The sequence below is a fragment of the Moschus berezovskii genome, chromosome 22 (genome assembly GCF_049115385.1).
Source record: "Moschus berezovskii isolate FMDL1 chromosome 22, NW_MosBer_1.0, whole genome shotgun sequence".
NCBI classification, from domain to species: domain Eukaryota; kingdom Metazoa; phylum Chordata; class Mammalia; order Artiodactyla; family Moschidae; genus Moschus; species Moschus berezovskii.
Window position 1 is genome coordinate 10,193,761 of NC_142481.1, and position 60,948 is coordinate 10,254,708.

The 60,948-nt window shown below is 54.1% G+C and overlaps 2 protein-coding genes and 1 long non-coding RNA gene across 8 annotated transcripts; 1 reads left to right on the forward strand and 2 right to left on the reverse strand.

Moving 5' to 3' along the window:
- Positions 1 to 4,472: 4,472 nt before the first annotated feature.
- PPP5C (protein phosphatase 5 catalytic subunit) lies at positions 4,473 to 25,119 on the reverse strand. The gene is made up of 13 exons (XM_055411811.2): positions 24,870 to 25,119; positions 18,727 to 18,968; positions 12,840 to 12,987; positions 12,055 to 12,176; positions 10,001 to 10,066; positions 9,600 to 9,698; positions 8,696 to 8,801; positions 7,048 to 7,190; positions 6,862 to 6,949; positions 6,333 to 6,373; positions 6,059 to 6,237; positions 5,141 to 5,222; positions 4,473 to 4,992 (listed from the first exon to the last, which is right to left on the reverse strand). The coding sequence occupies exons 1-13, from the start codon at positions 24,988 to 24,990 to the stop codon at positions 4,930 to 4,932; spliced, it is 1,500 nt and encodes a 499-aa protein (XP_055267786.1). The 5' UTR covers positions 24,991 to 25,119; the 3' UTR covers positions 4,473 to 4,929.
- Positions 25,120 to 25,203: 84 nt separating this feature from the next.
- On the forward strand, positions 25,204 to 36,746 carry LOC129546642 (uncharacterized). The gene is made up of 2 exons (XR_008683915.1): positions 25,204 to 25,343; positions 36,453 to 36,746. It is a non-coding gene; the product is annotated as an uncharacterized LOC129546642 (long non-coding RNA).
- Positions 25,366 to 59,342, reverse strand: HIF3A (hypoxia inducible factor 3 subunit alpha). Of its 6 annotated transcripts, XM_055411808.2 has the most exons (15): positions 59,274 to 59,342; positions 52,933 to 53,123; positions 51,127 to 51,272; positions 48,825 to 48,909; positions 48,269 to 48,381; positions 47,602 to 47,810; positions 45,863 to 45,969; positions 45,547 to 45,694; positions 39,439 to 39,557; positions 38,229 to 38,419; positions 37,050 to 37,154; positions 34,593 to 34,864; positions 33,119 to 33,236; positions 31,485 to 31,566; positions 25,506 to 30,069 (listed from the first exon to the last, which is right to left on the reverse strand). In XM_055411808.2, exons 1-15 carry the CDS (start codon positions 59,297 to 59,299, stop codon positions 29,972 to 29,974), a joined length of 2,010 nt encoding a protein of 669 aa, XP_055267783.2. In that variant the 5' UTR covers positions 59,300 to 59,342; the 3' UTR covers positions 25,506 to 29,971. The 6 variants fall into 6 exon arrangements, with proteins under 6 accessions (XP_088686909.1, XP_055267779.2, XP_088686908.1 ...); XM_088830782.1 differs by having other exon boundaries at positions 25,375 to 30,069; positions 45,547 to 45,969; XM_055411807.2 differs by lacking the exon at positions 59,274 to 59,342 and having other exon boundaries at positions 25,376 to 30,069; positions 52,933 to 54,838.
- Positions 59,343 to 60,948: the final 1,606 nt, after the last annotated feature.

Genomic DNA, 60,948 nt, shown 5'->3' on the forward strand with positions numbered 1-60,948 from the left:
ACTGAGCCCTCACCATCATCCTCACAAATACAGGGTCATTCATCTCACACGCTAGCAAAGTAATGCTCAAAACTCTCCAAGCGAGGCTTCAACAGTATGTGAATCGAGAACTTGATATTCAAGTTGTTCAAGCTAGATTTAGAAAAGGCAGAGGAACCAGAGATAAAACTGCCAGCATCCATTGGATCATAGAAAAAGCAAGAGAGTTCCAGAAGAACATCTGCTTTATTGACTATGCCAAAGCCTTTGACTGTGTGGATCATAACAAACTGTGGAAAACTCTTAAAGAGATGGTAATTCCAGATCATCATTGCAGCTTCCTGAGAAACCTGTATGCAGTTCAAGAAGCAACAGTTAGAATCGGACATGGAACAACAGACTGGTTCCAAATTGGGAAAGTAGTACGTCAAGGCTGTATATTGTCACCCTGTTTATTTAACTTATATGCAGAGTACATCATGAGGAACGCTGGGCGGGATGAAGCACAAGCTGGAATCAAGATTGCCGGGAGAAATATCAATAACCTCAGATATGCAGATGACACCACCCTTATGGCGGAAAGTGAAGAGTAACAAAAGAGCTCCTTGATGAAAGTAAAAGAGGAGAGTGAAAAAGCTGGCTTAAAATTCAACATTCAAAAATCTAAGATCCTGGCATTCAGTCCCATCAATTCATGGCAAATAGATGAGGAAACAATGGAAACAGTGACAGACTATTTCCTTGGACTCCAAAAGATGCTTGCTCCTGGAAAGAAAAGCTATGACAAACCTAGGCAGCATATTAAAAAGCAGAGACATTACTTTGCCAACAAAAGTCTGTCTAGTCAACGTTATGGTTTTTCCAGTAGTCATGTATGGATGTGAGAGTCCGACCATAAAAAAAAGCTGAGTGCCGAAGAATTGATGCTTTGAACTGTGGTGTTGGAGAAGACTCCTGAGAGTCCCTTGGACAGCAGGGGGATCAAACCAGTCCATCCTAAAGGAAATCAGTCCTGAATATTCATCAGAAGAACTGAAGCTGAAGCTCCAGTACTTTGGTCACCAGATGCAAAGATTGACTCATTGGAAAAGACCTTGATGCTGGGAAAGATTGAAGGGAGGAGGAGAAGGGGACGACAGAGGATGAGATGGTTGGATGGCATCACCAACTCGGTGGACATGAGTTTGAGCAAACTCTGGGAGTTGGTGATGGACAGGGAAGCCTGGCGTGCTGCAGTCCATGGGGTTGCAGAGAGTGGGACATGACTGAGAGACTGAACTGAACTGTGTCCTGTTTTGGCTGGAGATCCACGACCAAAGTCTGATCAGGAAGAAACATCAGACAGATCCCAAATAAACATTCTTTAAACAAAGAGGATGGGGAGAAGGATGGTCTTCTTCACAAATGCCAACATCATGAAAGACAAAGAGGCTGAGGAAATGTTCCTGATTAAAGACCAGAGACCGAACTGAAGGTGACCCGGGGCGTTCAAAAATTGTTATTTATGTGGCTCTGTCGGGTCTTATGTGGCACCTGGAATCCTTGCGGAGGCAGGCAGGCTTCTCTCTAGCTGGGCTCAGTCGCCCCGAGGCACGTGGGATCTTAGTTCCCGGACCAGCGATTGAATCTACATACCTTGTTATTGGAAGGAAGATTCTTAACCCTGGGACCATCAGGGAAGTCCCTAACCCAGGCATTATCGGATACAACTGGAATACAGTCAGTAGGTTTAAATACAAATAGTGTAGCAATGTTAAATTTACTTGCTGGTAACTGTAGGGTTCTTATGTGAGAGCAGCCTGAATCTTAGCAAAAACACACTGAAATATGTACAGTATCGTGATGGATGCTATGCAACTTACTCTGAAGGACTCAGGAAAAATGTGTGTGCATGCGCAGACACAGAACGCACACACCCCGATGCAGCGCGAGCACACAACAGAGTGTTTTGTAATAACACGAGCCCAGCTGACCCACACACAGGGAGTTCTTTGGACCTGGAGTTCTTTGGACCTTTTCGGCAACTTTCTCTGTTTAAAGTTGTTTCCAAATACTAAGTGAAAAGCGAGTAACCATCAGTATCCTAAGAGGATACTGCCAGCAGGATGCAATCCAGAATTGCTTCATCCTTAAAAGAAAAGGCCAAACCCAATGGTTGACAAGTTAAATGCTAGCTCCGGGCCTCTTCCTATAGAAATAATGGCATCTCTGGGCTTCAAGTTAATGCTACCCATCTTGGGACCAATCAATAAATTTACTTTTAATCAGAAATTTAAGGGGAAAGAAAAAGAAAGAAATTGAAGGGGACTTCCCTGGAGGTCCAGTGGTTAAAATTCCACCTTCTGAAGCAAGCGGTGTGGGTCTGATTTCCAGCTGGGGAGCTAAGACCCCACATGGCTCAAGGTCAGAAAAGAAAAACATAACACAGAAACAGCATTGTAACAAATTCAATAACGACTTTAAAAAATGGTCAGCATAAAAAAAAATAATAACTTCCTCTAGGGCTCCCCTAGTGGCACAGTGGTAGAGTGGCCTGCCAGTGTAGGAGACAGTGATCCTGGATAATCTCACATGCCTCAGAGCAACTAAGCCCGGGTGCCACAACTATTGAGCCTGGCGGCCACAACTACGGAAGCCTGGGCGCCTGAGAAGCAAGAAGAGAAGCCACAATGAGAAGCTCACGCACCGCAACTAGAGAGGAGCCCCAATGAGAGAGCAGGCCCGTATCGCCACAACTAGAGAAGGCCAGCATGCAGCAATGAAGACCCAGCACAGCCAAAACATAAAAATGAATCAACTTTTAAATGTTTTAAAAAATAAGCCACAAAAAATAAAAAACTTCCTCTGAAAGTGCCGTCAGCATGGGTCTTGGTGAGGCCCTGTGCGGCAGGCAGTACCCTGGGGAGGTGACTATGGCAGTGTTTGTCATCTGTTGCCTGGGCCCTTACATGTGGGCTGGCCTAAGTGACTTGCTCCACGGACACCATGTGGGGGAAGGGACGCGTGGGGGCTTCCGAGACCAGGTCATGAGGTTCAAGGAGCTCCTTGGTGGGCCCTGGCTGCTGCGTTGTGAGCCGCCCAAGCCACAGGGAAGCTGGGTGTGGGTGCTCTGGTGACAGTTCCCAGCCACCAGGGACGGGAGTGAGCCCCCCTGGACCACCAGCCAGGCCAGTCTCCGGGCGAGTCCAGCCCAAGGCCATGGACTACAGCTGCCAGAAGAGCTCAAGGGAGAACTGTGTGGCCCGGCCTTGTCAACCCATGAAAAACGGAAAGATGGATATATCCCAGTGTGTTTAGAGCCAGTGAGCTTCAGGGATTGCAGTGCAATAAAGGATTGATCTTGCTCAAAGAAAGGTCTGGTCAGGGGAGCCCTCTAAGTCCGAGGAACATCCTGATGAGGGTCTTTTTTTTCCCCCTCTGGGTGGCCTATACTTTCCCAAGATCTATGCTGGGGACCCTGGGCCACACGGCGTCAATTAGTCTCTCTGGAGATTAAGGTCAGCCATGTGACCAACTGCAGTCAAGACCCTGAGAACCAAGGCCTGGGTGGCCTTCCCTGTCGTCACCTTGTTGCTGGGGGAAGTCAGCGCTGTCTAACTCCCCTGGCAGAGACACCAGAAGCCCACGCCCACTCTCTCTCTGCCCACATGTCTCTTCTTTTTTTTTTTTCTTGCTGTGATAAACTGTAACCATGCATAGAACAGCTCTTCTGAGTTCTTCTGGCAAACGGTTAGACACGAAGGTGGGACTGGGGACACCTGGACTGGAGTGGCAAGACGGTCCCCCTGTGGCATCTCACCTGCCGGAATTCCACCTGCAGATCCAGAGGGCGCCTCAGAACTGAGGAGCAAACGCAATCGGCACACAGGGGCTTTATGCTTATTTTCCTCAAGACAGCACGCACTCCCCCAGGGAGGTGGTTCACAGCCGCCCGGCTGGCTTTGGAGAAGCGGACCGACCCGCAGGGCTATTCTGAATGCCCCACAGAATCAGGACTGAAGTCGCCTCATTTAGAGCTGACTTAAAAACTGAAATATAGATGGAATTCACTATTAACCGCCAACGGAGAATAAAAGGGAAAGGGGCAGAAAACACCTCCAGACTCCTTTGGCGGGCGGAGACATCTGCTTTGTTGTGTGAGGTGGGAACCGAGGCTGGCCTTCCCTAAGAGGGGTCAGACGAGGGCAAGGCTGACCTGAGCAGCCTCAGTGAACACTCGCTGACCAGGGGTGAGGGGTTGGGGCTCCCACCTGCACGTGAACTGTGGATGGGGTTCTCTGTCCCAGACAGCAGAACCCACCCCCAGGAGTCCGCTAGGACAGCAGACACAGGGGCTGCTTGGCCGGGTGGCTCCAAGACGGGCCTGTCCAGCTCCAGGGAGATGAGAGGTGAGGGGACAGGACTTCATGGCACCCCCGCATCCCTCCAGGTCCCCTAATGAAGTGGTCACCCCAATGCCAGCAGCTCCCGAGGCCCCACCATTCGAGACGAGCTGACTTACAATAATGACTTTATTTTAACATATTTAATTACAGACATAAAATAGCTGGGGAAGGGGGTGCGCCCCAGCCGAGCCCTACCCTGGGGCTGCCAGGAGAGGGGTGCAGGTGAGGCCTCCCTGACGACCCTCCTTCCAGGGGTCTTCCTATGGCGGGGCCCTATTGCTTTAGCAGGGGAGGGGCCATGCAAGTAAGGGGGGCGGGGAAGCCTCTGGGCCCCGCCCCCCCAACGGCTATGCTGGCCTTCCTCCAGAATGCCCGGTCGGCGCCCCACCCTCAGCCTCTCCACCTCCTTCTTCTTTGTCGGGGGAGCAGACCGTCTGGTCAGCTCCCCACCCCCTCTGCAAACCTAAAGGGGAATAAATACAAACTTTACAAAGTAAAAGGGGGTCCAACGTTGCCCTGGGCCGGGCCTGGGGTCGATGGGGAGCGGGGCCCTGCCACGCAGGCCTCACATCATCCCTAATTGCAGCAGCGTGCTGGCGTAGGCCATGGGCTTGACGTCGGGGTGAGGCTGCGAAACCAGAGGCACACGGTCAGACACAGCGTGGGGCTGGCGCGGGGGTGGGGCGGGAGGCGGGTCCTCGGAGCCCCAGAGGCGGAAACTAGCCCTCCCCCAAGAATGGCTCTCTGCTCTGGCCCAAGTTGGGGGGCGGACTCACCACTGCTGTGAACTGGTGGAACTGGGGCCGCAGGTCGGAGCCCCGGAGGTGGATGTAGGCGGCTTTGTTCCCCATCTGGTCGCTGCGGGACAAGGGCAGAGGGACCGCGTGGTCAGTCAGAGGCTGGGAGGAGCTGGGGGATGAAGGCGCAGGGAGAAGGGTCCCGGGCAGAGAGACAGGGACGTAGATGTCAGGAGAGAGGAATCGAGGCGGAGAGGGGCCCCGGGAGCCCAGAAGGAGGAGCAGGATGAAGGGGAGAGAGCCTCGCGGGGCCCGGGCGCCGGGAGGGGCGGCCCGGGGAGCAGTGCCAGGACGGGCAGAGGGTGGAGGCAGGGCTCAGGCCAAAACACGGTCCCCGATCCGACCACGCCCTGACCCTAACCACCAGGCAACATGGGGCACAGAGGAGCGTGGTGACCGGCCAGCTGGGATGGACTCAGTCTCTGGCTTCTTCTACCAAACACTAGCAAAGCGGAGGGCAAGAAGGACGGGGAACTTGAAGACCAGGAAACTGAAAACGTGGTCCGCGTCTGGGTCCTGCTTGGAAGCAATCAACTGGAAAGAGCCACTGAGGAGGGCTCCGCGGGAAAAGGAAACTCTGGCGGGGTCCAGGCGACCTGGAGGACTGACAGTGGTTATCATGGTCACGTACAGAAGAGTTCCTTCCTTCAGAAAAGCCCTGGGCCATCACCAGGTGGAAAAGAGGACGCCTGGGGTTAGCTTCCTAAGAGCCCACGGTGGGGGCAGGAGTGGGGTGAGAGTCAGGAATTGTTGAACCTGGGTGACGGGTATGTGGGAGTTCATTACAGCATCTGATGTATCTCTGGAATTTTCTATCATGAAAAGTTAAAAAAAAAAAAAGAAAAGAAAACCAGTGGGCTGGGAAGAGCGGCCCGGCGGGAGGGGGTGGGGACGCACCAGTAGTTAGGGGCAGAGAAGACGGTGACGCAGCGGCCGCCGTGCGCCACCTCGTAGCCCTCAGCCTTGACCTCGTGGCTGCGGATGATGTAGTCCAGCTTGTTCTCCTCCAGGAAGGCCTTGGTGACGTCGGGCCCGAACTGGCAGCTCACGCCCCGCTTGCTGACTGAGCGCCCGTTCTGGGGAGACATGCAGCTCAGGGCATCTACTCCCCCCAGTCCTCCCGCCCTACCCACAGCCCGCACCTGCCAACCACAGCCCCGGGCAGACTGACCTGCGGCTGCGGGTCTGACCAGAGCAGGTCACACATGGGACCTGGAGGGGAGAGAGACGAGCGTCAGGGGCTGGGCGAGGATGCCGCCCTCCACGGAGGGCCGGGGCATGTGAGGCGGGGTTCTGGGCCACCACGGGCCTCCCCGCCGATGTCCCCGCCAGACCCCATTCAATCTGTATGACCCCCAAAGCTGGAAGGAGTATTTTTTTTTTAAAGTTTCTTTTTTTTCTAGCTGCACCTCGCAGCACACCGGATTGTAATTCCTTGACCAGGGATGGAACCGGCCCTCTGCAGTGGAAGCATGGAGTCCGAACCACTGGACTGGCTGGGAGGTCCCTGGAGGGAGTTAAATAAATGACCGCTGCAGACACTCCTGCTCCCTGGCCAGCGCCACCACCCGAGGGAGGTGCATGGACCCAACATGCAGGAGAGGAGGGTGAGGCTCGGCCTCGCTGTCCCTTGTCCGTGCGGGTAGGGCCGGGGCTCGCGAGCCCTGGGAGGGAGGGGCTGTCCCCAGCCACCCGGTCACCTGAATCTGGGGGCTGCCGACTCCGCTCGATCTTCCTGATGTCGTCCAGGGTGACGCCATCTTCGCTGAACAAGCCCCCGTGCATGATCTGGGGTTCAGGCGGGGACAGCAGTGTGAGGGGAGGGGCCGGCCACACCCTCTGCCTCGCAGCCTCGTGTGGCGGCCAGGTAGGGGAGCCTGCCTCACCAGCACTTTGCCGTTGATGCACTGGGCCAGCGGGAGCCACTCGAACACCTCGCTGAAGAGCTCATACATCTGGGCTGTGTACTTGGCCTTCACCTCCCCCTCGAAGCCGTAGATCTGGTTCATGTTGTCTGTCTCATGGTTGCCTGGCCAACAGTAGTATCAAGAGAAACCTCAGACCCCAGCCGAGGCCGAGGAGGACCGCCCAGCAGCCCCAGCCAGTGGCATCCACGCAGCAGCTCGCGGGTCCTTCCCAGAAACCCCACGAGGTGGAGACGCTGTTCTCAGTCCTCTGTCTAGAGGGGCGGACGGGCTGAGAAGATCCGCCGGTGTGTGGTCACGAGGTCCAGGCCAGGCCTGATCACCACGGAGTGGCAGAGGCCTGGGTTCAGCCCTGGTCCCGACCTTAAGTGACCAGAGGCATGTCCCTTGTCCCCACGAGACTTGGATTCCTTCTTAAAGGACGAGCCACACTTATGCTAGAAGCATCAAGCAAGGGAAGGGGGGTCTTGTAGAAGAAAGGAGCCCCCTGCAGAGTGTCTGCCATGGGCCAGTCCCATGCCTGGGCTTCTACCTTCCCACCAGAAACCGTCCTCCTCCCTCTGGGGCTGGGGGAGGCCAGGCAGCGGCCAGGCCCTCCACAGCTGCTGAGTCCAGACTGTTCAAGTCCAGCTCTTCGCCTCCTCCTACAAGGAGGCCCGCAGTAGGTGCTCAAGGGATCTATGCCACCTGCCAGGTGCGCTGCGAGAACTCCCTGAACCTGGAATTGAGCCTGGGGGGCGTCAGCACTCCTGTCCCCTGACCAGGGATTGAACCTGGGCCCTCTGCATTGCGACTGCGGAGTCTCCGCCACTGGACCACCTCATGCGTCTCAGAACCCCCAACCCAGCCCACTGCCCTCACTCCGGCCCACTTCTCCTCCGCTCCTGGCTGCATCTCCTCTGCACCGCACCCCCTCTCAGCAGGCAGGGGCTCCCCCTCGGTCCTCACTCCCTGGTGAGCTGACCCAGCCCAACGCCACACGTACACTGAGGAACCCCCACTTTATAGCCCCCGGAGGCCTCCTAGATATCTCCTCTCTGCCTCACAGCCACATCCAGATCCAAGCTCCCCACCTTCCAGCCTATACTCTGCTCTTCCCGTCACCCCCCAAGTTTCTCAGCGGCAGCTGCGGCTCTCCAGATGCTCCAGCCAAAGCCCAGGAGTGCCCCCCTCCAACCCCTTCCTTCTCTCACATCTGCATCCAGCCCACCATCAGACACTCAGGCTCTACTTGAAAAGCAAGCCCCCATCCAAGCACTGTTCCCACCTGGGTCCAGCCACCACCAGCCTCCCCGCTCCCTCTTAGCCCTTGATCTGTTCCCCACGCGGAGGACCACAAGGTTCTAGTAACACCAGAGACGGCCCCTGACCCTCCTCTGCTCAGAGGCCTCCCATGACCAAAGTCCTCACCGGGGCCCACAGAGCTCCACTAATGCCACGTTGATCACAGTGCACAACCTGCCCAACCGCACAGGGCAGCCCTGTGCGTGGGCTCAGTGAAGGCCCAAAGCAAACACACCTGCCCAGGGCCCCACACTGACCGCAGATCCCACACTGATCCCCCAGACCCCATGCTGACCCCAGACCCCACACTGACCCCCCAGCTCACCTCGAAGTAAGTGAAAGTGATCTGGGTACAGGAGCTTAAAGCCGAAAAGAGTGAGGATCACTTCTACGGAGAAGGAGCCACGGTCCACAAAGTCGCCATTAAATATCTGCCCTGCTAAGGAAAACAAGGGGGAGTGCTACCTCCCCAGCCCTTCTAACCCCGCTCCTGTCGGCACCACCCTGGGGTCAAGAACGCCAGCAGGGCTTGGGGCACCTGGGCTCGCCTCACTTTTTGGGTAGTTTGGCCTCTCTGATCCTCAGGAAGTACCAAGGTCCCCAGTCTCGCCTGCTTCTTAGGGAGACTGACGGCAGAGGGAGAGACCCTAGGCGGTTAGCTGGCTTCAGCTCTTCCCCAAATACAGGCTTAAAGCCACAGGGCAATGGGCATTCATCGAACAGTCATCCTAACACGAGCAAACACTTATCCGAGGACCGGGCCCCCGAGCCTGTCACAGGCAGAACACACTGCCCCTGTCGGCAGCCCGATGCGGCGGATCCACAGCACAAATGACGGGCCTGAGGAGCCGAGAGGTGACGAGACCCGCCCGAGCCACACAGTCGGGAACAGGCGCGGCCGAGAGGAAGCCGGGCGTGGGCAGGGCTGCCCACCCTCACGTACGCGCTCTGCAGCAGCACACACAGCCAGCCCGTTTCAAGACGAGGAAAAGCCGGGGCTCAGATGCACCAGCCTCGTGCCCAGGTCACAGCAGGTGGGGACCAGCCCGGGCCTGTCTGGCCCTGGAGCCCGGAGAGCAAGGCCACTGGCTGCTCCACCCCAGCTCGGGGCCAGGGCACTCATCAGGCCTCTCCCTTCTCAGGTTCGGGCAGGGAGTCCTCTCCCTCCTGCACCCCACACCTGGGGGGAGAGGCCGGGGAGGAGGGCTGGCCCTTCTGAGGAAGGATACGTAGGGGTTGGTCTCCGAGGGTAAACCGTTGAGCTCAAATATGTTGAGGAGGTCATAGAACTGGCCGTGGGTGTCCCCGCACACTGTAATCTTCTCTGTCTGGAAGAAAAGAGGCCGCCGGAGAGGGAGGGGCCCAGAGAGAGATGTGGGGAGGGGGCGGGGGGAGCGGGGGGTGAGAGGGCACAGTGGACGGAGAAGAACCATGCAGCAGACACAGGTGGGGAGCACAGAGATGCAGGGGGAGGAGAGGGACAGGAGAGACACAGGGTGGGGAGGGAGGGAGACCAAGCCGGGGGTGGGGAGGGGGTGGAGGGGGGGTTTGTGAGTTTCTGAGCTCCCTGGCCCCTCCCCAGCCAGGGAGCCGCCTGCCCGCCCACCTGCACACCGCCCCCAGCGCGCACCTCTCTGAGCGTGGTCTCCACGAGCGTGCTCAGCTTGGAAAGGACCTCTTTGACCTGTACTAGAATCTGGAAGGCAGGGCAGGCTGTGAGTGGGGCCAGCTGGCGGGCCAGCCGCCCACCGCGGCCCCGGGGAGACCAGACTGGCCAGGAGATGCTGCTGGGCAGAGGGGAGGGGAGAGGGGAGGCCTGGCCGAGTGCGTGCCCGGTGGGAACAGAGACTGTGACCTGAGCGGGCTATGCGGCATTAAAACATCAGGACTATTTCACGGGAAAACCCAGATTCTCCGTTTCTCTTAAAAGGATCAGCATCAGGTAGAACCACGTGGGATGAATCCAGATACGGAACGTTTAATAGAATAGCTGGCTTGCAAACATCGAAGTGTCAAAGTCACAAAAATCTCCCTGAAAGGCATGAGGCTGCTCTAAAGGAACAAAAAAGTAAAGTGGCAGACCATATGCCATCATTTATCCCTCAATGGATTCTGGATTAAAAAAAAAAAGAACAGCTAAAAAGTATGTTTGGGAAAAACTGGGGAAAGCTAAAATATCAGCCTGGAAGTACAGGCAGTATTAGTTCTGAGGGACTGAAGACGAACTTGACAACATCGTGTACACCTTACGGTGTCTGCAATGATGGCCGGCCTGTGGACTGTCTGCTTTAGTCAGTATTATTGGATCGCCACCAAATCTCCAAGATGGGAATGACTAGAGTCGTGCAGAAGAACGTCCTGTTTTTAGGGGACACAGGTTATGGTGCAACTTATTCTCAAATGGTTCAGGAAGAATAAAAAAAAAAAAACATTGTGTGTGTATAACATGAATACACATAGAAAGATAGTGTGAAAATGCCAACATCTGAGTAACTGGTGACTAAGCGAACAGGCCTTAACTATGCTGGTCTTTTGACTTTTCTGTGGGTTTACCAAGTTGCTAAGTAAAAAGTTGGGGAAACAATGCTAAAAAAGAAAAGTAGGAGGCATCCACTTCCAGTCAGAATGTAGAAAATTATAAGATTGTCACTCTTGCCTTAATGATGGAAACAAGCCAAGAAACAAGAAGAAAACAGAAAAAACAGAGAACACCCTGAAACAGCTGAGTGAGGACTCAGAGAAACCTAAATGAGCCAAACTACAAGACCGGGAGGCGACAAGCTCTTCCCGGGACAGCGGGAGAGTGACGGTGCCTGTGCTCCCCCAGGCGGTGCGGCAGCAGGGCAAGGCTAAGCGGGGAGCGGGCGTGACAGCCTGAGAGCCCCGCGCCAGAGGCCTCTGCCCAAGCCTGCGTGTTCCTTCCCACGGCCGCACACAGGGCGCGAGGTGACGTGGCGGACAGGAGCCGCCTGAGGCACGGAAGTGGGGCGAGACAGATCAGAGAGCCCCTCAGACACCCCAGTGCCGGGCAGTGGGCTGAACACCAGAGAGCGTTCCTACAGCTCCACGAGCTGGATGCCTGAGAGTGGACAGGCACCCCTGGGGTTCCGCCAGGGCGTAGATGCCGAGCCCCGCCCCCGGGGAGTCCTGGCTCCCCTCTGGACACATCTGAAGCCAGCTCCAACTCGAGCTGCCCCTGAACTGCAGGCGGGACGGACACAGCCCCTCAGTCTGGCAGCCCAACAGAAGCAGGGCCTGCCGGTGTCTGCAGGAGGGGTATCTGTCTCCATCGCTACTGTGCTTCTACACAAAATGTCCGGCCCACGAGAAAAAAGCGCTAAGATGGGAAGAGCAGACAAACGGAAGCAGACCCAGAGATGACCCAGATGGTTAGAGATCTAGACAGAGACTTTAAAATAACTGTGTGGAAAATGTGTTGAAGGATCTCACAGAAAAGGTAAATGACATGCATGAACATATGGGGCCGAGAGACGAAAGCTATTAAAAAAGTAACCGATGGAAATGCTGGAGATGAAGAATTCATCTGCAGGGTGCCCGGCACACCGTGGGCTCAGCAAGCGTCAGCCGGCGGGACCACCCTGCCCCTGCACCCCCACGACCCCGGGGTCAGGCCGGGCCAGCGCCCTGATGCTGCCCCGGGACCCGAGCTCTGGCAGGCGCTACCTGGTAGGCGCACTTCCGGTGCAGCTTCTTCTGGTCCTTGTACCACTGCATGAGCTCCTTCATGAAGGAGATTGTCACCCTGCCGTCCTCCAGCTTGGGCCCACTGTACTCATCCTCGATGGCTGGCATGTGAAGGGGGGAGGAGAGTCAGGGGCCGCAGCCACTGTCAGGATGGGCAGTGAGGCCTGGCCCCCAGGCACGGGGCAGGCTTGGCGCTGGACACACAGGTTGAGAGGGGACGGGGTGAAGACTCCGCTCCCTGGCCGGGGCCTCTCACGGCCGGCCCCTTCTGCTCAGGCGGGCTCACAGGCCCTCTCCCTGACCTCCCGCCTCCGGGGCGCCCCCTCTCTGGCAGCCTCTCCCCCCGACTTGATCTGCTAGCATCTAACATGTGACCTGACTCTCAGGCCTCTCTCCCCACTAGGACAGCCGCTACAGGGGGCAGGGGCTGTCTGGGTCCCAGCTGTTATCCCCAGTGCCCACAATGGCGGCACCCAGTAGGGACCAAATAATCCTCCATGGACTGAATGACAGACGCCTCTGAGTGCCCAGAGGACCTAGGGACAAATCAGGCCCGTGACGGGGGGTGCAACTGCGGGGTGGGTACAGCAAGGAGGCTCGCCCACGCCCAGGACCTGCAGCCCCCACTCTGGACTGCGGGGTCTCCAGGAGCACAGACAGCGCGTGGGCACAGGGACGAGAGGCGCCCCAGCACGCACGGGCAATGCACGGAAGGACGAGGACGGCTCTGGGCCAGGCACAGCGGGCGCCCGGGCCCGACTCACTCATGCTCTCGATGTCGAGGGAATCCACGACGGAGCGCTTGTGCTCGTCACCCGCGATGGCCCGCTCGAAGGCCTTCTGCTTCACGATCTTGTTGCACTCCTGGTACTTCATCTTGGCATCCTTGTCGTGGGGCTTCACCTTCACCACCTGGTCCGCAAGGTGGGCAAGAGAGGACAGAAGGAAGGAAAGCGGCATCAGCACCCAGGCGAGGCGGGGGCGCCCTCACTGCCCCTGGCCGGCCTGGCCTGGGGCTCCAGGGACGCTGAGAAGAGCACCCAGTCCCGTGCATGAGGGGTGCAAGCCTGACTCACTCCCCGTCTGGGTCTTGGTTTCTGTGTCCCCAAACTCGGAGCGACAGAGCTGCCCACACAGGGCTGCCGCGAGGGAAAACATATTAATCCATTCAGATGCTCCTTAATACACCACAGCTCTGACCATCGTCAAAATAAAACTGGCCCTGCTCCAGATTCCTCGCTGGAACCAGAGGGGCTGAGAAGACCCCATGGGCTGGATCCGAAGTCATGATTTACAGCCCGACTCAACCAAAGAGGCAATGACTGGCTGGATAATCCGGAGTTTCAGTTGTCTCATCTGCGAGGTGGGGAAGGTGACAGGCTGTTGGGGAGGATAGGGAACCAGCACGGGCCTGGCGTGCAGCCCGAGCTCTGCGGGCAGCTGCTGGCACCTGGTGGTCACGCGCCTGGGGTCAACCTCGGGCCCTGAGGAGACCCAGGACCAGTGAGTTCCCTTGGTTCCCTCCTGAGGAAGGTGGAAGCGACAGAGCATCAACCCCGAGGGCTGCCGGGAGGACGGAACGAGCAAATGCTTATGAAGGGCGTGCAGCGGCGCAGACTGCCCACGGCCCCTTTCACGGGCTGCTGCGTCCATGACACGGGATCGTATGCAGGAAGCACTGGGCACTTGGCCATGGGACACACTCAGGTCCCAGGAAGAGGAGCCCATCCCCTCCCTCCCCCTACCTTCTGTCTCGCTTCCTACAGACTCTGATCCCTCAAGTGCAGAGGGAGTGGGGCTGCATTCAGACCCCAGCTCTGCCACTTACGTGCTGGGTGACCTTGGGCAAATGAATTCACCCCTCTGAGCCTCAGTTACCTGTAACTCTTCCTGTAATTATCAGTGGATCCTGCCTGATCTGCCCCCCACTGTTGGCCTCCCCAGGAGTGGGCTCCCACAGCCCTGTGCCAGGGCTCAGAAAACAGGGGTGCCAGGCAGCGAATGCACCCTAGTGGAAAGCCTGGCTGAATGCATCAGAAGCCGGGGCAAAGGTGTTTGCTGATGAGCCCTGAGGGTCAGTGTGGCTCACCCCTGAGAAGGGGCATGCAGACCAGGTAGGGTGGCAGGAAGCCGGGTTGGGGCAGGCTCGGGCCAAGGCACCCTGCCAGGTGGCTCCACCTGCGGTGGGGTGTGGTGCAAGGCTTGGGAGAGAGGCGGCCCCAGACAGTCCCTGGAGTCCTTCCCAACAAGCAGGGGTTAGGAGTCCACGGCCCAGGATGAAGTCCAAACCGCCACTCCGCCTGGCCCATGAGGCCTGCCAGCCCTCTGCGTTCCCTGCTTGCCCAGCGCGAACCAGCCAGACCAAAGCCACAAGTCCCCAAACGTGCCGGCCCCCTCTCACCTGCAGGCTGGTACACCCCTGGCCCAGGACACCTCATGTCCACCCTCAGTGACTCTCCAGCCCTGCCTCCTCCTCCTCCAGGTCTCAGCACCCCTCCCCAGCCCTCTCCCAACTCCCAGGCTGGGTCAGGCACCCGCTCTGGGCTCCCACAGGGCCCTGGGCTACCCCCCACCGCCCCGCCCCAGCCCTGAGCACTGCAGGAGACGGGTCTACCTCCCCAGTGGAAGGTGGTCGTGGCCACGAGGGCAGGGCTGAGGCTGTGTCCCAGGTGTAAGGAGCGCCCCAAGTGGGCAGATGCCCCACTAAGCATTTCCTCTGAGCCAGCGCCCTCTTTTCAGAGAGCTCGTGGGTTGGGGTGCGGACCGGAAGCAAACACTGATGACCCCGGGAACAAAGGAACGGGGCAGTAACAGCACGTAGCTAAGCTTTCTCTGTGCCTGAGGCTGGAAGCGACGACCTCGCTCACTTTCTCCTCAGAGCAGCTCTCTGCGATCTCATCACAGCTCCACCTCACGAACGGACAGGGAAACTGAGGCCCGGAGAGGTGAAGTCACTGATCCAGGAAGCCAGAATTCCGTTCTCTCCCTGCTGAAGATCCTGCTCCCAGCACTCATGCTGGGACGGGCGCCCCTCCCCACCTACTGCCACCGTCCCCACAGGGCCTGACACGCCTTCCAGGGACATGCTGTGGGTCTGGGTCTTAAGAGCAGGCTCTGGGGCCAGGCCTCCAGGTCTGCCTCTGGGCCTTGCAGCTGGGGGAGGCCCCGAGACCTGTTGGCTCAGAACTGAACGCTGGACTTCTCTTTAAGAAGGGGGCCCTCACAGCAAGTGGGGTCTGGGTTGTGTCCGGTCAGCATCCTGTGATGATGTCACTGGGGGACAGTGGGGCGGTGGGGTCTCTGCCTGACTCCTTAGGCCTTCATGTGAAACAGCCGCACTCTCAGAATCAACAGCTGTTTTTACAAAGTGGTTTCAGCTGCGAGTATTTCCAGGCAGTAACTCCAGGGACTCAGATGAATGAAATGGTAACACGGGCTCGTGACCCCCACATGATGCCACGGGGCCAGCGTGTATCTGGGAAACGGGAACTCCTTGGAGTTCAGGAAGGTGACCCAGAGCACACGCTCCGTGTGACAGGACGTCCCCAGCAAGTCTGGGAGGCTCCTGGTAACCACGCTCACTCCTGTTTCTGCAATAAAACCTCCAGTGGCACCACATGGGACTGCAAACCCTCCAAACCCAGAAAGTCCCAGGGGGAGGTAGGGAGTATAGGAGGAGTCCCCCAGACCTGGCCTGGGCCCTCGTGACTGTCTGAGCTCCAGCCGCAGACAGGAGAGAACACAGGTGGAATTTTGTGAGAAAAGGGCCCAGTAAAGGGCGGGGAATCCTGGAGCCAGGGTCCCCCTGAAAGAATGAACTTGGAGATGAGGGGGGGATGTTGGTAGGGGGATTCAACAAGGACCTGGCGATCAGCTCCTGCACTGGAGGCGGAGCAGAGTGGAGACACCCCCAAGCCCCCAGTCCCTAACAAGGCCCTGTGCCTGCACACAGCCCTTCCTGGGGGGTCGTGGGCTCTTCCCAGACACCCCCAGGAGAAAGCACACCCAGAAAGTGCCCCTGAGTGGGGGCCCTACTCTCGCTGAGTCCTCACAAGACCACTGAGGCAGGAGATTCAAAGCGCTCAGAGCTACACAGCTCACAGCTTGGCGTCCTGACTGTGGAGCCAGTGCATCCAGCCCCTCCACGAATGACCTGCAGAGCTGGAGACCATGACTCAAGATAAGAATTCACACCTAATACACACCCGTATTCACATAAATGAAAAATATTCTTACACACACACATATATGTACTTCCTCCAAAATGAACTGCTGTCTTCTCTAGTCTATTTGATGAAGACAGAAGCGTTGGTCTCAAACAGCCCACTGAGCGTTACAAGCATGGCCTCTGGGTTCAAGTCTCTCGTCTCTGCTGGGCGACCTTGGAGGAGGGTCATCGTCTCTCTAGACCTCAGTTTCCGTGCTGTAAAATGGTGAATCCATTTTCCTTCACGAACAAAGCACGTAAAGAACTCACAACAGAGCTGGGCCCGCAGTGAGCGAGCAGGAAGGAAACAGAGGCTGGAGAGGAAAGGCCCTTCACCTGAGGGCCAGGCCGCGTGATGCTATCTAACCAAGGTTGCGTCTTGGTTCCGCCTCCAGCAGTGCCACGACTGAAGAGGGGTCTGGGCCCTTCCTCCGCGAATCCCTAGTGTGTCACCACACAATGGCTCTAGAGGTAGAGACTGCATGGGGAGCCACCCCAGGCTGGCCCCTCTACCCTGCACCCAGAGTCTGATGAAACGTGTCAGAAAGGACAGCCTGCAGGCAGGCGGGTGGTCCAGGCAGGCAACAACCTCAGGCTCATGCAGGGGGTCCCCAGGGCTGCTGGCAGAGCCTCCACAGGGAAAGCAGCCATGACCCAGCCCCTACGAATTCCACAAGGCCTGGGATAAAGCTGTGTACGCCCACGAGATGGCTGGAAGGGACCATCTCAGACTGCAGGAGGACGCGCTGCGAGGCCCCAGGCTGGATCAGAGCAGCGAGCAAACCTCCATTCCGGGCCTTGGGGAGACGGCCCTGCAACCCGGGAGGGCAGACACCGTGCAGATCTGCACTTGGGGCTCTGCTCATCTTCCGCCGACCGCCCGTCTCTTCCCAGCCCCTCCCCTCCTGTGGAGACCTGCCCCCACCCACCCTAGCTGCCCTCCTGAGTTACTCGTTACTGCACCCTCCAGGCCCTGTGACCTGTTCTCACACCACTTCACCAGCGCCCGACAGCCACCCGGGAGGTGGCCATGCCTCTCAGCACCACTGCCAAATGAGGACACCCCAGGCCCAGGCAGGGGACCGGCTGGAAAACGGCCGGGGAGCTCAAGCTTCTCAGGACCCCGCTCTGCAGCTCCTTCCTCCATCCTCCCGGGGGTCACCCCAGCCCCCTCCTCCACTCCGCCTCTCGGACTCTAAATCATCTCCTCCTCCCTGCCTCTGCTCTGCCCTGCCCTGCCACGGGAGCCCTGGCCCGGGGCTCGGCGCGAACCTGAAGGCCACCCTCCCCTCTGGGCCGGCGGCCAGCAGCCTGCCCTGGCCGTCTGACCTGCTCCCTCCAACCGCAGCCCGTGGCTCTCGGCCTCCCGTGTCATCCCGCCTGACACAACAGAAACTGCTCAGAGTGTGTGACAGAGGAAATGAAAGGAGGCAGTGAGGGTGTGTGCGCGTGTAAGGGGGAGCACGACAATCATTCATTCAACAAACGCTAAGTCCCGGCTGGGTGCCAACCACCGTCCCAGGGAACGTCCCAGAACAAAGAGAACCCCCGCTCTCAAGGAGTGACTCTCTGGATGGGGAAAGACGCCAGCTAGAGGCTGGGCTGCCTGCGTTTAGAAGCCAGCTCCACCGCTTGCCTGCTGCATGCAGGTGGGTGGGTGACTTGAGCCTCCTGGGCCTCAATCTCCCCATCTGTACAATGGGGGTAACCATAGTTCCCGGTTCACAGGGCTGCCACACAAGTCACTCAGCAGGCTGATGTGAAGGGGAGGGGACAAGCCTGGCATGCAGGCATGCTCTGTGAGGCCTTCCCACTATCACGACCAGAGCAGTGACAGCAGTGGGAGTGGCAGATGAGCAAGCGACGTGGCCGATCCTTGCTGCCCTCTTGGTCCCCTCCCTCATCAAAACACACCCCCGTGCGCTGTCCCTCTACAGCATCTCGCCCTATTCTCTTTCTCCCAGGCCCACACCCTCACCTGCAATGACTGTTTGCCCTCCCAATGACAGGTTCATTTTTTGCCCTCCTCCAAATTATAAGCTCCACCAGAAAGGCTCTGTGCTTCTTATTCACCAACAGTAATAACAACAATAATCAGAGTATTTAATTACATGTGCTGACTACGTGCTAGGTGCTGTTCTAAATGCCTGAAAAGCAGAGGCTCATTTACTCTTCACGGCAACCCCAAGAGGCAGGTCTTTGCCCCCCCATTTCACGGATATGGGGAAGAACGCACAGAGAGGCCAGGTGACTCGCCCAAGGTCACCAGGCAGCGAGGGCAGAGCTGGGCTGTGAACCCAGCTGGCATGTGTTGGATGAGCGAGTGGTGAGTAAACACGCGCACAGCCTCCTCACGCCTTGCCCGCCAGGCCTGGCCAAGCACAAGGAGGCCCCAGCCCGCCCCGCCTGGCCTGCAACACCGGCCCAGTTCAAGCCCGGCTCACCGTCTCGTAGTCACGCAGGGCGGCCCGGAACTTGCCCAGCGCCATGTTGCTGGCGGCCCGGCGGTAGTAGCCCTTGATGTACTTCTTGTCCATCTCGATGGCCCGCGTGGCGTCAGCCAGCGCGTAGCCGTAGCACTCGGTGCGCAGGTAGGCCAGGCTGCGGTTGCCATAGTAGATGGCATTGCTGGGGTTCAGCTCGATGGCCTGGCTGTAGAACTTGATGGCGTTCTCGTAGTCCTTGGCTGTGAAGATGCAGGAAGGGGGGCGGGGTATGAGGCAAGGGTGCCACCTGCAGCCAGCAGGGGTCCTAGGCTGGGTACTGGCCAGTCCCCCCACTTACAGATGGAGAAACTCAGGCCGAGAATGGAGCTCAGAAATATCTCTCCAGCCCGCTCCCCTCCCTGACTTGTCCCACCCTAGCACAAGCCCAAATTGCTAACTCCCTAAATCACTTCCACATACCTGCCCACCCAACCATCGCCCTCCAAGGCCCCAGCTGGGCAACACTTCCTCCGGGACTTCCGGAGGGTCTTCTGAATGTGCCCCAGAGAGGGTATGTTAGTGAGTGCCAGCCCTGAGATGGTAATCAGCAACTCTGAGTCTGCCCTGAGCCCCAAAACAAGTATACAAGCCCAAAGAGGGGTTCCAGTAAAACCGGAAGTGGGGACAGAAAAGGGACCTACTTAGGTCTCAGGAAGGCGACACATCAAAGAGACTCAAAGGAGCGATAAACCAGACCAGAGGAAGAGCACTCCCCACAGAAGGAACATCAGGTGCAAAGGTACTGGGGAGGAGAGCACTGAGCTCTAGGACCAGCGAGAGGGTGGTGTGTTTGGGGCGGGCTGAGCCCGGCGAGGGTAGGAGGTGAGGGTAGGAGGTGAGGGCAGGGGGGCTGGGAGGACGCATCCCGAAGCCCACAGCCAGAGCAGGGTGCAGCGACAGGACGTGACAGCTGGCCAAGGGGAAAAGTCCAGTTTATTTGAAATGAGCTGCGGCCGCGCCCTGCACAGTACATCTCAACCCGGGGCATCCGCACGTCCCCACGGCACAAGTACTGTCTGGTGCTCCCTCTACAGCAAGCCACAGAGGTCTCGTTCAAGGTCAGACGCTCAGTCTATATCTGCAGAGTTGTCTTGGCCCATGCGGCCGTTCAACAGGCAGGAGACCGAAGCCAGGGGGAGTGCCCGACCTGGGGGGACGTGATGTGCCAGGTGCCTTGGGGAGCTCTTGGCACATAGGTCCCTGCACTGAACCCTCATGGCACCCCGAGGACGGCTGCGTTAGCCCCACTTCCCAGATGAGGCTCTAAGAGGGAAACCACGTCACTGGCAAGTGGCAGACAGGGATTCCAAGTCAGGCCAAGCACCATGGGCTCCCATGTTCATCCTCCGTACCAAGTGGTCTCTGGGGGAGACTGGCATGGGGCAGGCAGCCTGGGTCCCATCCCCACTCTACTCCAAGTGAGCTGTGTGTCCCGGGGCAACTATGTACCCACTCTGGGCTAAAGTTTCAGAGAGTCCTCCCAACCCTCAGCCTAAAACGAGACCTCCTGCCCTAACTCCTACTGTTCTTTCCCCAGAGGTATCTGAGAAAATAGGACCTTCCTTTGCTGTGTTTGCTTACTGCCCAGCCTCCCAACGTGAACTTAAGTCCTGTAAGGGCAGGGGCGCTGTCAGTCTTACTCTGAACCCTGGCCCTGTCTGAGGACACAGCAGCCCCCCGCCCTGCTGTCCAGGGGCTCACGGTCCAGTTGGAGGGTGGGATGGACACACCACACACAGATCACTGCCCCAGACCGTGACACCCGCGGTGTTGTGGCTGGGGCTACCCAGAGGGGATGCCGGGGCTGAGACTCGGAGCAGGAAGAGGAGGAGTGAGTTGGGAGAAAAGAACAGAAGAAGAGGATTCCCGGCTCCAGGAGTGGTTCCTGAATGAATGAAAGAAGGAAGGTGGGGAAGAAAAAGACGGGCACACCAACAGCAGAGAAGGCAGCCAGATGCTGGGAGGGGCCAGAAACAATGTAACAACGTTCCTTCCGCACGCTAACGTCTGGCAATCTTTCAAACGGCTTGGATGTCGCCTCCTTTGAGAAGCCTTCCTTGACACCCAGGTGGGGTCAGGCACCTCTCCAGGCAGCCCCTGCCCCGAGGCTCCGCTCTCCCAGGCCTGCCCTCTCTGCTCAGTCACCGTTAGGTGATGGGTGTGTCTCCCCAGGACTGTGAGCCCTGGAGGGCAGGCCCAGGACTTCCCAGAAACATGCTGGGGCGGAATGAGGCAGCTCGAGTCTGACCGACCCTCCCTGGAATGCCAACACCTTCGAGGACTCCTTCCAGCCTCCTGGCCGAATTCCAGAGGCCAGCGGCCAGTGTGCCTGCCGTGTACCTCTGGGCATGGGGTGGGGAGCCTGACATCGGGCTCTGAGGATCCTGACCACGAGACCCTGGACAGACAGCCTCCCTTCTCTGAACCTCAGCTTGCTCATCTGAAATGTGAGAAACACAACCGGTCCTGCCTCATGGGCTGGCTGTGAGGGTTAAAGGAACTCCCAGATGAAATGTGGCTACAGCCGAGAAAGCGATCAGCAGATGCTCATAAAAGAACTGACTGAACGAAGGGAAGAGACTAGAAAAGAGGAAACGGGAGGGGCCTGGGCTTCACACAGCTATCCGACACCAGATCCCAGCCCTGCTCTACAAATATGAGTGCACTTAACCCTCAAGGGAAGCCCCATTTTAGACAGGAGAAAAGAGAGGCACAGAGAAGTTAAGGTCTTCCCAGGGGTCACACAGCAGGTAAAACAAAGAAACAAGATTTGAACCCAGGCAGCCTGAGCTCTTAACTGTGTGAAGTCTTGGACTCAGGGGCCTCCTTGGGGGTTAAATGGAACCCCTCTCTTTATACAGAAGGTGGTGGGGGGTGGTGAGGCTCAGAGACGGGGGAAGAGGGGTGAATGACATGAGGGACCAGGTTCTTCCCCCCTGGGGCCTCAGGATCAGGCCTGAGTTCCCAGGGGTCAACCAGCTAGGGTCCTGCAAGCCCCTGGGGGCCCTCGTCTCCCCCCTCACCGCCCTGGGGCCAGGACAGCTCCAGGTAGGACTGAGGGTAAGGACTCTGAATGTGGGAGCCAAGCACGTGGTGAGGAAGGGGGATATCCGGGCCCTGCTGTTCGCACACTCTGACCTTGAGCAAGCAGTTTCACTTCTCAGCTTCCTCTATAAAACAAACAGGGCTGCTCCTGCCTGCCTCCCAGGGCCCGGGCGAGGATTAGACAAAGTGGTGTACCTGGCCACCGCGGGGGCTCAATTAAGGCGAGCTGTAATTAATCTTTTTATTGTTATTCCTCTAGCCCAGGGGACTGGGGCTCTGTGCCTACAGCTGCCTACCAGACAGCAAGGGGCTTGGACCAGGAGGGGTATCCCCCTCTATTCCAGCTCAGTGCCAGCGCTGCTGGCCACCTGCCCAGTCTCAGGCCTCCCAGAGCTCAGAACCCAGGTCCTGGGGGGGCAAGGAGCCCCTCTGGAGGGCCCACTGTTTCCCAGAATTCTCCCCTCATCTCAGCATCTGCCCCCATGCTTGCCGCTCTTCTCAAGCCCCGTTTCAGGGGCAGTCTCACCTTCCACACCGCCCCAGGCTGGAGACTGGGCCCTGGCAGGGACACCTGATCTGTCAACCCTCAAAGCCAGGCAGTCACCTCGTTCTGTCAGGTCAACCTCCAGAAAGTCTCTCAAATCTCTTCTTTCACATCCATCCCGGCTACCCTGGTCTGGCCTTCATCCTCTCCTGTCCAGGGTCCTGCCTCAGCATCCCCCAAGCTCTCCCAGCCCCCGGTCCTGCCCCTCCAGAGGTGTCTTCCTAAAGCGCAAACCCAATCCTGTCCTTTCCCCACTCAGAACCATCCCCGGCTCCTCAGAGCCCCCAGGCAGGACGCTCAGGCTCCCCGTGCAGCCTCTCCATCTCCGGCCTCTCCTGCTCCAGCCCCGCTCACTTCCTCAGTGCTCGGCTCACCCCTGGGCCTCTGGCACCCCGCTCTTCCTTCCTGGGGTTCCCTCTCTCCAGGTGACCGCTATCACTCTCCCTCTGAAACACTTCTTGAGTCGGTTTCTGTCTCTCCGGCCTGGTGGGCAGCACCCCTCACTCACCTGTCCACCATCCTACTCTCTTTCCGGGTCTCCAGGCTCGTCCTTGGGTCTGGTCTCTGCAAGGCCATTGCAGGATCCCCTCCCATCGCTAAGCAACCCCTGATGCTCCTCTTTTCAAATGTCCCACAGCTTCCTGCCACCCTCGTGATGACATCCACACTCCCTGACCCGCCTCCAGGGTCTACCTCCAGCCTCACCTCTCACCAGTCCCACCTCCTCCTCCCTGCTCTGGTCTGACCTGACCTTCCCACCAGAGGCTAGCTCTCCTCTAAGGCTGAGATCCTCCCATGCCGCACCCCACCTCCAGGGCCCTCTGCTGTAGGCCTCCTCTCTCTCCTGCAGGATCAGCTCTATTGGTCTATACTCTTCGTCTCTTCTGCTCTTTAAAAAAAAAAAAACAGTGCCCCCCACCCCCCAATTTCTCCATTCCCCCCAGAACCAAAATTCTCAAGACCCCTGTCAACACTGGCTGTCTCCACTTCCTCATTTCCCATTCACTCTTCAACGCCCTCCCCTCTGACTACCAGCCCCATCATCCCCTAGAAACTGCTTGGGCCACAGCTACCACCAACACGTTATGGAACCAAATCCAATGATCAATGCTTGGTGCTGACTTTTGCAGCATCCCATCTTAGGCACATCCCCTCCTTCTAGAAGCACTCCTTTCTCCCAGCTTTCCTGATTTTCCTTCCACCTCAAGGACCACTCCAACGCAGACTCTTCAGTTCTAACCACTAGAATTCCTTGAGGTTCTACCCTAAGCCCCTTCTCTTCCAAGGTGACCTCATCTATTCCCACAGGCTGTTCCAGTCCACCCAGAGGCTGATCCTGCCCAAATTCCTCACCAGAGAGTTCCAGGCTGGTCCATCTCTCCACTCAAGGGTTCCTCTGAGAGAGTCGAGTCAAATCCGAACTGGTCTATGCAGTGACTTATGAAACCCTACGTGACCTGGCCCCTGTCCTAAGCTTATCTTGTATCTGTTTCCCTGATAACTTGTTAAAGTTCCAGCCAAGCCAGCCAGTCTCCTTTCATTTCCGACCTCAGGGCCTTTGCACAGGCAGCACCACCAACCTGGGACACTCCTGCCCAATTCTCCTCTGAAACTTAAATGCCTTTTCCTCAGTAAGGGCTTCCCTGACCAACCTCTCTAAGGTCGTGGCCTCCAACCCTTATTCTCTACTTCTCTGTTGGGGTTTTTCCAAAGGACTCATCACAGCTTCTAAGTATTTTATTATTTCTCTGTGTGTTTGCTCAATGTCTGATTCTCCCGTTAAATTACAAACTACCTAAGGGCAGGGCTACATCTGTGTCACCTGCTGCTGTATACCTAAAGTCAAGCACAGTCCTTAGCGTGCAGCGGATGCTCAATAAACGGACCGAATCAATGAATGAATGGGTGCGCCCACATCCTACTTTCCTAAGATCCTAAGTCATACTAGTTTGGATTGCCTCACCTGTACCCCCAGAACCTTCCCTCTCCTGGAGTAACCTCAGATCTCCTCCTCCCTGGCCCTCCCATCTAATGATCTATTTCCCATTCCCATGATCGCCTGCTCTACCGGGACAGTCCCCCCCCTTCCCCCAACTTGGTGCCTCTCCACTTGGAGTCTCCCCACTTGGTAGCGCCATCACTCCTCCGCCCCATGTCACGACTTGGTAGCGCCCTCTTCAGGTCGCGCCATAAGCTGACACCTCTGGGGTCTCACATTTGGTGGTGCCCCCATTCCGGTCCCCCTCCCGTTTCACACTTGGAAGCACCCTCCTCAGTCTCCCCACTTAGCACCCGCTCCGCTCGCCACTTCCAGGGATCACCGCTTCTCTCCGGAGCCCCCTCTGTCGCCCCTTGGTAGCGCCATCCTCGCCCTCCCCACGCCCGGTCACTTGGTAGTGCCTGCCCCGCGCCCAGGCTGTCGCTCCGCGTTGCCATGGTTCCGCTTGGGCCCGGCACCCCTTGACTTGGGGCTGCTCTCCACCTTCCCTCCCTCCCTCCAGGGCGGGCGCACCTTTGAAGTAGTCGTTGGCCTGCGTCTTGAGCTCCTCTGCCCTCTTCAGAGCGCCATCAGCCGGGGGCTCATCCCGGGGGGGCTCAGCACACTCAGTCCGCTCGCCCTCCGCCATCGCCATGCCGCAAAGCGACCCCCACCCTGGCAACGGCCGCCAGCGGCACCCGGCCGAATCGTCGCGAAGGAGTGCCGGCTTGCCGCTGCCGCTGCTGCACAAGTGTCGTAAAGCGCGGGCCCCGAAGGCTCCCTTCGCGCGCCTGCGCAGGGCCCTTTCGCCAAGGAGCGCGCGGGGGACAAGGTGACCAGAGGGCCTCCTGACGGCGCCCTTCCTAGAATGAGCCAATGAGGAAGGCGAAGAGGGGCGCGCGGGCAAAAAAGGCCCGGCGTGGCCCCGGGTCCCAAAGTTCCGTGTTCCGAGCCGCAGAAGTTTCTCGGGGTCTTAGAGTGGGCTCTCCCTGCCGTCATCTCCGGATGGTAGGTGGTTTGCGAACGCTGCTGGTGGGTGTGGCTTTTCTTTGTGGCAGTACTGTCCCTAACGCGGAATCCGAGCCGGGGATGTCTAGCCCTATTGTCAAGTACCTGTGTGACCTTGAACAAATCTCATCCTCTTTAGGGCCTCACTTATCCCTCTCTGGAAAATGGGCAGTTTCTCAAACCGACAGAAAAAAGGGTCAGAGTTTCTAAGTTATTAACTAAAGGTACCCTGGATCCCCTAGACTCAGAAGTTTGTTGCATCTCCTTTCTCACCCCTCATTCAGCAGCCTTCCATGGCTCCTCAGTGCCGTTAGGAGAGAACCAAGACTTTTTCTGATGAGCTAGAAGACCCTGAATAAGTCCAGCCTTAGGCAACATTTCCAGATGCCACTCCTATCCCCAATCCCCATTCACTGTACACCCTTCCGGGCCACCTTTCCCAAGCCCACAGCCACTGCTGCTGCTGCTGCTGCTGCATCACTTCAGTCGTGTCCGACTCTGTGTGACCCCATAGACAGAAGTCCACCAGGGTCCCCCGTCCCTGGGATTCTCCAGGCAAGAACACTAAAGTATAACACTAAATTCTTTAAAGCTCTGCTCCAGCTCCCCTCCTGGGGATAGCACGAGCTATCCCACCCTCAAAGCTTCTTGCCTGGCAATTAGACCCTAGCACAGCCAACAGTCACCCAAGAACCTAAAAGCTAGTATCACCTCCAGTTTACAGATAAGGACACTGAGATTGGCAGAGGTCAATGCACTTGCCCAATGTCATACAATGAGAAAGTCACAGAGCCAGAACATGAACCTACCCCACCTTATTCCTGTGCTTTTCATTCCTACTCTACTCTCTCTGTATGCTTCAGAGCGAGCCTACCCTATTGGTTAGATTTTTGATTTGTTTTGAGGGAGAGGGATGCTGTAATGGATCTGAATCCTGAAATCAAATACAGCTCAGCCCTTTCCTGCTGTGTGACCTTGGCCAAGTGATCATCTTCTTTGAACCTCAGTTTCCTCCTTGGCAAAATGGAGATGTTAACTGCCTGTTATTTAGGATTAGAGGAGAGTTGATAAGATCATCATATATGTCAAGTGACAGGGGGCCTGACACGCAGGACTTTTTATGTCCTGTCCATTCTGAGTGCTCAAAGTGGGACAGTACCTAGAGATGATGGTTGGGGCAGGGGTGGGGGGAGAGTGGGCAGCTCTCAGGAGGTGATGGGAGGACCTTAACCCTCAGGAGTAGGCAAAGAAGACTTCTTGGAGGAGGGGATGTCTGAACGAAGATCTAAAGTATAAGTAGGAGATAACCAAGTGAGGAGGGAGGGAAGGGAAGGGAGAAAGGAAGAGGGCACAGCAAGTGTCAAGGCTTAAAAGTGGTTTTCTTCCTTTGAAAAGATTCTTTTGTGGAACGTAGAGGAGTTATGACGGTGACATGGCAGGTCAGGCAAACCCATGTACACATGCGTCTCTAAACATACAATCTCTCTATCATGTACCCACACACATGCACAGTCAAGTACAGAGAATCATGTCACACAGGTAAACACCAGGACACAGAACTGTAGTGTCAAACTCCTGTACGTGCATCCAGAATCACAACACAGACAACACACAGGTACCAGAAAAAAAAAATCACAATGCCTCCTACACTCCGGAACACAGAAATCCAAAGTAATGAGAAACATACATAAGGCTGAATCATTTCACCCAGACACTAATACACGTAGGAGGAATTACAACCCTCCCCGTACACAGCTTCACAGAGTTATGTCACAGCGACCCACACAGAACGAAAACATCATCAGGCACACAATGCTACATAGAGCTCCGTAGGAACACAGTGTCACACGCAGAATCACAAACGGACACCCAGTGCACTCACACCCCCTGAAGCAACCCTAGAGATGAGGCAACACACAGAGCTCTGGTGCCTACCAAGGCGAGATCTTTATGGAGGTTTAGAGATTAATGGGTTTCAGAGCCAGCATGGCTGGTCCGGTTCCTACCCCCTCCCCAGCCCAGCCTAGGTCACCCCCTGAGGGAGAGAGGGGTCAGATCCTTCTCCCCCCGACATAGCACCGATCTGGACAGGCCATCTCTTGATGAAACGATGAGAAGTGCCTTCCAAAAAGGGGAGTGAATTGGGTGGAGAGAGTGAGGGTTTCTCCTGTGGGAGACCAAGAAGAGCACCATCGTAGAAAGAAATTTGGAGAGGCGGGGACACGGGGTGGCAGAGTACTGAGGAGTCCGGGCCTCCTCCCCACCCCGAGATATGTCGATTGGGCTGTGCGTATGCCTGCGCGGCTGGGGAAGTCTCCTAGATTGTGAGGGAGCCCTGGGTTCCCCAGATACTTGGAGTTAAGTAAAGGTAAGTATATGTCTGGAGGACTGAGGTGGGGAGTGGAGGGGGGTCTGGGACAGAGAAGTTTTAGGAATATGAGACCGAGAACAGAGAGGCTTGAGCAGGAAGTCCATTAGCCCAAGGACCTGGGGGGTCAGGATCTGGAATGGGAAGACTTAAGACAAAGAGTAGTAACTGGAGCTAGTTGAGTTGGGTGGGAAGCCCAGAACAGAATTAGGAGGGTGGGGTCTGAGATCAAACAGTTAGAGGTATTAAGATTTGGAACCAGAGGAATCTACAGGGCAAGGTCCAGATTCTAAAATCAGCTGAATTGTAGAACTACAAGAATGTGGATCTAAAATCAGAGGCAGTTGGAAGGCTGTGAGATCTAGAACCAGAGATAAAGAATAAAGACTCGAATGTGAAAAAATCTGAAGACCAAGTTCTAGAACCAGAGGGATTGGGTGAGCTTAACCCTAGATCCCAAAGCTTAGAGCTGTAAGGTCTAGAACCAGAAAAGTTGATAAAGCAAGGTCTGTAATCAGAAGATGTTTGAAGGCTGAGTTCTAGGTGCAGGGTAATTTGGAGTCATAAAATGTGGAATAAAAGGGAATTGGAGATTGTAAGATCTAGAACCAAGGGAATTTCTAGGATGAGGTCTGAAATCGGAAGACATTTAAAGCCAGTTTCTAGGATCAGAGAAGAGAGAGAGAACCAGGTCTGGAATCAGAGTCTTGTAAATTGCAAGACGTAGAGATTTATATATAGTCCAGAACCAGTAAATCTCTACCTCATGGTAGAGATCATGAGAACTAGAGTGAAGGAGAACTGGAATGTGGTATCTAGTTCAGAAAGTACTAATTATAAGCTCAAGACACAAAACTAATATCTTCCTTTTGATGGGAAAAGCAAGTCTCAAGTCTAGAGTTGAAAAGGAACGAATCGAAACTATCTAGACGTTACAGAGTCTGGATTTGGAAAGAAATGCACCAAAGGTCAGGAAGAGTAGCACCAATTGAGAGCTTGGGGTTGTGAGGTACAACGTCAGAGGAAATCTTTGGTCTTTTCAGAGTTAGAATCAGCAGAAGTGGGAGCATGTGCCATTGGGAACAAGGGAGAAGTGTGGGAAGAGCTCTAGAACCAGAGGAAGGCAGAGAGTGAGTTCTAGAAGCAGAGGATTCTGGTGGTCCTGGGCCAGAGGGGTTTGGAAGTTATGAGCCTTAGAACCAGACAGCTTTGAAGACTGTGAAGAAGAAAGAGTTGGAAAGTGAACTCCAGAATGAGAGAAAGCTGAAGACTGTGAGATCTAGAATCCCAGTGGTTTGGAGGATGGGAGAGCTAAAGCAGACCACATTGGGCATGGTGCAGTCTGGAACCAGAGATGCATGGCAGGGGGCACACCATCTAGAACCAGAGAAGGCCTGAAGTTTGTGGTCTAGAACCAGAGAATGTTGAAGGTTGTACAGTCTAGAAGCAGAGGAGGCTGGGAGTGGCAGAGTCTAGAACCACAGTGCGGACTAGAACCAGAAAGCGTTGGAGGTTGTATGGTCTGGAAGCAGAGGCGGGAGGCTCCACCTGTGATAGGAAAACCAGCATTAGCGTTGGTGTCCAGGTCAGGCTGGAACCAGCTGGAAGTCTAGAGTGGAGGTGTGGGCAGAGCTCGGTGGCTGCTTGGGAGACGAAGGGCTCAATGAGAAGTCATGGGGGGTGGAGGAGGGGTGGTTAGGCAGTTAGGTCTGGCCCAGAGGCCCCCCTTCCCCATTGACACCTATGAAGAGGGCGGGAGATCAGAGTCGCACATTCTTACAGACCCCAGGCAATCTGTAGCAATTAAAAACATACCATGAAAACAACAAAAATAAGAATGAAAGAAAGATGGATAGGAAGAAACATGAATATGATTATCAATACACCCCAAAGCCCAGAAATACAGATCTGAACCCCAACCTCCCCCACCCCCAATTACCGAAAATAAAGCCAAGAGAGTTGAAGAAAAGGATGAGGTAACCAGGATTGAGAACCTCAAGGGAAGTCCTGAGTGAAGCAGGAAGGGGCCAGGGACCCCCTCCCAGAGGTCACTGAGCTGAGACCACCCCAGAGCACCCCCAAATGGTGGGGGGGGGCGGAAGGGTGGGGGCTGAGGTAGGCCTCGAGGTGGGTGGGGGTCACCGAGAGGAGAGAGGGAACCCTTCTCCGGGCCCCACCATCCTGTGCGTTGGCTGCCAGCTTGGAGTATGGTTGACATCCTTTCTTGGGGAGGAGAAAGGAGATGAGAAGAGGACCTGACTCAGTTGGCCTGGGCCAAGCCTGCCGCTAGCTGAAAGTGGCTCCTGGGCAGGGCCGTGTCCTCGTCCGGGTAGAGAGAGAGCAGGGAGGGGCCCGGGCCTGTGGGGGAAGATGGAAGGAAAACCAATGGGGAGTTACCACCCCAACCCGTCTTCCCTTCCAGACAGTTAAAAGCCTGACCGCTGGGACTTCCCTGGTGGTCCAGTGGTTAAGAATCCGCTTTCCAATGTAGAGGACACGGGTTCCACCCCTGGCCAGGGAACTAAGATCCCGCATGCTTCTTGGTGCAGCCAAAAAGAATAAAATGGCACCCCCGCCACTGCCAAACTCCTGTCCCCACTGCGTGCACTATTTCCCCCAGTAGCACTGCTCTACGTTATTGTATTTATTTCTTTGTTCTGGACTGGCTCCCTCACTAGAATGTCAGCTCTATGAGGGCAGGGAGTTCCGCCTGTTTCACTTCCAGGTGTGTCTCCAGCTCCTCGGACAGCACCTGGCACTTACTGCGTGTTCAGTGAATATTTGTTACACGTATAAAGGAAAAGAATGAATTGAGGGATAGTGACCGTGGCTGAAACAGAGGATGTGATGCAGAGTGTCGTCTGAGATGAGACAGCAGTCAGACCCCACAGAGACTAGAGTCCAAGCCGAGGGGCTCCTTCTTTTTGAAGGGCACTAGGGAGGCTTGGAAGAGCTTTGAGCAGAGGAAGACCAGGGTCAGATTCGTGCTTTGGAAAGCTCCCTCTGGCTGATGCCTAGAGGTTTCAGGTGGAGCCATGGCTGTTGACAATGATGCCGGGAGCCACATAGACACAGCAGCTTGTCCCATTCTGCAGAGGGGCTCTGAAAACAGCATTCCCGTAAGGGTGAGCTTTCTTGAGTGTTTCTTATGAAACCGGTCTCAGAGGCATCTCTCCAAGTCCTCAAAATATCTCCTTAAAGTGTGAACTCTTACAATAGGCCCTCACAGAGGGGCTTCCCAGGTGGCGCTAGTGGTTAAGAACCCGCCTGCCAAAGCAGCAGACGTAGGTTCGATCCCTGGGTCAGGAAGATGCCCTGGAGGAGGAAATGGTGACCCACTCCAGAATTCTTGCCTGGGAAGTCCCATGGACAGAGGAGCCTGGCGGGCTACAGTCCACAGGGTCGCAGAGTCAGACACGACTGAGCGACTGAGCACGCTGTCACTAACAGAGGCGGGAAGCCGAGACTCCAGAAGCAGAAACTATCTCCCAAGGCCACAAGCTGGGGAAGACCAAGGCGCAATCAGACAAGGGCTTTGGGAGACCTGGGCTCCACTTCCACCTCAGGGGGCATCTTTGGCTAGCCCCTGCCTCCCCCAGGGTGCCCCCCAACCCCCAAGAAACTGGGAGGGAATGCCTGTTTCCACTAAGGTCATGTGCAGGCACTGACAGCCCATCACCACCCTCAGGATCACCCCACCTTCTCTCAACCATCTAAGGCTCATCTCACGGGAGACAGGGACCCTGGGCCCATCTACCCAAGTTGCTACTCACCCAGGGCCTCATTCAGTTCCAGGAGGTGGGTACTGGGATCCTGCCGGCTCCCTGGGGCTGGTCCTCCTGTCAGAAGGAAGCTCTAGGGGACAGAGACAAAGCCACTGTCATTACCATCATATCCAGGGAGGCAGGATGGTGCAATGCTTAAAGGCACCGTGGGGGTCAGTGGCCACTTATCCGCTCTGTGACCTTGGGTGAGTCGCTGTCCCAGTCACGCTCTGCAGCTCCTTCCAGAGCCTTGTTCTTCCCTTTTCCTGGGCCCCAGCAAGCTGACCTGCTCCCATGGACTCCATCAAGGTGCAGCCTTGCTGCTCCTTGTTTGTTTGTTTTTTTTGCTCCTTGTTTTCCCTTGGGTTTCACGTGATGGGAGATACCAGCAGGCGGGAGGAGGAAGACCAGGGGTATTTGATCTTTTAGCTGCTTCCCTGCTGGCTTATCATGGGTTGACCGTGTCCCTCCACCGAAGGTTTCAGCTCTTACGAGGTGGACCCTACTCTCTCAAGGATCCAGTCACCACCTCCTTGCCCTGTGCCTTCAGGCTAGAGGTGGTGTTGCTAATCCCAGGGTCTGGCCCACACCTTTACCCACAGTCCTGTTACTAAATTCTCCTTAATACCCCATTTGAGCATGCTCTCTGTGTCCTGTCCAGACTCTGACTGATAGAGTTGTTTAACCTCTTGAGTGTAAATGTGAATAATAATAATTGGGAATTCCCTGGTGGTCCTGTGCACTTTCATTGCTGAGGGCCCAGATTCAATCTCCGGTCAGGGAACTAAGATCCCACTAGCTGCTTGGCATGGCTTAAAACACATAAATGAATTTTAAGAAAAAAATTTAAATTAAAATAATTATTACTATTCAAGAGTGGCTGTAGGGATTGAATAATTTACTCAGGCTAGGCATTTAGTGCAGGCAGCGTCTGGCACATGGTAGACACTCAATAAGTAAGAAACTGTTGATATTATCAACCTTTATCAACCTGATATTATGCCCTCATGTTCAAACAGCTCTGTTCAGACTGAAAATTCAGGCTTTTGTTTGGTTGGTTTTTATATGACCATTTATCAACAGCCCACTAAGGAGCAGCTAAGGGCCTGATTTCATTGCATCTCACGCCAGTCCTATGGAATGTAACTCTCCCCACTCTCCAGATGAGGAGACTGAGGCTTAGAGTGGTGACATCACCCACACACCCGAGGTGTCAGAGTTACTAGCTGACAGACCTGGGATTTGAACCCAACTCAGTCTGACTCTAGTGTCTGTACTCTTAAAGCTACACTAATAATCCAAGTCCAGAACAGTGCTAGATTTGCTGGGGGGGAAGCGGGGAGGAGGAGTGGTTCCCATGGGAGGTGAGGTTTCCTACAGATATTCACCCTTGTCATTTCTCCCCTTACTCTGCTTATTTTTTTCTTCTTAGCACTTACCACCAACTTACATCTATTTGCAAAGCCCTTTCATACCTATTTGTCTGAGCCAGCAGATCAAGGTCCTATCCTTGACGGGATGACTGACCATCCATTTGACCTTCAGCCAGCCCCTGCCCTCCTTGTTTTTCCATCTCTAAAAACAGTAGGTTTAAGCCTGCCAGGTTCTGAGGGCCCGAGAATCCCACGCAACCCCATACATACCAGGCTGAGGGGAGGCAACAGGAAGTTTTCGGGTTCTGGGCTGGGGGATCGTTTGGGGGGCCTTATGCCCAGGAGCTCCACCTTTTCTACCTCGTCTTCTGAGCTCGGGACCAGGGCCCTGGAGGGAGACAGGCAAGAATCTCAGGGCCCAGCAAACCTGGGAAGGTGTGGGCCCCACTGTGCGCAGGTGAGGAGCGTCCATTCACTCCGCCAAGCACCCATTTATTCCTTTACCCATACAGCCACCGGTCCATTCATTCGTCTGTCTTATCGACACATCTTCCATTCATCTATCCAATGACCCCCACTCACCCACATACCTATACAGCCTCCATCCACCTGACCTTCCATCCATCCACCTGCCATACTCACTAATTTTCTCCCTGTCTCATTTCACAAATCTTTGTTGGGTACCCACTGTATCCAGCTCCAGGCTGAGCGCCTTGGAAAATAATGAGATGTATCCATGAAAGCCTCGTAAGGATAGTTACGAGACCACCCTGGAGACTAATGGGCTCATGCCTGCAACTTCAAGAGCAGAAACTTGAGTATTAATAATAGTGATCTAGGGGACTTCCGTGGAGGCTCAATGGTTAAGAATCCACCTGCCAGAGTAGGAGACACGGGTTCGATCCCTGGTCCGGGAAGATCCATGACATGCTGCAGAGCAGCTAAGCCCCTGCACCACAACTATTGAGCCTGCACTCCAGGGCTCAGGAATGGCAACGACGAGCCCAGATGCCTGGAGTCTGGGCTCCACAACAAGAAAGGCCACCCCAGTGAGGGGACTGAGCACCTCAGTGAAGGGTAGCCCCTGCTGTCTGCAACTAGAGAAAAGCCCATGCAGCAACGAAGACCCAGCACAGGCAAAAATAAATAAAATTGTTAAAGAAAAATAATGATCTAACATGTTGAAAGGGGAACACAGATCCTCTGAAATTATATGTGAAATTGTGTGTCGATATGTGTATGTGTCAAGTTTCTTGGGAAGAGTTCGTGGCTTTCAACAGATTCTCAGAGGTGTTAGGAAACTTGGTTCTGGACAGTTTCTCTGACACCACGGCAGTGTCCTCCTCACTGTGACAATAACTGTCACTAGGCCAGAAATACATCCTAAAGAATAGGTTGGCTGGTGGAATGTGGATAAACAATAAGAACAGTGGAGGAAACTCCAGAAGGAGGGCACAGCCCTGACAAAGACATAAAGATTGAAACAAACATGGCACGTGCTGGGGACACCAAGGGCCTGGCTGGAACAAAGGTCAGGGTGGGAGGAACGAGGAGGGGTGAGGCTGAAAGGAGGGGGCAGGAGAAAGATGGGGTCAGGGACCTTCTCTCCACCTCCCTTTTATCTTAGTTCCCTGACGAGGGATTGAACCCATGCCCTGGCAGTGAAAGCACAGAGTCCTAACCACTGGACTGCCAGCGAATACCCTCTACACTTCCTTTCTATCCCCGTTCGACTGCAGCTCACCTCTTCCGAGCCCCAACCATGGGGGAGGATGCTGAGGGATCCCCTCTGGAAGGGCTGGAGCAACTCAGCCGGGGGTCACTCCCCCAGCGGGGCAGCAGGGAGGTCTCAGGGGTTGGGGGTGACATGCCGTGGAAGCTCCGAGCACGGGGCCGGGGGACAGCCCCTGGAGGTCTGTGGTAGGCCCTGGGTAGCTGCTCGCTGGAGTTGAGCTGAAAGTCATCATCCATGGAGATGTAGGGGGCCAGCATCTCCAAATCCAGAGCATCGACGTCCTGCAGAGGGCAGGAGGGAGTTAAGAGCGTGAGCTTTGGCCTTGGGTGAACCTGGGCTGGAGTCCCAGCTCTACCACGTCTGAGTTGTGTGCCTGAGGTCAAGGGTCTGAGCCTCAGATTCCTCATCTGTAAAATGGGCAGAAGGACTCTGTGGTAGCCAGTGGCCAAGATGGCCCACAAGGATCCTTACCTCTTGGTATTTAGGCCCTAGTTTAGTCCCCAACTACTGTGTCCAGTCAACCCTAAAAGACATAAACCCTGAATATCCACTGGAAGGACAGATGCTGAAGTGCCAATACTTTGGCCACCCGATGCGAAGAGCCGACTTATTGGAAAAGACCCTGATGCCGGAAAAGACTGAAGGCAGGAGGAGCGGGCAACAGAGAATGAAATGGTTGGATGGCATCACCAACTCAATGGACATGAGTTTGAGCAAACTCTGGGAAACAGGAAGCCTGGCATACTGAAGTCCATGGGGTCACAAAGAGTCGGACACAACTTAGTGACTGAACAACAAAGACCCCAGAAGGACAAAAGGCGGTGTCTAGAATATCCTTAGTCTGACAAAAGGTGCTCCAGAGTTTAAGGATGTACCTCATAGGTCTTCTCAGTCAAATAATAGAACTGCTATTAAACTTCAGAGCTGTCACTCAGCCATCTCAACAGAAGCCTGAAGTAGGGAAGGGTTTATCTCAGAGATTAGTAGGTATGGCTTTTGTCTAGTTGAGTGAACTCCAAAGACACTTACATGAACAGAAGCACCGGCAGCTTGGACTGAAAGGGAAAGGGATGGTACAAAATGAAAAGGGACCTTTGGACCATCAAAACTCTCTAAGCAGAAAGCAGGTTACAAAACCACTCAGCTGCAAACACATGCTACCTTTATCTGAAAAAGGAAGGATGAAGAGTGAATTGCCAAGAGCCCAAAGGGTGGAGCCAAGAACCATGGAGAAAAACTACTGGGAAATAGTAGGAATGAGTTCTGATCAAGGAACTGTTTTTTTTTTTTTAGCTTTTTTTTTTAATTGAAGGATAACTGGTTTACAATATTGTGTTGGTTTCTGCCATACATCACCATGACAAAGGACTTTTGATATTTGCCCAAATGAATTTCAAAACTGCTATGGATCAGAGATCCATGTGCTCTCCTTCCCCCCACTTTTTTGAATAGGAATATTTTGGCAATTATTCTACACCTGTCCCATCACTGGATGTTGGGAATGTGGATGGCAGACAACTTGTCTCTCTAGTTCAGAGGCCAGCAGATTGAGAGGAACTGTATTTGAGGTGCTCAGCCACACCCAGATCTGACTGAGGTGATGAGATTCTGGACTTGAAGTTGTAATGGGAAGAGACTTCAGGGGGCCTCGGGAGGGGTGAGTGTACCTCGTGTGAGGGAGAGATGAATCACTGGGGGTCCCAAGGATCATTGCCTTCTGGCGTTCCCACTTGTTTGTGACTGCCTTCCACACCGTGCCGCGGTTGGTCTTTCTGACCAATACAATACAGCAGAAGTGATGGGATATCACTTCTGACATTAGGATATAAACGACCGCATCTTCTGTCTTGGGTTCTCTCTGTCTCTCAGATTACTTGCCTTGGGGGAAGCCAGCTGGCATGCTGTGAGGATGCTTAGGCAGCCTCTGTACAAGCCCACATGGTGAGGAACTGAGGCCTCCAGCCAAAGCCGTGAGGGCCTGCAGCCTGCCAACAACCATGTGCGTGAATTTGGAAGTGGATCCTCTAGCCCCAGATGACTGTAGCCCTGACTGAGAACTTGATTTCAACCTCATGAAAGACTTCGACAAAACCATCCAGCTAAGCTGCTTCCAGATTTCTCATTCTCAGAAACTGCAACATAATAAATGTTTGCTTTAAGGTACTGAGTTTTGGGGTAATTTGTTACACCACGATTGATAGCTAATATATCATGCCACTGTCATTCATCTCTCCAGACCACCATTCATCCAAACACCACTTTCTACCATCCATCCAACAGTCTGTCTACCCAGCAACCCATCCATCCGGATAGCTAAGCATTACCCATCCGTCTCTACTGTCACCCACCTGGTGAATTCAGTGACCCATCTATCTATTCATTAACCACTCCACCATCCCTCTCTCAAGCTTGATATGTCATCCAGAACCCAGAGGTAAAGATGGTTCCTTCCATGCCAGCCCTTACCTGAGTGATATCTAGATCTGTCTCCACTGCCTGCAGGTCTTTCCCAGAGGCCAAGACTTTGTGTGCATTCTCCACGTCCCCAAGTAGTTCATCTGGGAGATCTGCCTGTGGGGACAGAGTAGAGACTCAGGAAATCTTGGGCCTGGGAGATGTTGGCAGTAAGGCAGTCTAAACGTTTGAGCTCGGACCAGAAGTGAGGGTCAGTTGTCAGACAGCTGGGACACCAAGCGAGTCAAACAGCAGATGTGAGTTTCTGAACCTGGGTGTGCAAAAGTCTGAGTGCCTGGGTGTAGACTGACTGAGCACACATCGGAGGTTCAAAAGACCAAAGTCTGAGGCAAGGATACTCAAGCCCTGACGGGTTAAAGATCTTGGAGTCTGGGGGGAAACAATGCATAGTCCAGTTGTCCCAAGGGTACCAGTGAGGTCAAAGGTCACAGTCTGTTTCTCTAGTGGCGAGAAGATATTTTAGGGGGTCATGAAGGTGGGGATAAGGAAAGGCAAGACTAGAAAATATGGACCCCCTGAGTCAAAGGTCAGCTTTCTGGACTCTTAAGTAAAAACAGTAACCATTACAGTCTGTTGAAGTCTTTACTAAGTGCTTGTCATGAATGGCACTGAACCTTTACCATAACCAATGAGGTGGCTACCTGCTACTATCCTAATTTTACAGGTGAGGAAACCGAGGCCCCACTTGTCCAGGGTAACACAGCTATACATGGCAGAATCAGGGTTTGAATCCAGGTTTGAGTAATCTAAAACATCAGGCATTCTTGTCTCTGTGAGGTCAAAATTCAGAGAACCCAGGACTTCCCTAGTGGTGCAGTGGTTAAGACTCCGTGCTTCCACTGCAGAGGGTGCACTTTCAATCCCTGGCCAGGGAACTAAGATCCCACATGCCATGTGGTGCGACCACAAAGTAAAAATTAAAAAAACAAAATTCAGATGCTTAGTCACAAGGAATGAGGGGTTACCCTTGCCAGTCCCAAACATCCTACATTTTGATCCAGATAACAGGTGAAAGAATCTGGAATCTAGATCTTGAAGGAACCCCACCTCCCTCTTATCCCCAACCTTTCCACTCCACAGAGGGAGAAACTGATGCCCAGAGAAAAGCAAGGTTCAAGCCAAAGAGCCAAAAGCCTGGATCCTGAGGGCTGTAGTGGAGGGAATGCTTACCGGAAGAGGACTCTGGGGGCGCCTTGTGGCTGGGGGTGCACTGGGGGTAGCGGCTACTGAAGTCCCATCCAGGATTGGTGCCAGGAGGCGACGGAGGTCAGGGCTACAGAACCGACGGGGGTCAGCGGCCAAGGCGGCCTCACTCAGGGCAGGGGGGTGCAGGAAAGCCAGGATCTGGGGACCAGAGGTGTCTGCAGGACACATCAAGATGGGTAGGACACAGGAGGGTCACTCAGGGCTTAGGGAAGAGCCCTCTGCCCACCCCAGGGAGCAGAGCTGATGATGTAATCAGTAGGGACCCCATTCACAGCGTTGGGAGCTGAGTGCTAGAGAAGACCTGCTGGGCCAGGTGCCATCCCTTCAGTTGCCCTGAAGGGTCCTAGGGGAGGGGCCAACACGGAGCAGGGGCACACAGTAGATAGGGGCAGTAGCACCTGCCTAGTGGTGGGGACACATTTTAATATTTCAGATTGACACAGCTGGACTGGGGCACAAAACGAACCTGATTCTCCAGTAGCACAGAACAGCCTTTGGCCATTTGGCTCTGGTGGAGGGAGGGTGAGTGGGCATGTTGGGGGAGGAAGCTGGCCCAAGACCCTCATGGAGGTTCTAAGGAGGGTCAAGACATGGTCCTGAGCCAGTGCTAAGTCAGAAACGGAAAGGGTGTGGGTGACCTCATACCACACCCAGGAGCATGGGTTGCTAGCAACTCTTTGGAGATGCTGAAGCCCTAAAGAACAGTCAGAGAGGGAAACTCATTTATCCAGGATTGGAGGAGGAGGGCGATGATTTTAAGCAGGAGAGAAGGAAGAGGTAAAAAGAAGCCAGATGTGGAAGGGTCAAGACTATTGGAAGCCAAAGTACAGTGAAGTGGGCGCAGGGAACAAATTGAAAGTGGGGACACTTAGGAGTCACAGCAGGATTCAGAGCACAGGACAAGAAGACTGAAGCAATACAGGAGAAGAGGGAGGACAGAAGAGAGAAGAGCATCCTGGGCAAAGGAAACTGCACGTGTAAAGGCCCTGAGGCAGGAAAGAGTCTATTATGTTCCCAGGGCACTAAGGAAGCTGGTGTGGTTCAGAGTGAGTAAGAAGGGGAAGGAGGCAGGAGGCAGGTCCCACGGGGCCAGGTGGGTCAGATGAAGGCACTTGGGCTTTCTCCCGAGCATCCTGGAGACACAACCCCACCCAGCCCCAGCCCAGCCCCCTACCAAGTCTGTCCCCAGGATTAGGGGCATCCTTCTGAGAGGGGCTGCCCCGCTGAACGTGTCTGCGAGAGTGTCGCTCCGTTTGCTCCAGGGACAGCACCACTTCGGTCTCTTCCACCCGGCTGGGGTACAGGGCAGAAAGGGGAGTGGGAGTCAGAGAGGGTGCCTGGCCCCACCCCTAGGCAGTCCCCTCCTAGTGATGTCCTGTTACAGGAGGCCATCTAGTCCAGGGGTGGGAGGGCATTGTGCAGAAAATAATTTGCCATGCTGACTTGTTTTAAAGATTTAAATTTTGTTGACTGCTTTTTTTTATTATTATTAAGAATAGCATTGAAAAGAAAGTTAAGGGTGTCTTTCCAAATTCCCTCTATGGAAGGAAAGGCAGGAAAAAAAGAGTTGGCATTTAGCACAGCCTGGGAAGAAAGAGAAGAGACTGAGGGGCCATGAGGGGCAGAGAACAGGGAGACTGAAAGGCATGAGAACTAAATATTCCCTTAATAGGCATTTACTTATAAACACACTCTTATAAATGTATTGATGAAGACTACATATGTACCATATCTTATGTTACCAAATATGAGGAATCTATAGGGATATATTTTTATGAATAAGATTTGATTTAGGAAGCTTCTATTCATAGACATTTGCCACATTCAAAGGAACGAATTTATAAATATATGCTTCTGTCCCTTGTGTCTTCCTGCCGCCCCCTCCCTCCCCAGTCTCTAGCTGCAGAAGCAATCCAAAAGTTCCCTCTGCAAACTGGCTTCTGGAGAATGGGGGCCTGGGGTGGAGGACCAGAGCCTCATTTGCATCTCGTTTGCATAACACTCTCCCGGATGGAGTGTGGGTGGTCCTTCCACCAGCTCTTCCAGAAGCTGGGACCCTGCCCCATCCTCACCCACCCCTTCTGGGCTGGAAACGCCCCAACTGAGGCTGCATCCAAAGCTGCCCCAGCCCTCCTGAAAAACAGATGCATATAGTCATGTGTACATGCTCCCCATACTCACAGGCGCAGACAGGAGCCCTCATACACTCCCAGGTCTATTCCTGGTCCGGCAGGCACACGCACTCTACACTGGGGCTAATGCCATGCCCCAGGGAATGCACATATTCATTCCTTCCAAACCTTTCTTGGTCGTGCTCAGTTCTGTCCAACCCTTTGTGATCCCATGGGCTGGAGCCCACCAGGCTTCTCTGTCCATGGGATTTCCCAGGCAAGAATACTGGAGTGGGGTGCCATTTCCTACTCCAGGGGCTCTTTCCACTCCAGGGATTGGACCCACGTCTCTTCTACCTCTTGCATTGGCAGATGGATTCTCTACCACTGTGCCACCTTAGAAGCCTTTTCCTAGACAACCAGAAATACTTAGTGGTTAAGAGCAAGGGCTCTGCAGCCAGCAGCCTGGGATTCAGATTCCAACTCTGCCACGTACAAGCTGTGTGACCTTGAGCCTATGGCTGAACCTCTCTGGGCCTCCTTTTCCTCTTCTGTAAAGTGGGGATAATAATAGTACCTCCTCCCCAGGTTGTCATGAGGCCTAAATAAGTTAGTATATGTCAAATGCATAGAACTGTGGCACAGGATGAGCTATATATATTTGCCATTATTGTTTATTGAGCAATTACTATGTGCCATGCACTGTTTTAGGCACTGGAGATTCAACAGTGAACAAGACAGACAAGACTTCGGCTCTTATGGTGGGAAATGCTAGTGGGGAAAGACAGACTTTAAGTAAAAGACATTATTGTTGGTAAATGTATCTACGTCGTTGTTGTTTAGTTGCTAAGTCACGTCTGACTCCTGGTGACCCCATGGACTGACTAGCTTGCTAGCCTCCTCTGTCCATAGGATTTCCCTGGCAAGAATACTGGAGAGGGTTGCCATTTCCTTCTCCAGGGGATTTTCCCGACCCAGGGATCAAACCTGCATCTCCTGCATTGGCAAGCAGATTCTTTACCACTGAATCACCAGGGAATCCCTATCTATGTAATTACAAAATGTATTACACGCCTTTCCAGTAAACAAAGCACTTGAAACATGGCTGGTTGGAACTGAGATGTATTGTCGTGTAAACGGCTTCCCCAGTGGCTCAGCAGTAAAGCAGTAAAGAATCTGCATGCAGTGCAATCCCTGGGTTGGGAAGAGTCCCTGGATAAGGAAATGGCAACCTGCTCCAGTCTTCTTGCCTGGAGAATCCCAGCGACAGAGGAACCTGGCAGGCTACAGTCCATGGGATGGCAAAGAGTCAGACACAACTGAAGTGATTGAGCATGCAGAGCAGGTCAGTGTAAAACACACCCCAGAGACTGACTTTCCTGGTGGTCTAGCGGCTAGGAATCCATATTCCCAATGCAGGGAGCCTGAGTTCCATCCCTGGTAAGGGGACTAGATCCCACATACTGCAACTAAAGATCCCACATGCCCCAGCAAAGAGCTCTCCTGCCACCTGGGAGCAGCCAAATAAATAAATAAAATACTAAAAACAATAAAACAGAATACACACTAGATGGAAAAATTGAGTTGGAAGAAAGAATCTTAAAGTCTCAATAATTTTTCGGGGACTTCCCTGACAGTCCAGTGGTTAAGACTCCCAGCTTCCAGAGCTTTCACAGCAGGGGGCTCGGGTTTGATCCCTGATGCAGGAACTAAGATCCCACATCCCACTCAGCATGGTCAAAAAATCTTTAAAACTTTTTAAATAATAATTTTTAATATCAATTACATGTTGAAATGATATTTTTGTATGCATTAGAATATGTACACACGTATCTATAACATAATATACAATAATTTAATAGTCTATTATTAATTACATTAATCCATATAGTCAAAGCTATGGTTTTTCCAGTAGTCATGTATGAATGTGACAGTTGGACCATAAAGAAGGCTGAGTGCCAAAGAACTGATGCTTTTGAGCTGTGGTGTTGGAGAAGACTGTTGAGAGTCCCTTGCACTTCAAGATCAAACCAGTCAGTCCTAAAGGAAATCAACCCTGAATATTCCTTGGAAGGACTGATGCTAAAGCTGAAGTTCCAATGCTTTGGACACCTGATGTGAAGAGCCAACTCACTGGAAAAGACCCTGATGTTGGGAAAGACTGAAGACAAAAGGAGAAGGGTCCTCCAGACCTGCCTTGGGTCAAAACTCAGCTAACTATGTGACATCGGGCAAAGGACTTCCCCTCTCTGATCTTCAGTTTTCCCTCATCCACAATAGGGATCGAGGAACTTACTTGGTGGTCCAGTGGTTAAGAATCTGCTTTCCAATGTAGAGGATGCGGGTTCAATCCCTAGTCAGGGAATTAAGATCCCCCATGCCTCATCAGGGCAACTAAGCCCGCACTGCCACAACTACAGAGCCTGCTTGCAGCAAACGACTGAGCCCACGTGCTCTGGAGTCCATCCGCCACAACTAGAGAGAAACTCACACGCCGAAAGGAAGACCCTGCATATGAACTAAGATCTGATGCAGCCAAAAATAAATGATCTGCGAAAATGGGCGTTGAAATAACGGCTCTACCTCATGGGCTTCTTGTGAGCACAAAGCCCATGGTGCAGAATGCTCCACGTGCCCTGTGCGAGTGAGTTATTCTTATGGAGCAGGTGCTACTGGCAATGGAAGGAGGCTCAGGTATGGAAGAGGAGGGATGGAGTCTACAAAGCGTCCGCACTCGAGCAGGCACAGAGAGCCACGCAGCTGCACGCCACACAATATTCATACTCAACGCTTCTCATCTCACAGTTAACCCCCTTTCAAATCAGAATCTTTGCATAACTTGTAGCCTTGAGAAGAATCAGAGCAAAGGAGAGGGGACCTCACTGTTTCTGAGTAACCTCCTATTCATGCTTCATCCATTTTCTGCCAGTAAAACTGAACTCCCCAGGCCTGCTCTTTGCTTAGAGGGCGAAAGACTGAAATTCCAGGGCCTGGTCATCCAAAGGCAAGTCTTCATAATGAATAAAAGGAGCTTCCAGAAGAGATAGGAGGGCGGGTCCCCTCTCCTTTGCTCTGATTCTTCTCAAGGCTACAAGTTATTCAAAGATTCTGATTTGAAAGGGGATTGATGGGAAAGCATTTCAAAGACAACCAGGCTTGTTTTCCTATGTATGAAGACTTGCATAAATATTCCTGTTACCAACCTCTGTTTTCCAATACAATCTCCTCTTGATCAAAAAGACCCTGGGAAGGACTTCCCTGGTGGTCCAGGGGCCAAGACTCCATGCTCCCCATGCAGGGGGTCCCGGTTTGATCCTGGTCAGGGAACTAGATCCTGCATGCTGCAACTAAGAGTTCGTATGCCACAACTAAGACTCGGCTCAGCCAAGTAAATAAATTAAAAAAAAAAAAAAAAAAAAGACCCAAGGAAACTCCTATAGCTTTAGAAATGAATGCCATGTCCTGGGAGACAGACTTCAAAGAAAAGCTGTAATTCTCTGACTTGGGTGATAATTAGCTGCCCTTGTCACACGTTGTCATGGTGAAAAACTTCTAAGATGCATGATGGAATGGGGGAGGAGCCTATGCTTTACCACTACACGCTCATTAGAATGGTTCCAATGAAGACAGAGGAAATCAACCCTCAATATTCACTGGAAGGACTGACGCTGAAGCTCCAATACTCTGGCCACCTGATGCAAAGAGCCGAACCACTGGAAAAGACCCTGATGCTGGGAAAGATTGAAGGCAAAAGGAGAAGCGGGTGGCAGAGGGTGAGATGGTTAGAGAGCATCACCGACCCAATGGACATGAATCCGAGCAAACTCTGGGAAACAGTGAAGGACGGGGGAGCCTGGCTTGCTGCAGTCTACATGGTTGCAAAGTGGGACACAGTGGCTGAACAACGACAACGAAAACAAAACCAGACGATATAAAATGCTGGCAAGGATGCAGAGGAACTAGATGCTGATGGGAACACAAAAGGGTAGAGCCACCTTAGAGAGCAGCTTGGCGACCTCTTCTGAAGGTAAGCACACACCGACCGTACGACCCGTCCATTCCATTCCGAGGCGCTGATCCAAGAGCAATGAAAACATATGACCTCACGAAATCATGGATGAGAATGTTCACTTTTCTTGTAATCACCCCAAACAGTCAGCAGTTCAAACATCCTCCAACTGACGAATGGATAAACCGCGGTCCATACATATTCATAGCATCAAAAAGGGACTGATGGATACTCACCACAACATAAATTTTAAATCTGTTAGGCTAAGTGAAAGAAACCAGGCTCAAAGACTACATAGTATAGAATTTCGTGTATATGACATTCTAGAAAAGGCAAAATTCTAGGGTCAGAGATTAGATCACTGGTGGCCAGAGACCACTGGGGGGTGGGCTGAGGTTCACTATATAAGAATTTTGGGGGGTGATGAAACTACTCTATAGCTTTTTTTTTTTTTTTGACCTTGCTGTGAAGCTTATGGGATCTTAGCTCCCCAACCAGGTACTGAAGCCTGGCCCCAGTAGTGAAAGTCAAGAAAGAAGCCAAGTCCTTACCACTGGGCTGCCAGGAAATTCCCTACTCTATAGCCTGACTGCGGTTCAGTTCAGTCAGTCAGTTCAGTCGCTCAGTCGTGTCCGACTCTCTGCGACCCCATGAATCACAGCACGCCAGGCCTCCCTGTCCATCACCAACTCCCGGAGTTCACTCAAACTCATGTCCATCGAGTCGGTGATGCCATCCAGCCATCTCATCCTCTGTCATCCCCTTCTCCTGCCCCCAATCCCTCCCAGCATCAGAGTCTTTTCCAGACTGTGGTCGGGGTTATACAATTCCCTGCATTTGTGGAAACTCACAGAACCACATAGGAAAAAAGAGTGAATCTTCTCATGTAAATTACATGTCAGTTTTTTAAAAGGCCCTACGATTCAGCTGTCTTATTATAACTTGAAAATAGTCTTTTTCATTTAAATTAGCAGCACACAGTCATATATTTGTGTCTACATGAAGATGCCTGTGTGTGATCAGTCACACGTGTTCTACATTCACGTGCACACTTCCTCTCACACTTGTGCACCGTGCATGCTTGTACATATACACACATACCTGTTCATACATATGCAGACCAGACCCATGCACACAGACATCCCACCTCCTTCCCGCTTACCTGATCAGGAAGTGGACGCAGACGATACTCTCAGATTGGGGACCCCGGCCCCCTGACACCACTGTGGCCTGGGTCTGGGTCCACAGGTAGCCACCACTCCGGGCCAGGAAGCGGTACTGCCCCGTTACTGCCTGGCCCTTGCTCAGCACTGGGGAGGGGCATGGGGAGGGGTTAGGGAAACTGAGGAGAGAAGGCAGTGGGGGCAGGGCACGGGGTATGAAGGATCTGGGAAGAGAATGTTCCCTGGGGCTGGGGGAGCGCGGAGCCGGTGTTGTCTGGCACCAAGCAGCACCGGAAATGGAACCTGAACACATACACGTATGGATGCTCTGGCCGACTGCATCCGAGTCCAGCGCGTGGATGTACTCGTAGGCAGAACAGCCAATCAGGTCGTCGGGACTGTAGCCGGCAACCTCCGCGATCCTGAGGTGGGTGCAGTGGAGCCTAGGTCAGTTCAACTGGCTGAGGTGGAGGGTGGGTGAGAGGAAGGAGAGGCGGGACACGGGGCCGAAGCCAGCAAGACAGAGAGAGACAGGCTTGTAACAGAGAGAAAGGAGAGCAGGAATAGGAAAAGGAGTGTGGCAGGCTGAACAACGGCCCCTGAAGACGTCTCCGTCCTAATTCCCTGAACGTGTGGACACACTACCTTCTATGGCAAAAGGGATTTTGTAGGTGTGATGAAGTTAACGATCTTGAGATGGAGAGATGATCCTGGATCCCCTGGGTGGGCCCAGTGTGATCACGAGAGTCCTTACAAGAGCGGGGAGCACACGGTCAGAGTGAGAACAGAAGATGCGATGATGGAGGCGGAGGTGGAAGTGACGCGCTTTGAGGTGAAGCGAGGGGCCACGAGCCAAGGGATGTAGGGGGTCCCCAGAAGCTTCTATGGCAAGGAAACGGATTCTTCCCTGGAGCCTCTGGAAAGAACACAGCCTTTGATTTTCATTTCATAAGGCTCATCTCAGACTTGTCACCTCCAGAACTCTGGGATAGAGAATATGTGTTGCTCTGAGCCACTAGCTGTGTGGTAACATGATACAGCAGCCATAGGAAGTTAACAGCGGAGAACCGAGCGTGCTCAGACGCTTCAGTCCTGTCCGACTGTTTGCAACCCTATTGGCTGTAGCCCGCCAGGCTCCTCTGTTCATGGGGTTTTTCAGGCAAGAATATTGGAGTGAGTTGCCATGCCCTCCTCGAGGGGATCTTCCTGACCCAGGGATCAAACCTGCAGTGTTCCATTGCAGGTGGATTCTCTACCCACTGAACCACCTGGAAAGCCCGAACAGGGGAGGAGAGAGAAGGTAAAAATGGGGAGAGCGATGAAAAGAAAGACAGAACGTGAAAGAAATAGGAAGGGGGTAGAGAAATGTTCTTGCCTGGGGAATCCCAGGGACGGGGGAGCCTTGTGGGCTGCCGTCTATGGGGTCGCACAGAGTCGGACACGACTGAAGCGACTTAGCAGCAGCAGCAGCAGAAAAAGGAAGAAAGAACATCACACACAAAAATAAGAATGGATAGAAATAAAAAGTAATCATGATGATAATTATTTTTAAAAAATAGGCATGTCTAGGCTACTCTGCACCAGGCAACTCACTGAGTGCTCAGAACACCTGTTCTAAATAGGCTCTGTTCTCACTTCACAGGACGGATGAGGAGAGGCGGGTACAGAGAGGTGAGGTCCTTTGGCCAAGGATGCACAACCAGCATTTGAACTCGAACAGCCTGAACCTGGATAAGAAGACCCACATATAGGGTACTTCTTTGGCATGTCCAGAAGTTAAGACTCTGCATTTCCAATGCAGGGCGCTCGGGTTCATTCCCTGGTTGAGGAACTAAGATCCCCCATGATCAGAGGCATGGCCAAAAAAAAAAAAAAAGACCCACAGATAATTCATATGAAGACAGAGACAGATGGAGTCAGAGACAGACCAGAAACAGACCAGAAAGAGAAGCGGGGGTGGAGGTGGGGGTGGGAGAGACAGTGCGTGCACTCCAGCAGAAAGGAAGAAGAGCCGGGCTTGGCAGGTGGTGGCTGGGCCCCTGACGCCTGCCCACCTCTCATCACAGTAGGTGAACTTCATGTCCAGGCTGTGGCGGCTGAGGAAGGCCCCTCGGCCCAACGGGGGCTCCAGGCTGCCAGGGTGGGGGATGGCTTCACAGATGAGCACCAGGCATTGCAGGGGGGGCTCCAAGTTGGGACTCCCAGCCGGGGAAGTCTGTGCCGGGGGCTTGTAGACCCTCATGTGTCCAGAACAGTGTAGTACCTGGCGGGGGTAGTTTGGGACGAGAGGGTGATGTACCTGGGCCTGGGGTTACCCAAGGGGCTGGGAGGTATGTTCCTGTGGCCCTCCCCTAGGGAGCTGAAAGAAAGCCCTGAGGACCCCCAGACCCCGACCCCATAGAGACCCCAACCTAGGAAAGTTCTGACAATCCCCAGATTCTAAGACACAGGGAGCTTCGAGAACCCGGTTTTCCTACCCCATGGAGACTCCAGACTCAGGACGCTGAGGACTCCCAGCACCAGGCCCACAGAGATCCAGACTAAGAAAGGATACAAGGACCCCACCCTCCTAAGTACCCAGAGGATGTCCAAGACCCAGCCTGAGAAAGTCCCACTGGATCCCAGGCCCAGGAGACCCCCAGACTCCAACCCGCTGTGGGAACTTTAGGGCTCAGGTCCAGCCCCGGCGGGCCCCTCCCCTCCAAACCAGGTCCTGCCCACCTTCCAGGTGGCCGCCTTGAGATTGAGGGTGCGCCCGCGGCTGCTGAGGGTGCTCTTCATGCGCAAGGAGAAGCACCGCTCCGTGGGGGCCTCCGGCTTCTTTTTGGACAGGCCTGAGGAGGGCCGCGGGGTGGGGGGAGGAGGGAAGGGAGGGAGCGGGGGAGGGAGGAGCTGGTCATCGGGTAGCTCAGGACAGGGCCCAGGTCCCTCCAGCACCCCGGTTACTAAACTCTTCCCAGCCTCATCCTCAAAATCTAGACCTGAAACCAGAGAGGGTCTCCCACGGGTATGCTATGCTCTTTAAGACCCACCCCTCCAGCGTGGGGTGAGTCCCTGCATTCCCCCAGGGCAGGGCCACGGCGTCCTTCTCTTCCCATCTATTTTTCTCAGTGGACAGGGAAGCTTGGCGTGCCGCAGTCCATGGGGTCGCAAAGAGTCGGACACGACTGAGCGACGGAACTGAACTGAACTGATTCCAGAGAGGAGAGAATATGCTGAGGGCAGGATGGAGCCTCAGTTTCTGTAATTTAAGGGCAGAAACCTCCAGGGAACTCACTCTGCCGGGGGGTCAGGGCATCCTGAAGCTCCTCTTGGTCACAGGGATGGATAAAATCAAAGATATTGTGTCCGATCAGCTCCAGCTGGGAGGGAGGGAAGCAGAGGGTGCCTTGGAGGAAAAGCATTTTCACAGGGCCTCTGAGCCATCTCGCCCTTCCCTTCCTCGTCACCCTGCCCCAACTCATGAACCTGGGTTATTTTCCTAGTCTCTTTATTCGCTCATCCATTCATTTCTTCAGCAGGCCAGGCCTTCTAGATGGTGTGGGCACAGAAGTAACTTCAAAGACAAAACCCCTGACTCGCAGAGCTTACTGAGTAGCGGGGTGCGTGCTCAGTCGCTTTAGTCATGTCTGACTTTGCGACCCCATGGACTGTAGCCCTCCAGGCTCCTCTGTCCATGGGATTTTCCAGGCAAGAATACGGGAGTGGGTTGCCATTTCCTTCTCCTGGGGATCTTCCCAAACCAGGGATCAAACCCAAGTCTCCCAGATTGCAGGTCGATTCTTCAGCGTCTGAGCCATACAAAACAATATACTAACCGATACAAAGAAAACTAAGGCAGGTTTGTGCTGTGTTGTGCTTGGTCGCTCAGTTGCGTCCAACTTTTTGCAACCCTATGGACTGTAGCCCGCCAGGCTCCTCTGTCCGTGGGGATTCTTCAGGCAAGAATCCTGGAGTGGGTTGCCATGCCTTCTTCCAGGGGATCTTCCCAACCCAGGGATTGAAGCCAGGTCTCCTGCACTGCAGGTGGATTCTTTACCAGCTGAACTACTAGGGAAGCCCTTATGATGAAATGATGGAATACTATCTTAGAGGCAGTGGTCAGAGCTAAAGCTGAACAGGGGAGTGATGAGACCTTGGAGTCCTGGCTCTGCCATTTCCTAGCTCTGGGACCTTGGAACATTCACCTCTCTGAGCTCAAGAGCTCAAACTAACAGAGAAGTTGGCATCAAGAGTGGGATGGGGACTTTCCTTGTGATCCAGTCGTTAAGAATCTGCCTTGCAAGGCATGGGTGTGGGTTCGATCCCTGGTTGGGGAACTAAGATCCCACATGCCGAGCAGTAACTGAGAGCCGCACCTACTGAACCAGGAAGGCCACAACTAGAGAGTCCGTGTGCCGCAGCAAAAGATCCCTCATGACGCAACTAAGACCTGATGCAGGTAAATAAACTTTCTTCTTTAAAGAGTGGGATAACAAGTCAGGGGAAACGAACAGATGCCAACTGTGGAGCTCATCTATGTGACATAAAAAAAAAAAAAAACAACAGTAGCCCTCTCATGGGACTAGGTGTAAGATGAGCTGAAGTTAGTTCTACTCCCTAAGTCTCTTGTCTCCCCATCCCCAGGCCCCTCATCCTACTCCTTTTCTCCCATTTGGGACCCTGCATCCACCATTTTATGGACTTTCCAGCCTCTAGATTCACTCTCTCCAATTCTAACTCTGTGCAGTAGCTAGCAGAGAAGGCAATGGCGCCCCACGCCAGTACTCTTGCCTGGAAAATCCCATGGATGGAGGAGCCTGGTAGGCTGTAGTCCACGGGATCGCTAAGAGTCAGACACGACTAAGCGACTTCACTTTCACTTTTCACTTTCATGCATTGGAGAAGGAAATGGCAACCCACTCCAGTGTTCTTGCCTGGAGAATCCCAGGGACGGGGGAGCCTGGTGGGCTTCCATCTATGAGGTCGCACAGAGTCGGACACGACTGAAGCGACTTAGCAGCAGCAGCAGCAGCAGTAGCTAGAGGGATCTTTCTAAGATGAAAATCTGATTGCACCTTTCTGACACAGTCTCTCCTCTGCTTAAAATCCTTCCATGACTCTCCAGTGCCCTGGAGGCAAACCTATTTCAGTCCTAAATTTTGACCTCTAGCCTTTCTTTCACTTTCTCCCATTGCACTCTGCACCTAACTCAGAGAAATGTCCCCAAAGGCTGTGATTTTATCTCACATCTGTGTTTTGGCATATTCTATTTCCTTGGCCATGTACATTCCTACTCTTTGGTGGTCCCAACCATTCACCGTTCCCTTTGACTGGGTAAGTCCTTCAGGTTTTAGCTCAGATATCTTTTCCAGGAAGCCCTTGATTCCCTCCCAGTCTGGGTCAGGTACCAGCCTCCACCCCGGGCTTGTGCAGCCCCTTAAAGCTGCCCCACTCCAGCCCTACCCATTCCAGATTTTCCTGTCTGGCGACAGGTTTGCCTCCCCTTTGCACTATGGGCTTTGTAAAAGCAGGGCTAAGGTGGTTCTGGTGCCATCCGTATCCCAGCATCGCCTGCCCAAAGTAGGAGTTCCTCTTACCTGACTGAGGCCCAGGTGTTTGCTGACATTTTCTGACAGGTAAGCCATGTCTCCCTCGGCGGTGAGCACCATAACAAAGCCCTCCAGGGCCTTCAGGTAGCAGGCATCCAGTGGTTCGCCCCCTGCTCCCACCTGGTTCCACTCCCCTGGTGTCCGGGCCAGGATGGATGGGGTATGTCCAGTCAGCCGTGAGCCCACCCTGGCTAGCCTCCCTCTGCTTTCCTTCACTCAGAGGGACTTACAGGTACCCCCAGGTGAGTGGGGCACATCCCAGTGACTTGGAGTCCCAAGGAAAAGGGAAGGACCAAGAAGGACTGGAATTCTAAGAGAACAAGGCCTCCCAGGGGAACAGAATTCTAGGAAGGCAGGGGTCTCCCAAGGGAATAGAACTCTTGTTGTTTAGTCAATAAGTAGTGTCCTATGACTCTTCAATCCTGGGTGTTCATTGGAAGTACTGATGCTAAAGCTGAAACTCCAATACTTTGGCCACCTCATGGGACGAGTTGACTCACTGGAAAAGACTCTGATGCTGGGAAGGATTGGGGGCAGGAGGAGAAGGGAGATGATGGACAGGGAGGCCTGGTGTGCTGTGATTCATGGGGTTGCAAAGAGTCGGACACGACTGAGCGACTGAACTGAACTGAACTGAACTATGACTCTTGGGACTTTATCCTGCAAGACTCCTCTGTCCATGGGATTTCCCAGGCAAGAATACTGGAGTGGGTTGCTATTTCCTTCTCCAGGGGATCTTTCAAACCCAGGAATGGAACCTGAGTCTCTGGCATTGCAGGCAGATTCTTTACCACTGAGCCATCTAAAAAAGCCCCTAATAGAACCCCGAGGAGGGCAGAATCCTAAAGGGATAAAATTCCCAGGGGTCAAAATTCTAAGGGGCCAAGGTATAAAGGGAGTCAGAATTCCAAGGGGGCCAGGCTTGCCAAGGGTTCAGAATTCTTGGGGCAGGACCTTCCAGATGGGCAGAATTCTAAAGAAGCAGGGACTCCCAAGCCACAGAATTCTAAGGAGGACAGAATACAAGACAGGAAAGTCTAAGGGGCAGAGTCTCCAGAGGATAACTCCACTTTCCCCATAATAAAATCTTTCCAGGGTCCTGGGATTCCAAGGGGTGTGTGTGTGAGAAAGAGAGAGACAAAGCCTCCTGCTGAATTTTAGTTTAACAGGGTGGGAATTCAAGGGGACAAACAATATAACTAGTGAGCCTAGCTGAGAAGATCTCCCAGGGGACCAAATCCTAAGGCTTCAGGTGCCTTAGGAGTTTAGTGGAAACAGTGAAGTGAAAGTGGTAGCCGCTCAGTCCGGTCTGACTCTTCCTGACCGCATGGATTGTAAGACGCCAGGCTCCTCTCTCTGTCCATGGAACTCTCCAGGCAAGAATAATGGAGTGGGTAGCCATTCCCTTTTCCAGGGGAATCTTCCGACCCAGGTGTGGAACCCGGGTCTCTTGCATTTCAGGCTGATTCTTTAGGGTCTGAGCCTTCTATTCCCTAGAGCTCTGATTCTAAGGAGGCGGAGCTATGCAAGGGAGCATTCCAACGGGCGGGGCCTAACAAATGACGGACTTCTAAGAGGACGGAGATTCCTAGGACTGGATTTCGATTGGCCAGAACTCGAAGGGGCGGGGCCTCCCTAGGGACTTGGATTCCAGAGGGCGGGGCTCCGCCAGGAAGCCATCCGGGGGCGGGGCCTTGTCGGGACTCGGCTTCCCGGAGGAGGGGTCTCCTCGGGAGGTACCTTTACGAGGGCGAGGCCTTGCCCAGGTGGGAATTCCCCGGGGGCGGGGCTCACCTGCTGTGCAGAGGCGGTGCATGCGCAGGTAGCTGATGGTAAGGCGCATGATGGAGGCCTTGTCCAGGTGGGCACTGACCCCACGCGCGAAGGGCAGCGTGTGCGCCAGCTGGTACAGCACCTCGGTCTCCTGGCTGCGCCGGCTGCGGGCCGCATCCCGGGACTTCTCCTTGCGCAGCTCCGTGCTCGACCTGCGGGCATGGTCTGCGTTCACTGGAGGCGCTCCGGGAAGGGAAAGAGTTGGATGCGGCAAGCACGTGGGGTGCTGCCACATGGGTCTCAGAGAAGTCAGAGCTGCGACTGTGCAGGCCTCCCTGTGCGGCCCGGGCGAGTTCCTGGAGCTCTCTGGGTGGGTTATACAGTGGAGTCGCTCCTAGCCTCGGGTTTTATTGTCCGTGCGCCAGCCCATGCTGCCCTCTGGTGCCTCACTCCTCTCCAAGGCGTGCCCAGGGCCGCCCTGTCCCCTCCCTGCCTTATCTGCTGATTATTCCCCGGACTTGGGGCGACTGAGTAACAGGGAGGCCTCCTGCTGGGAGCAGGCTGGCAGAGATGGCCAGGAACCAGGGAAGGGAGGTGCAAGAAGATGCCTGCAGCCCCCTCCAGGCTCTCTGCCCTACAACCTCCCTGAACCCCGTCTCCTGCCCTTTTCCCTCCTCAGCTGAGCTGAGTTCTCAGAATCTTGGAGTACAGATCTCAAAGTCCAATGACCCATCTCCTGGGGCCCTGCCAGGGAGACACAGCAAACCATCCCTAGGGTCCTGGGGGGTTCTGTTCAGCCAATGGCTAACCACTCACCCCTGCCCTTTAATCCATTTCAAATGCTTGAATTCTGCGTGTGGGGTTGGAAGTAGGAAGTTATGTTTTTTTGTTTGTTTGTTTTCAGAAATATCTGCCACTTATCCAGCTTTTACTATTATGTCATACCTTGTGCCATGTGGGTAACTTAAATTAACCCGTGTAGCTCAGACATCCCTAGGAGAAGATGATAACACTACCCCCATTGAACGTATGAAACCCAGGCACAGAGAGGTGCAGTGCTTGCCCACACAGAGTGAAGCTAAGGTTTGAACACTTGTCTGTCTGAATTCTTCAGTTTCCTCTGTTGTATATACGTGCTGAGTCGCTTCAGTCGTGTCCAACTCTTTGCGATCCTATGGACTGTAGCCTGCCAGGCTCCTCTGTCCATGGGATTCTCCAGGCAAGAATACTGAAGTAGTTTGCCATTTCCTTCTCCAGGGGATCTTCCCGACCCAGGGATCAAACCCTCGTCTCCTGTTGTATTGCCCTAGATTATCTCCAGATTTTAGTACTTCTTCCTGTTTCTGCACTGTCTTAAAAGTCAAACTCCAGGTCTCTCTGAATCCAAACTATAGTTTTGGGGGGGGAGAATGATAGAGTATGTTACATATAGTATAGTATATATAATCTTATCTATATTGAGATACTACTATTGATAAAAAACCATAAATTTTGTTGTTCCCTTGCTAAGTTGTGTCCAACTCTTTGCGACTCCATGGAGTGTAGCATGCCATCCTTCTCCGTCTTCCAGTATCTCCTGGAGTTTGCTCAAATTCATGTTCACTGAGTCGGTGATGCTATCTAACCATCTCATCCTCTGCTGCCCCCTTCTCCTTTGACCTTCAATTTTTCCCATGATCAAAGTCTTCTCCAGTGAGTTGGCTATAAATGGCCACCCACCCCAGTATCCTTGCCTGGAGAGCCCCGTGGACAGCATGAAAAACCGTTAATCAGCAGCTATAATTTGCCAAGTATTTATGAGTCTGGCATTGCACTAAGTAAGGACTCAGCCTACATGGACTCATTCAATCCTAAGAAAGCCCTAGGCAGGGACTTCCCTGGTGGTCCAATGGTTAAGAATCCACCTTCCAGTGCAGGAGACAAGCGTTTGATCCCTGGTAGGGGAACTGAAATCCCACGTGCTATGGGGCAACTAAGCCTAGGCTCTGCAACTAAGACCCGAGGCAGCCAAATGAATAATATTTTTTTTTAAAAAAAAAGAAAGCCTAGGCTCTGAAACCTCCATTTCACAAAGGGGAAACTAAGACTCTGAAAATGTAAGTCCTTCGCCCCCAGAGTCATAAAGCCATTAACTGGAAGAGCTGGGATCTGAACTCGGACAGTGAGATTTCAAAGCCTTGATTCTTCTAATTCCTTTCTTATGAACCAACTCCCCCACCCCTACTCCCGGCCCGGCCCCTTCCACAACCTCCATGGAAGCAAAACCCAAGAAGGGGAAGCTGAGCTTCCTAAAAGCCAGAGGCCATTTCTGGGGCATCAACCGCACCCCCAAACAGGAGCCCTGCAGCGCCACCCCAGGCACAATGGAGGGAGGTGCGTGGTACCTCCTGTCTCTACAGATGGGAAAAATCTCCTCATGCAAGTGAGAGGGAGGCACAGCAGGGGACAGGCTGGGTGGAGGGGTGGAGGGAGCCAGCAACTGCCCTCATCCCCTCCCTCCTGGCTGGTGGGGGGCAGGGGCCTCCAGTCCTCCTCTGCCCAGAGGACATTCCGTCCTCCTGTCCCGTTCTGTTCCAGCCTTGTTTGTCTTCCTGCCCAGAGGGTGGGGGTGGGCGGGCCTCACTGAGCTGGGGGCCCAGATGGAGGGAACAGGGAATGGGAACAGGGACGGGGTGTAGGGGTGGGGTTGGCCCCTCCACCTCCCGGGCAGCTGGGCTCTATAGTCCTGTCTGTGGCCGACTCCTCCCTTCATAGGAGCTAACTGGTGGCTGTGGCCGGACCCTCCCTCTGGCTCCCAGCCTGCTCTCCGGATATTCTGACAGCAAGTGTGGGTGGGCCTCTCCTGATCTCTGGCCTTTCCCTATATTTATTTACATATTTTTATTATTATTATTAAAGTTTTTTTTGAATCTGTTACAATGTTGCTTCTGTTTTCTTGTTTTGGGGTTTTTCTTTGGCCCTGAGGCATGTGGGGTCATAGCTCCCTGACTAGGGATGAAACCCCTACCGGCTGCATTGGAAGGCCAAGCCTTAACCACTGAACCATCAAGGAAGTCCCTGGCCTTTCTCTTTAAACAGAGTGGGGGCTAATTCCTCTGGTTCAGCATTACAGTCTCGACTCCATGACCTATTAGCTGTGTGACTTTGGACAAGTTGCGCGGCCTCCCTGCGCCCAAGAACAGCACAAATTCTCATGGGGCTGTTGTGAAGACTAAATGAGTTACTGTACGTCAAGGGCTTAGAATTGAGGCTGGCAATTGGTCAATGCAGGTTCGACTCTTTGTGACCCCATGGACTGCAGCAGAATTCTCCAGGCAAGAATACTAGAGTGGGTTGCCACGCCCTTCTCCAGGGGATCTTCCCAACTCAGGGATTGAATCCAGGTCTCCTGCATTGCAGGCGGATTCTTTACTTTCTGAGCCACCAGGGAAGCCCAAGAATACTGGAGTGGGTAGCCTGTCCCCTTCCCCAGGGGATCTTCCCAACCCAGGCATCAAACCTGGGTCTCCGGCCTTGCAGGCAACTTTTATTATTCCCTCTTTGTCCACATCAGGGATGGAAGGCTTAGGAGACTCATAGGCTCTGGAGAAACCCTCAGGCTTCGGTGGTAACCCCGTGGTGTGGTGTGCGTGTGCAATCACACATGTGACTTTTACACAATACTTTGAGAAAAAGACTAAATCATAGTGATACTAATAATAATGATAGCACTGGTGTGTTGAAAACTCATGAGCTTAGAGACCCCATTAACTCCCTTCAACAACCCTAAGCACCTGGAAAAGTGATCTTCCTTTTACAGAGTCAGAAACTAAGTCTCCAGGCAATTGCATTACCAGCCCAAGTCACCAAGCTGGTAATCCCAGGGCCCTCCACCAATGTGCAGATATGCTCAACGCTTCTGTTAATCCAACCATGCATTTGCTTTTGCCCAGAATCCTGTCTGACTTGAGCACAATTTATTGCCCACCTATGGAGTATTTTGCCGCAAAGGTCTATCCCATCACCACTCATCATCTAGATCTGGTGCAGGAGACAGGAAGTAGAGCCCTCATTTTCCAGGCTATGAAACTAAGGCTCAGAAAGCAGCCTGCTAGGATAAAGCCACACAGCTGGGAAGTTGGTGAGCTAAGATTTAAACCCTGACTTTGGGGCCTGGGCTTTTAAGTGCCATGCCTTGGTGGGCATGCCACCCAAGGGACCCCTGTCCAGCCCCTCCACTGTCCAGCGGACCCCTGTCCTTTCCCCGGCTCCCACCCCTGCTGCCTCCGGATTTCCCCAGCTGGCCAGTCTTCCCAGCTGGCCCCATGCCCAGCCCTGGTCCAGCCCCTTGGCACTCTGCCCAGGTTGAGACGTGCAGCTGGAGCCCTGCCACCCTTCCTCTGTGTTCCAGCAGAGAACAGGGGGTGGAGCCAGACTGGGAGGCCCCAGGGTAAGGCCTGGGATGGGGCTAGAGCCTGGTGCCCCCCTCCCACCAGGAGAAGGAGAAGCCCACTTCTTCCCCTCCCTGAAGAACTTGCCCCTGAGGGCAAAGGCACAGAGAAAGTGGGGACACCGGCCCCACATTCAGGGCTGCTCCTGGGCCTCTCTCTTTTGACAGTTGACTGTGTATTGAGGGGTCTTGCAAAAAGTATAGAGGATCTGGGGGGGCCTTAGGCTGAATCCATGCACGGATCCTCTTGGCATTGCCCCGAGGTGGCCTGAAAATGCCAGAGACAGGGTTTGGGTTAGAGAAGGGACTTGGGGAAGGGGGTTGGGGGAGTCAAGGACCTGGTAATCCAGTGGGGTGCCTGTACCCCAAGTCCTATGTTCTCTGGGAACCCTCTGACCTGAGAGACACCCAGGGCCAAGTGCCCATCAGGGACTTCCCGAGAATCACCCTTGCCTGGGGTGGTGGGATGGCAGTTAGCCAGAGCTGGAAGAGGGGGAAGCAGTAAGGGGGTATGGGGGCCCACTCACCATCACCCAGCCCCTCTTTGGCCCAAATGCCATCCTAGGGGTGCAGGAGGGGATGGAGCGTGGTCGGGATCCGGGTGCAAGTTATGAGTGGGTGGTGCGAAGGCTCAGATGACAACAAAGGAAAGGGCTGTCCTTAGATGGGGAAAGGGGGAGCGCCCCCAGCTCAGCCAAGAGGGGCCCCACCCAGCCAGAAGGGGCTGGGCCAGGGCTGGCCCAGAAAGGGTAGGATAGAGTTTCCCTGTCAGGCCCAGAGCCAGAGACTGGAATAGAATTGGGGGGGGAGTATAGGTGAGGGGGGGAGGGATGTGAAAACATGGGGGTGTAGACAGATCCAATCAGACCTGTGAAGCCAGGGAGGAGGGAAGGGGGTGAGGCTTCCTGGACGCCTCAGATTGGATGGGAGAAATCAAAGGCTTGAGATACTTTCCGGGGTCCCATGAAAACATGGCCAGACAGGACCCCCTGGCTGTGGACCCAGAACGCCAGTTCCCTGTGCTGCCCAGCAGATTTGCACCTGTTGGGAAGAGAACACAGAAACCCACTCCCTGACCAGGATGACCTAGCTGGCTGCTGTGGCAGGGGGCGCGCCCATCACAACTCGCACTGAAGCAGGCACAGCACCCTCTCTAGGGTCTTCCCAAATAAGGCTTGGGTGTCGCTTCCCACTGTCACAGGGACTGGGTGGGGTTGGAGGAGTCAGATAAGAGGCTAGATTTTGGGAAGTGGGTCAGGCTGTTTTCCTGTTACTAAAGGGATAAACCTACCTTTCACAAGAATACAAGAAAAGCCCTTGGGAAGGGTCCCCCAGGTGGCTTCTGAAAGGTGACCACCTCTGCCTATTTCTAGGCAACCCAAGGTTTGGGAAACAGTGTCAGGGAGGGTCCAGTTATAGAGGTTCTCTCTTGAATCAATAGCTGACTCCCAATTCTAAGGGACTCCCTGTATCTGGGAAGGTTCAATTCGGGGCTGTCCCGTATCTCCTAGGACCCCAGGGGTCTTGTGTCAAAGAACAACCTCAATTCTGGGGGCTCGGAGGCCAGAAAAGTTACTCTGAAGAAGGAAAATGCCTCCCGCAGAAGCCCGGGAACTGCTCAAGTGCAACCACCCCAATTTCGTGGGGACCCCGAGTTTCACCCCTAATCAGAAGGGGAAGCGAGCCCGGAGCAGCAGGAAATCGGGGACCAAGACCCCAAAGTTGCTTCTGGCTAGAGGGGCGTGGCAGCCTGGACTTGGGAAAATGCTCCCACCCCTGCGATCCCCTAGGGTGGAGGGTGCGGCGGGAATGTGCCTGCAACCGCGCGTCCGAGGGCGCCCTAGGCTTGCACCCGCTCCTTCCCCACCCGGCTCAGGGGTCGCTGGAAGAAGAGCCCCCAGTTCTCATCACTCCTGCCCGCGAAGCCCAGTACCTTGCGCGCTGTAGTCCCAGCGCCATGACTCGCCAGTCGCAGCTCCGGAGCCCTTCGAGGCCCCTAGCCCCCTCCCCTGCCCCGCGAGCCCCCTCCTCAGCCCCACCTCCCGCCGCGCGGTTGGCTGCCCCGCTTCCTGCCCGCAGCTCTGATTGGTTGCTCGCTCTCTCACTTCCAAGAAAGAGGCGGGACCAGAGACCGAGCCTTAGAACGCCAGGCGTGTGTGTGTGCAGGGGGCGGGTACGGAGGAATACACACACACACACCCCGCCACACCCCTCGCCGCGGACTTCTAGGCAGTCACCCGCACCGCGCACAGTCGGCGGGCCTCGCCTTCGGGCCCAGTCTATCCCGCCGAGTTCCGACACCGACACTCTTCTGAACCCGCCTAGTTCAGTCTGTCCCTTACACCCCAGCCCCCACCCTCGAACTCCCACCCCCGGCTCACCCCTCCACTCTCTATCCCCAGATGGGCCCCTCCGACTTCCAATCCCACCCCCTCCAGTGGCCCAGCCCTGCCTCCGGAGTCGCCCAGCTCCGCCTACTCTGTCTCGTCTTCCCTATCCACCGAGCCCCCCGCTTTCCCTCTTCGCCCCCAACTCCCGACCCCACCCACCCCAGTTCTACAGTCCCTCCCCTTCTGTAGCCCACCGTTCCCTCTCAGCTGCCTGCCCCTTCCTTCCACCCTCTCATCCCTCCTTCTCGCCCCCGCGCCCCCTGGTCCGTGCTCCTCTGGTCTGGCACCCCTCAGCTCCCCAACCCCGCCTCCTTGCCTCTAGAACTCCCTTTTCAGGTTTTCACTGGTGAGTGATTAAGTTTATGTCAGGTAAAGTTTCAAAACTCAATCGCACTCACTTTCCAGAAGAGCGGAGAAGTGGTAGTTTTCTACCAGTGAAGTAAGTAAGAAGGTAGAGACGCGAGGTCACCAAGGAGTGTTACCATTGGCTAAGGTGGGTGTTAATCCACCGCAGGTCAATATTCTGGATACAGCTTTGGGCAGAGAAAAGGACACTATAGCAGAAGTCTGTGGATGTTGCCCACCCTAGTATTCCGTTTAGTTTTCTTTTGGGGAAATTCTTCTCTCTTCTTAATCTATTTATTTATGAAATACTTTTACTTATTTATTTATTTGGCTGCACCGGGTCTTAGCTGCAGCACATGGGATCTTTAGTTGCAACATACGAACTCTTAGTTGCAGCATGTAGGGTATAGTTCCCTGACCAGTTCCCAAACCCACATGCATTGGGAGTGCAGAGGTTCAGCCATTGGACCACCAGGGAAGTCCCTCGGTCTATTTAACTTGAGCAGGACTGGCCATAACCTTCCCATCACCAGCTCCAGGGACTGGTGATGGGTTGGTTTAGTCACTAAGTCATGTCAGACTCTTGCAACCTCATGGACTGTAGCCCACCAAACTCCTCTGTCCATGGGATTTCCCAGGCAAGAATAATGAAGAGGGCTGCCTTTTCCTCCTCCAAGGGATCATCTCGACCCAGGGATCGAACCCAGGTCTCCTGCTTTGGCAATTGGATTCTTTACCACTTAAGCCACCAGGGACTACACCTAGCCAGTTTATTCTGTTTCTCAGATCACAGTGATTAGTTCGGGGAAGGTATGTGACCTAACCTAGCCTAGTGCCAACCAGCCCTGAGACATTTGCTGCAACTATCATGAA

Excerpts from the sequence above, each read along its gene's own strand:
- PPP5C (XM_055411811.2), bottom strand. The coding sequence starts at position 24,990 with ATGGCGATGGCGGAGGGCGAGCGGACTGAGTGTGCTGAGCCCCCCCGG. Across the intron at positions 12,177-12,839 it reads CCTCGACATCGAGAGCATGA|CCATCGAGGATGAGTACAGT; the intron begins GTGAGTCGGGCC and ends TTCACATGCCAG. Across the intron at positions 6,374-6,861 it reads TCGGCAGCCCCCAGATTCAG|GTCCCATGTGTGACCTGCTC; the intron begins GTGACCGGGTGG and ends TCTCCCCTCCAG.
- HIF3A (XM_055411804.2), bottom strand. The coding sequence starts at position 53,206 with ATGTGGCAGCACCCCACGTGCTTGCCGCATCCAACTCTTTCCCTTCCC. Across the intron at positions 45,970-47,601 it reads TTCACCTACTGTGATGAGAG|GATCGCGGAGGTTGCCGGCT; the intron begins GTGGGCAGGCGT and ends CACCCACCTCAG. Across the intron at positions 30,070-31,484 it reads GGAACTGAATGAGGCCCTGG|GCCCGGGCCCCTCCCTGCTC; the intron begins GTGAGTAGCAAC and ends CTTCCCCCACAG.